The following is a 72089-nucleotide window of genomic DNA, read 5'->3' as shown; positions in this document are numbered from 1 at the left end:
ACAAGAGGTAAACAACAATAGAACCAGAATGATACCACAGTCTAGAACTGGGCTGGGACCAAAGGTAGCAGCTGAACCGTAGTGGAACCAGAGGCTTGGACTAGACTGGGACCGCAGGTAACAGCAACTGAGCCAGAGTGGAACCGAAGGCTTGAACCAGAATGGGGCCAGAGATAACCATAGCTTAGCCAGAGTGGAACCAGAGGCTTGAACCTTAATGGGACTGGAGATAACAGCAGCTTAGCCGGACTGAAACTGGAGTTTAGAACCAAACCAGGACCAGAGATAACAGCAGCTTAGCCAGAGTGGAACCAGAGGCTTGAACCAGACTGGGACCAGAAGTAACAGCAGCTGACCCGGAGTGTAATTGGGACTGGTGCTTGAACACAGGCCAGAAAGGTGCAGACTGGAAACTGGACACAGCACAATGCTGCAAAATGGAAGAAGCAGACTCAGATAGTGGATCAGAGGTAGAGATGAGTGGGTTCGGTTTCCAGAGATCCGAACCCACCCGAATTTAGCAGAACTGAGTCGGATCCAAGCAGGCTCGGATGTTCTGAAATCGAGGCAAAACCATAGAGACGAAATCTCTCGGTTCGCGAGCTTTCGTCTCTATGATCAATGTAGTATATAAGGGACCAAGCGACAGACGCCATTTCACTCCGGCTGTGGAGACTGAACAGGGAGGGTGGGTAGTGTAGGGCTGGGAGAGGTGCTGGTGCTGTCTGCTGTCTCCTGGGCTGGTGACTGCTGATCCATTCTGGGCTGGTGCCTGTGACAGCCGTCACTGTGCTGTCTGCTGTATCCATCTGGGCTGTTGCTGATCCATCTGGGCTCTCTGTGCTGTGTCCTGGGCTGGTGTTTTTCATGTCTGCTGTGTACATCTGGGCTGGTGAAGAACTGTAGATACATCTGGGCTGGTGCTGTGTCCATCTGGGCCCAAGTTCTGGACTAAAAAAAATAAAAAAATAAATAAATATATAGAACAAAAAAAAAAAAATCAATCAAAGTGTCTTTAAAATATTTTTCTGTGTGTGTGTGTGTGCGTGCATGTTAGGCTTAACCGCAGTACCGCACAAGATCCAGCCAGCAATGCAAGTTGCAAGCTAGTTTTGCCCGACTCCAGTCGTGATCAATCTGTGGTCTGGGCCCTAGTTCTGGAGCATAAAAAAATAAAAATAGAGTGACAGGCTTTTAGCATTTGGGGGAGGTGACGGTGGAGTGGTCGGAGAAATGCAGGCCTGTCTGTCCGTTTGAACGCTGTTGCTTGTGTTTGCATAAATTAGCCACTGCTATTGCATACGCAGCTTGAGATCCCACTGCGTGCAAAGAGACTTGCAGTTTCTGCAGCTGGACAGACCTGGTGTAAATGTTGCCGGAGTGGTCAATGTCCGTCAATGATACCGATGTTTACACAGAAGAGCGACAGTGGACCAATGTGAGAGAGCAGCAGTAGGCGTCTTTATGTCAGCGGAGCTTTGGCAGGCATTAGCATATTTTTGCCACTGCATTCTGTGCAAATTTGCAGCTGTGATCTCAGTAGCGATCGCAGCAGTCTGGAAATCACCATGGCAGAAAGGTCACACATGTAAGGAGCAGCATTATTATTCATTGTTGGGATAATCTGTGTGCATATGGGATGTTTTTATATTTTGCTTTCATATATATGAATAAATCTTAAATAGATTATAAATTGTTGACTGTATTGTTGCAATGAGACACAGCAGCGTAGCCTTTTTTATTTTTTGTATTGTAGTGAGGTGAGTAATTGCCTCTTAACTTGCCTCTGCAGCTGTGACTTTATTTCTATATATAATCAGGCACCGGGTTTATCCCTGTGTAGTTTTTTTACTCATTATCGAGTAAGATCTCAGGAAGGTAAAACCACACACATTGTTCTGACAACTACGGCAGTTGCAGGCTTATAGGGCGCTCCTGTCAGGGATAGGATGAGGCAGTCATCTGAGCACAGCAATCAGGTACAGACTTCATTAAAGTACTCACCTGATCAGAGTCAACATGGCTGCGCCCATGACCCTCAGGAATGGAATGACAAAGTGACCCACATTACAAGTGCCGGAGAACAGGATAAGAATGACTAAGTCCCGGTTTTGTAACAGGGAGCCAGTGCAGGGCTTGTAGGGGAGGAGAGGCAGATGTAGTATATTTGAAGAGGAAGATGAGCTGTGCAGCATAATTGAGGACAGATTGGAGTGGAGGAGGTTACAGTCCAATTTGGAGTTTACCAGTGAGTGGCTGAGGGTCTTATCCTAGAGATATTTCTGAGATGGAATGGCAGGACTACGAGAAGCACTGGATGTGTGGTTTGAAAGAAAGGTAAGTGTCAAGAATAGCTTCAAGACAGCGCACTTGCATCCTAAAGGAGACGATGATGCTGACAAGAGATAGTGATATTGTGGAAGGTGAGGTTATTCTGAAAGGTGGTAAGATTATCAACTCTTATTAACGTTTTAGACATGCTAAGTGCTGGCACTCAGTGGCGTAGCTAGGGGGGGTCGGGCAGGGTGCGTGCCCTGGGCGCCGTGGGACCGGCGGCGCAGGGGGGCGCCGCCGGCCACTGTCCGGCCCGCCCTAGTTAGCCACCAGTGTAGTGCCGACCGCAGTGAGTGCGGTCAGCGCTACACATTTACACGGGACCGGCGCTAGGCTTCCAGCGCCGGTCCTGTGCTGTACAGCTGAGCCCGTTCCCTCCCCCTGAGCGCTTTCCCAATAGCGCTAGGAGGCGGGCTCAGGCTGTGCATAACACACGCATCGCCGCCAGCGCTGGCGGTGATGCGTGTGTTAAACACCAGCCAATGAGAGTCAGATAGACTCTCATTGACTGCTGAAGCACCCACTGCAAGAGCCGGGCTTCTGTCCGGCTCCTGCAGTGGGTAATGGGACAGACGTCATGACATCATGACGTCTCTCTCATAATGCTGAGCGCGCCAGCCCGGGAGGACTGGCGGGCGGCGGCAGGAGCGGTGTCGTGGACTGGAGCAGCAGCAGCGTAAATTCAGGTAAGTATATTTTTATATATATTTTATTTTAAACCTGTCTGCACTACTGGGGGCACAACGGGGGAGGGGGGTGGCTACTACTGGGGGGATCTCTACTGGGTGTGGGGGCACAACGGGGGAGGGGTGGTTACTACTGGGGGCACCATTATTGGGGGCACTTAATCGGGAGGGGGAACCTCTACTGGGGACTACTACTTGGGGAGGGGGAACTACCACTGGGGGCATTATAAAAGGGACCTACTACTAGAGGCATTGCACTGGGGGGACCACTACTGGGGGCAATAATAGGAAGGGCCACTACAGGGGGCACTGGATAGAGGGGATCACTACTGGGTGCCTGCATAAGGGGGACCACTGCTGGGGGCACTATATAAAGGGCACTGCATAAGGGGATACCGCTACTGGGCGCACTGCATTGTGGGGATTGCTACTGGGGGTACTGCATAAGGGGGAACACTATATGAGGCACTGCATTTGGGGGGGCCACTACTGGGGGTACTGAGTAAGGGGAACTATTTGGGGGCTGTATAAGGGGGACCAACTGGGGATACTGTATAAGGGGCACTACTATGGGCCTGCATAAGAGGGACCACAACTGCATACTGGGGGTACTGTATAAGGGGTACTACTGGGGTTAAGGTGCATATGGATAGGAATGTTCAGCGTGAAAATAAAGGGGCGTGTCATGTCGACACGCCCCATTTTCAAGCTCCCTTTTCAAATTTGCCCTGGGCTCCAAATACCCTAATTACGCCACTGCTGGCATTCCTCTATTTATGTGAGGAGATGGGCCCTACTGTACATGGATTGAAGTATCTATATAATTTAGTAGATATTAATTTGTTACAACCATATACATATAGCCAATTACAACAAAAGTTTCTGTTATGATGACTGATGTATACCAAGAGCAAAGTCCAGCACAGCCTTAAGGGCTGGAAAAACCTAACGAAGTACGGCTTGGGCCGATCAGCAGCCTTGAGGACTGGAGGAACTTGGCTAGGTACAGCCTTAGGGGTGTGCAGCAGCCTTGAGGGCTGGTAGGGCTTGGTAAGGTGTGACTTGTGCCACCGAGATGACACAAGCGACAGGAGACACTGGAGTGCGGCTTGTGCTGCCGAGATGACACAAGCAGCATTATGCTGGAGTGTGTATGCAGGAGACGCTGGATATGGCCTGTGCCGCCAAGATGACACAAGTGGTAGGGGACACTGGAGTACAGCTTGTGCCACCAAGATGACACAAATGGCAGGAGACACTGGAGTACGGCTTGTGCCGCCGAGATGACACAAGTGGCAATACGCTGGATTGCATATGCAGGAGACACTGGATATGGCCTGTGCCACCGAGATGACACAAGCGGCAGAAGACACTAGAGTACGGTTTGTGCCGCCGAGATGACACAAGTGGCAGTACGCTGGATTGCGTATGCAGGAGACGCTGGATATGACAGTATGAAGAGTAGGTGCCCCATTGAAGAATCTCTCGCCAATGGATGATGGGGTTGTGTTTACTGAGCCATGGTAGGCCTAGAACCAATGGTGCTAGTGGACATTGAAGCAGCAGGAAAGTTATTTCCTCAGAATGCAAGGCTCCTATAGACAGCTGAATGGGAGGCGTTTGGGAGAAAATAGTAATCTTCGACATTTCCTTGCCATTAAGGCCAACAACTGAGAGAAGTTGTGGTAAAGATAAGGACGCTAGTCCCAGGATGTTAAAGAACGAAATGTCCATGAAGTTGCCAGCTGCACCATTATCCAGGAAGGCAGAAACGGGAAACTGAAGATCTTCCACCTGAATTACTATTGGAATGAGGACTGAATTAGAGGGGGAGACAGATGCAAGGCCCAGATGTAACTCCCCCAATACACCTAGACCTTGCCTTTTCCCGATTTGACTGGACAAACTAAGGCGATATGTCCTTTTCCTCCACAGTACAGGCAGAGACCTTGGGACTGTCTTCTACATCTCTCTTCAGCAGAGAGGCAGAAAGCTCCTAACTGCATGGGTTTCCCTTGGTCTGGAGGAGTCACCCACACTGGCAGCTGAGTGGAGGATGTTGGAAGTTCCTTCTCCAACCTTCGCTCCCGAAGTCGACGATCAATGCAGATGGCTTGATTCATAAGGTCATCCAATGTCTCAGGAGCAGGTGCTGCAATAGAATGTCTTTGATCTGGTCTGAGAGGCCTAAGCAAAATTGACTCAGTAGTGCCGGGTCGTTCCACACAGAGTCAATAGACCACTTACAGTGCTGTAATCCTCCTCTGCTCTCTGTCCCTGTTTTAAAGACCTTTTCTGGATTGTAATAGAGGAGACTTAAGGCAGATAAGAATGCATCCACAGTCTGAAGTGCACTATGCATGGAAGGTAGACCAAAGGCCCAGGTTTGGGGGTCACCTTGAAGCAACAAGATTATAATGCCTACTCGTTGGGTTTTGGAGCCAGACGTCCCAGGTCATAGTCTAAAATATAACTTGCAGCTCTCTTTAAAATTCAGAAAGTCCTTGAGTTTGCCAGAAAATTGGTCCGGCAAATTTAATATGAGCTCCAGAGGACCTGCTGGAGCGGAGGCAGCTCATGATTCCTCGACCCAAAGTGAAGGTTCCTGAACCTTCTGGGTCAAGGCCTGGATCTGTGCTGTGAGGTTATGAGCTAAATTCTGGATGGGTTCCACGACAACCAACCTCAGACACTGTGAAATATTTTTGGCCGGTGATAATGTTATGATGACTGAGGTATACCAAGAGCAAAGTCCAGCACAGCCTTGAGGGCTGGAATAACCTGACGAGGTTGGGCCAAGCAGCAGCCTTGAGGGTTGAAGAACTTGGCTAGATGCGGCCTTGGCTGAGTAGCAGCCTTAAGGGCTGGTAGCACTTGGCAAGTTGCGGCCTTAGGGCCAAGTAGCAGCCTTGAGAGCTGGTAGAGCTTGGCAAGGTGCAGCCTTCGGGCCATGTAGCAGCCTTGAGGGCTGGTAGAGCTTGGCAAGGTGTGACTTGTGCCGCCGAGATGACAAAAGCGACAGGAGACACTGGAGTGAAACTTGTGTCGCCGACATAACACAAGCAGCAGTACACTGGATTGCGTATGCAGGAGACATTGGATATGGCCTGTGCCATGGAGATGACACAAGCGGCAGAATACACTGAAGTACGGCTTGTGCCTCCGAAATAACACAAGCGGCAGTACATTGGATTGCATATGCAGGAGACGCTGGATATGACCTGTGCCGCCGAGATGACACAAGCGGCAGTATGCTCTATTGCGTATGCAGGAGACGCTGGATATGGCCTGTGATGCCGAGATAACACAAACGGCAGGAGACACTGGAGTACGGCTTGTGTTGCTGAGATGACACAAGCGGCAGTACGCTGGATTGCGTATTCAGGAGACGCTGGATATGGCCTGTGCTGCTAAAATGACACAAGTGGCAGGAAACACTGGAGTATGGCTTGTGCCACCGTGATGACACAAGCGGCAGTACGCTGGGTTGCATATGCAGGAGACGCTGGAAATGGCCTGTGCCGCCTAGAAGACACAAGCAGCAGGAGACACTGGAGTATGGATTGTGCCGCCGAGATGACATAAGTGGAGTACACTGGATTGCGTATGCAAGATGACTCAAAGGAATCGGTATGAAGTACCGCCGGCAGTGCCTGGCCGACAAAAGCAGAGTTCCCGGCAGCGGATGCCCGACAGCACTGGAAATCCCGATTGTTGCTAAGGTAAGTATAAACTAACCTAACCCCCTAACCCTCCTTAGGGGTGCCTAACCCTAACCTCCTCCACAAGCGCCTAACCCTAATCCCCCCTCTAAGTGCCTAACCCTATCCCCCCCTTCTCCACTGCCTAAACCCCAGGGGGGGGGTGCCTAACCCTAAGTCCCCCCTGGGGGTGCCTAACCCTAAGCCTCCCTCCCCCTAGCCTAACCCTAACCCTCCCGGGGGGGTGCCTAACCCTAAGTCCCCTCCGGGTGCCCTAAAACTAACCCTCCCCCCGCGGCTGTCTGCTCACGGCACCCGGCATCCCTTCGATCGGGCAACGGTCTCCTGGCGTCGGGGAAATGTCAGGCGTCTACATCTAGATGCCCATCATTTCACCCTCGCCGGGATATGAAAGTCGGGAAGTCGGCTGTCGGTATTAATACCGACAGCCGGTTTCCCGTTTGTATACTGACTCAAACAGCAGGAGACACCCAAGACAGGCAGAGGTACTAAACACTCACCCAACAGGATGCTTACATCAGAACCGGAACATGTGGCACGCTATCACCGGCATCTGAGCAGCCCCTGCACAAGCAAGAAAAAGCAACAGGAGCCAATCCGGACAGAAAGCCGGTGGGAGTAGTTCGGCGATCGCAAAGCCTGGTGTTCGCAACGCGGCGGCTTGTAACAGTTTCCTAACTTAAATATCTTGTATTTTCATATCTGCAGATTCAAAGTTATTTGCAGAAGGTATTAAGGTCATTGATTGATATAGAAAAACATAATACGTTAGATAATATGATTAGATCCCGACCCATAGAGGCTTTCTCCTCCTCTAACATTTATACATTTATAAGACTTATGATTAATTTAAACACTATATAGAGGAGGATTAGCAAAATGGAAAGACAATCATTTATTATTTATGGTAAAATATACTAAAGATATGACTACAATTTTAATATCAACTTAACTTAATCAGAAATGAATTCTAAGGTCTTACACAGAGCTTATTGTATAGCTAGAATGAAGTTTCTCATAGGGCAATCAGAAAATTCAAATTGCTATAAATGTGGTTCTGTAGATGCAGACATATACCATTGCATATGGGAATGCCAATATATTAGACAATTTTGAGAATAATCTTGACAGAGCCGTAACTAGACATTTTGGTGCCCTGTGCTAGGAAGAGCATTGGCGACCCCCCATCATTTTTTAAATGGGGACATAAGTTAGTGTACCTGAAAAATGGCCATGGCCTCATGGGAGGGGACAGGGAAGAGATAGGGGTGGCCAGGAGATGCTGGGGACAAAAAAAAGAGGAAGCTACAGTTGAGAATGATAATAAACAGGAAAATTGACAGGCCCAAACAGCGCCCCCTGCCATGCGGTGCCCTGGACAGGTCGCACCACACTAGTTATAGCCCTGAATCTTCTGGGATAAATGTTCTTCATCCACTGCACATATTTTTTTAAAAAATGAAAAGATACTACTGACAAAAACTTGCAGCAAGAAAAAGATACTTTCGAAATGTATTGAACCTTGCACACCGGCAATTACACACACACATACACATACATTATATATACATATATATATATATATATATATATATATATATAATGTTACCTAAGATTCTTTACTTATTTAATATGGAGGTGGAAAGGGGGAGCCAGATGAAGGCCATAATTTAATCTCCAGATACTGAGGAGAAAGAGTCGGTTGGTAAGATGGATGGGGAGGGGTAGGCTGTGAAATAAGAGGACTGGTGCTTAGGGTCTGGCGCAATGTAATGTTCTGACATATGGAGTAAATTTTAGATGTGAAGTGGGTGGCAAAGTCAAGGGCAGAAGGGGAAGGTGAGGAGGGGGAGGACCGATAAGGGATTTAAAAATGGTGAAGAGGCAACAGGGTTTTGAGAACTGAGAGGAGATATGTGTCTTGAAATATGACAGTTTAGAGAGTGAGAGAAGGCAGGACCGTAAGCTAAGACCATAAATTTAAAATGTAGGAAGTATGCATTAGAACGTGATTTCCTCCTCTGTCGCTCAGCGGTTCATGAACACTTTGCAGCTATCTGGTGCATTTGGAATGCCAGGGTTGAGGTGTGGATCTGTGGGGGTGAGTAATGACCACCTAAGCAACAGAGTCAAGAGCAGAAGTAAGGGAGTCATTGTATAGGGAAACTGTTTTCTCAGGGCAGGAATGAGATAAATTAGATTGGAACTGCGCCATATCAATCACAGATAAAGTAAAAAATATATACGAATGTTTATTCAACTTCTATATGCATAATCACAATAATATGTTGCATAAAAGAATATTAAAACAGAATTATTGTGATAAAACAACCAATGAGAACATATCATTCCTATATGGAAAATATAATAGATAGTCCCAATGGCATAAAAATTATCCAAAAAAACAAAATTCCTCTAAAGATTGTATTGAAAGAATGTTCCAAATCTATTGCAGGGAATGGGAATATTCAATTGTTACAATAGTATGCGCAGTGACGGTTCTTGGTGCGGGCTAACAGGGCCGTCGCCCGGAGCGCCGACACCAAGAGTCCCCCCGCCTGAAAAAAACCCTAGAAGGAAGAAAAAAATAAAATTAAAATACGCCGGTTTCCCCCCCCCGCTAGCCGCCGAAAAAAGGGACATGATGTAGTTGTGGGAAATCAGGGGAGGAAAATAGCAGTAGTAATTGAGAGCATGAGATACAGGAATAGTGCAGTTAAAATGTAAAATTGTAGATAAAAAGAACAGTGCTGGTAAATATATATTGTATGCACACATATAATAGTATATTGGAGCTGTTGTATATGCAAGACTATAAAATGAAGAATTTTAAAAATGTATGGGTTTGAAGTAGGGATGAGCGGGTTCGGATTTCAGAAATCTGAACCCCCCCCGAGCCCCCCGATCCGAGCCGGGAACCAAGTCCGACTTGGGTTTTCCCGCCTGACTCGGAACTGAAATTGAGGCAAAACGTAATCATCCCGCCTTCTGGATCTTGCGGGTTTTGGATCCTATAAAAGGTCCCCGCGTCGGCGCCATTTCTCACTCTGGCTGTGGACAGTGAAGAGGGAGGGTGGGAGCTAGGGCTGGCTGGGCTGTGTTGTGCTGCTGTTGTCCATATGGGCTGTGTCCACTCAGTCCATAGGGGCTGACTGGGCTGTGTTGTGTTGCTGTTGTCCATAGGGGCTGGCTGGGCTGTGTTGTGCTGCTGTCATAGCGGCTGGCTGGGCTGTGTTGTGCAGTCAGTTGTCCATAGGGGCTGTGTCCACACCAAAGTCTATAGGGAGTGGCTGGACTGTGTCCCATAAAGGCTGTAGTCCTAGAGGGGTGCTGTAGTGTTGTCCAGGGGGTGATCTGTCCATCAGGGGTGCTTCCCCAAACTGCACTCCAAAAAAAATTAAAAAATTTTTTTTCTGTGTTTGTGAATTGTGTGCGCAGTAGCAGCATGTGCATCCACAAAGTAACGCCAAGCATGCGCCTGTGTCATAAGTAAAGGGCCGGCTGGCTTGTCCGTTAAAGGGTGCTGTAACCCCCAAAGTGCACTCCAAACAAAATAAAAAATTATTTTCTGTGTTTGTGAATTGTGTGCACTGCGGCTGCACGTGCATCAACAAAGGAGCAGCACCAAGCGTGCGCCTGTGTCATAAGTAAAGGGCCGGCTGGCTTGTCCGTTAAAGGGTGCTGTAACCCCCAAAGTGCACTCCAAAAAAAATATATATTTTTTTGTGTTTGTGAATTGTGGGCCTGATTCAGAGCCGTATGCAAGTGGCTGATCGCTCGTTCGACGAACGAGCGAGAAAATGTAAATTCAAGCGCTCGCTCGTAAGTTCGCTCGTAGCTAATCTTCCACCCCAAAGTCTCCCAACCCCTCCTATAGCTAACGAACGAGCAAAATTGCGACCGTCCATCTCCAAATTTGGTTGCAGGGAACGCTCGCACAAGTCCAAACCGGAAGTGGGCCTGTCAGATTTCGATTACCTGCTCGTTCATTCTGCATACATACTTTAATCGTATCATGCCAATCAATATATTAATTAGCTTAATTGCTCTTCACATGTTTGCCATCCGTTTTTTTTTGCATTTTCAATAAACTTTATTGTTGTCCGTGTGTGTCATTTTTCCCGCAGAATACGTACGGTTTCACCAATGGTTTACTTTATCAAAAATACATGTTGTAACCAATTATCCTATTGTTTTCCTGTGTTTAGGATATTTCTATTTTCAGGTTTAAATTTCTTTATTTAAATTAGCTTACGCATGAAGCCTATCATAACTCACATTATATTTTGGAGCCTGTAGGACACATGACTCATACAATAACCAACACAATGGTTCCTGTTAATTTACAAAGTACATTAGCCAATCAAAAGTTTTCTCTGGCCTTTATTAAAACTGTTTGTTCTTAAAAAAATCATTGCCATCATGAGAGCCTCCGCATTTACCACACGGGAGCTGTTGGTCCTCACCGAGGTCATGGACCGGAGGATCACCAGCCAGCCTCCCCCCATCACCAACCAAGCCAAGAGATCTGCCTATGCGGAGGTTCGCCACCACCTGCGCTCCTTCGGCTCACGCCGTAATATCGGCCAATTAGAGCACAGGTGGTCGGATCTGTGGTGCTGCACCCCACGCTTGCTGGCATGTTTTCGGCAGCGGATCGCTGCAAGTAAGTGTTTTATTTTTATTGTAGGATTTATTTTCGGCCCTATCTGCGTGTGCTTGTTTCCAGTATAGCCCTGTTTGTTTGTTGCGGCCCTATCTGCGTGTGCATGTTTGTTTCCATTATAGCCCTGTTTGTTTGTTGCGGCCCTATCTGCATGTGCATGTTTGTTTCCAGTATAGCCCTGTTTGTTTGTTGCGGCCCTATCTGCGTGTGCATGTTTGTTTCCAGTATAGCCCTGTTTGTTTGTTGTGGCCCTATCTGCGTGTGCATGTTTGTTTCCAGTATAGCCCTGTTTGTTTGTTGCGGCCCTATCTGCGTGTGCATGTTTGTTTTCAGTATAGCCCTGTTTTTTGACATGTCTGTGTGTGCATGTTTGTTTGCAGTATAGCCCTGTTTTTTGTTTTTACACATGTCTGTGTGTGCATGTTTTCCTTTTTTAGAATGTTTTTTTTTTGTGTGTGTTGTAAATTTGGGTTCCCCCCCCCTCCCAAAAAAATTTAAAAAATTTTTCCTTAATCATATTGGGGCTGAACGCAGAATCCGGCCTCGCCGCAGAGTTCGTCGCCGGGCTCGGCCCCTGACGCCGACGCCCAGTCCCAGCCCATCTACTCAACCTTCCCCCAATTCCCCCTCCACCCCTGCCCGGCCAATAGCTGAGTCCCCTCCCTCTCCCAATTTGCAACACCCCCAAAATTCTCCCTCCCCTCCCCTCCACCATCCCCTCGATTTTCCGGCCCGTCAACCATTTCCGCCCTCTCCTCTCCCTCAACCCACCAGCACTGGCCCACCTCCGAGGAGGAGGAGGAGGATGGAGGGCCTCCAAGACCATCCAGGCCAATGACCGGTATGTTTACCTTTCTTTTGTTGTAAAAATACATTTTGAATTGGATATACAATGTCTTGGATATTTTCCACTGATACATATCACACATGTGAAAACACTCATTCTTGGGGTTTTTTGATTTACCCTAACAAGGGTCCTTTTTGTGTGTTCATTTCTAATTTATTATTGATACCATCTTAGCATTTGCCAGTACTTGTTTTTTTACCACAAAACTGGATCTTGTTTGCAAATAGATTTATTTGTTTAGTTTGTTTATTCAACTTATAATGTAAGGTGTCATTTCATTAAGGATCCCTTTTTCTTTATACCAACAGAGGACCAGAGGCGGATGCATGGTATGCAGGAGGGCTTGGCCGCCTTGCGTGGCCACGTCATTGCCATGCTAGTGGTCCTGGACCACATGGCGGCGCTCCTTCTGAGCTGATTTTTTGTTTGTTTGTAATTCGGTTTTATATATTATTTACAATAAAATAGCGTTGTATGTTAACGAGTCTCATTTCTTGACTGAAAATAATACATTGTTTAACCTTCCATAAGTCCACGATTTGGTCATGTTCTTTAAAGTAAGGTAAATTAGGTTGTACAAAGCGGTAGAAAGTATGTAAGCTGACACATTAACCACCTCACCATACCAATAGGTTTGTGGCAAAACCAACAGTTTGTGGTTTTTCTTGTGGTGGGTAATGTAAATAGAAACTGAAACCTGCTTGGGCCTATTTTGAACAAACTACTGATTCACCCTAATACCTTTGTTGTTTTTTCTAAGCCACAAAGCATGTTCAAAGACTTAACAATTTCACACATTACAGGATTCGGCATTATGAAAGGTGGCATTTTTTGAGCAAGGTTACACGTGCTTGTAATGTGTAAATAAACAGTCTTTTTAACGGAAAAGAAAACTTTAATACACAGCAAACACAAACAGAAAGTGAATTGTGACAAGCAATTCACACAGTGAAAACACACTACAAAAAACAACCTACACCAAACGCAAAAAAAAAAAACAACACTCAAGAACTGTTGAAATAAGTAGCAGGCCAACATGAATCCACAAATGAGGCAATGAAATAATTTATCCACAAGTTAGTTCCAATGTGGCCACATGTAGACAATTTAGTGGGTCAGGTAGTAGGCATCGTGTTTACATGGTTTGAAAAGGAAGACAAGAATAAAAAATGAAAACCAAGAGTAAAAAGGCACATTACAATCGTACATGTAGACATTGGGACAATTAAGTAAATGTTTGTCAATAATTACCTGAAAAAATGGGCCACCACATCATCGCGTATGGCCCCCCCACATACTGACCTCCGACCAACCTCGGGGGGGCCATCCTCAGTTAAGGCATCCTCTGGTTGCATTGGGACACCACTCCTTATGGTGAAGTCACAGTCCAAAAACTCCAATGGGGCCCAGCCAAAATAACTGTAAAGAAATAAAAAAAAAATAAAAAAAAAGAACATTTGGTTTGTATATCCCTTATTTTTTAAAGGAGTTGAAAAAAATACTTACTCCAAAAATAACCGACAAAGAAAATAACCGCAATTAAAAAAAAACGAATGGAAAATAAGGAACAAAAAAAAATAAACAACTGCTACTCCAAAAACCCGCCTCAAACCACTAATCCCGCCAACAATCCACTACTACACACGAAACCTCCAACAATCATCACCCGCCACCTCGACTCGAGTCGCCCAAAGCAATAAATAGTCTTTATTTTCCCGCTCCAATTAAGGACGGATCATAGGAGCGCACAATCAGTGATGCGGATGAATAATACGGACGCATGTATAAATACGTCACGGAAAAATCAAAACGGTCTGCTGTAGTTCAAGTTAGTGTTCTCAAAATGGCTACAGAGCAGCAAAACAATGGGCAAGAGACGGCCGGTAAGTATTTGACTCTTTTGGCTTTAAAAATTTTTAAGAACCAGAATTTAGTGAAAACTGAACATCTAAATTTAATCAATGTTTTTGCAAAAAGGTGTTGAGGATGCCATGGAAGAGGCTGCTGGGCCGAGTAGGCCCACAAAAGAAGCCAAAAAAAAGGCAGCCACAATTCACAAGAAAGGAGATGGAGGTTTTGGTCCAAATGTGTGTTGACATCCTGCCACAGGCAGATAGGAATATGGGTGCAAGCCAGAAGTGGAAAATGTGGGATGAGATAGCCAGTGCTTTCAATAGGGTGGGTGAGTTTGAACGTCTACCCCGGGATGTCAAACGCCGGTACGTAAAAACTAAATTTTTTGAAAACGTGGTTACAGGGCCAAATACTGCAGGAATAATGCCAACTTTTTAACCCACAGATGGACCGATTATAAATATCGGCTGAAACAAAAACTGGCAGAGAGGGCTAGGCATGCAAGGGGGACAGGTGGGGGTCCCATCCCTGTGTCATTGGAGCTGAATGACTTGGAAGAGCTGGCACAGGGGTGTGTGCAGTATGAGGAGGTGTTTGGCATGTCCAACATGGAAACGGACATGCCAGACTTTGCGGCTCCTCATGTTGTCCCAGGTAAATGTTGTCATGTTACCAACTCTGAAATGTGTTTGTGACAATATGGAGATTCTAATGTTGCTCTTTTCTCATTTTTCTAACAGAGACACAGGCGGATGAGTCTGCTCCAGAGGGGAGCCTTGGCCGCAGAATTTCTGCTGGCTCTGCAGGGGAGGAAGCAGTAGATCCGGCTGGGGACCCTGCAGAAGCCAGTCCAGGGCAATCCCCCTCGCAGGTAGTGGCCCTCCTCACAGATCTCAATTTTAAATCGGATCACCACACGGAGATTCTGCTGAGGATGGACGCCAGTCTGCTACGGGTGGCGGAGGCCATGGAGCAAAACGATGCGGCCAACGTGACCATTGGTCAGGCCCTGGCGGAAAATAGCAGGGCCAACATCCGAATTGCCAATGCCCTGGAGCAGCTCATTCGCCAGCACATGGTGGAGCCGCCCTCCCTTCCTGCCGGAACATCAGGATCCTCCACCTCTGGCACAACAACAGCCATCCCTCCAAATGTGCCTAGCCCTCTGCCTACTCCAGAGGCCCCAACATCTGCCTCTGGAGAGGCCAGCCAAAGGACATCCCGGACCCGTTCAGGCTCCCACCCTAACCCAGCCAAACGTGGCAAAAGCGATGACAGCACTGGCTAATTTTCCCACAATCCTTCTGTGCTTGCCCCATATTCCTTAAGGGCCAAAACTTCCCTCTCCTTTCTTGTGAATTGTTTTTAATGTGTGTTATTTTTTTTTAATGCAAATTGCCACTAATTTTGTGTATTCATTTTTTGGCACAATTCTTGCTGTAAGCCACACATGCAAACTGGAAAATGCACTTGAAAATATAAAAATGTGTGTAAAAAATAAATACAAATCAAAATCTGCTCTATTGTAATGTGACATTATTCTCAATATGGTTTTTAGGTAATCCCGGCCCCAAAAAAGGAAAAAAAAAAGAAAAAAGATTCCAAAGGGTTAAAAACCATTTAGGAGTTTAAAGGAACACTTTGCCCAAACCAAATGGATAAGAAATTCCCGGGACCATTAAAAATGTTGCTAAAACAAAACCATGATGCCAAGATTGTTGCAATAACACAAAACAAAAAATAAGAAAACAAATACAAATCAAATATGAAAAATTGGTACGCTAATTGATTGTCTAAGCCACAAATTAGCAGCTGAGTACGGTTTTGTGCTACTAAAAAAAACTAGTTGCTAGACACATTCCAAGCTTGTTTTCAATTCTAAGTTGATTGCTTTTCTGGCATGAAATGATAAATTGAAAAAACATCAAAGAGGCACGGAAAGGAGGACGAGACCATCGACATTGTGGTAGAATATACCAGACCACAAGCTGTGCGAGCAGATTGAACGCAAAGTGGATCAGACAGTGACGTATGACTTGTTCCGATCACATTTGCCGTTCGCATGAGATAATTTAGGGACACCCACAAAATGCCTCACCACGCCTGCGTTTTCGCATCTCCACCCCCTTCACCGCCCAAAAACGGGCTGTTCTGTCAATCACATTTTAAATGTCACTTCCTGTTCGCTATTCGTCGAACGACTTAAAAAAAGATCGCAAGCAGCCGTACGCACATGCGAGTGTAACACCAGCGCATGCGTGGTTTCACAACATCGGAACGCTACGAGCGTACTGCTGCTTACGAGCGGCTCTGAATGAGGGCCTGTGTGCGCAGTAGCCGCACGTGCATCAACAAAGTAGCGCCAAGCGTGCGCCTGTGTCATAAGCTAAAGGGCTGGCTTCTCCGTTAAAGGGTGCTGTAACCGCCAAAGTGCACTTCAAAAAATATTATCTTTTTTCTTTGTTGTGTTTGTGAATTGTGTGCGCAGTAGCCGCACGTCCATCAACAAAGTAACGCCAAGCGTGCGCCTGTGTCTCAAGTAAAGGGCCGGCTGGCTTGACCGTTAAAGGGTGCTGTAACCCCCAAAGTGCACTCCAAACAAAATAAAAAAATATTTTCTGTGTTTGTGAATTGTGTGCGCAGTAGCCGCACGTATATCAACAACGTAGCGCCAAGCGTACACCTGTGTCATAAGTAAAGGGCCAGCTGGCTCATCTGTTAAAGGGTGGTGTAACCCCCAAAGTGCACTCCAAACAAATAAAAAAATAAAATTATGCGTTTGTGAATTGTGTGCGCTGTAGCCGCACATGCATCAACAAAGTAGCGTCAATTGTGCCCCTGTGTCAAAAGTGAAGGGCCGGCTGGCTTGACTGTTAAAGGGTGCTGTAACCCCCAAAGTGCACTCCAAGCAAAATTAAAAATAATTTTCTGTGTTTGTGAATTGTGTGCAGTGTGGCTGCACGTGCATCAACAAAGGAGCAGCGCCAAGCGTGCGCCTGTGTCATAAATCTAGGGCCGGCTGGCTTGACCATTAAAGGGTGCTGTAATCCCCAAAGTGCACTCCTAAAAAAAAATTGTAATTCTTCTTTTCTGTGTTTGTGTGCGCCTTAGCTGCACGTATATATCAATCAATATAACATAAATAGAGGACCAAACTTTGTCCCTAAAAATAAAATAGGGAAAAATCAAGAACCACTTCCTCTTAGTGCTGAAGCTGCTGCCACTAGTCATGACATAGATGAAAAAATGTCATCAACGTCGTCTGCCAAGGTCGATGCCATAGTAGAGGGCATATAAAATCCCAAATTACAAATTTCCGGAAAATTACCTTAAAAAAAATAATTAAATCATCTGAGGAGAAACGTAAACTTGCCAATATGCTATTTACAACACAGAGTGGCAAGGAATGGCTAAGGTCTTTCCCTATGTTCATGACTAGTGGTTCAGCTTCACATGAATATGGAAGCCCTCCTCCCGCTACAAAAATCAAACAAGTTAAACTGGCAATAGCACAGCGAAGAACTGTGCGTTCTAAGAAGATATCACAAATCCCCAAGGAGAGTCCAAGTGTGGTGGCGGTTGCGATGCCTGACCTTCCCAGCACTGGACGGGAAGAGGTGGCTCTTTCCACCATTTGCACGCCCTCTGCAAGTGCTGAAAGGAGCACCCACAGTCCACTTGCTGATATGCAAATTGAAGATGTCACTATTGAAGTACAAGAGGATGAGGATACTGGTGTAGCTGGTGCTGAGGAGGAAGTTGGCGAGGAGGATTCTGATGGTGATGTGGTTTGTTTAAATCAGGCTCCAGGGGAAGCAGTAGTTGTCTGTGGGATGAAAAAGCCCATCACGGTCATGCCTGGGCAGAAGACCAAACATTCCACCTCTTTGGTCTTGCAATATTTCTATCCAAATCCGGACAACTGTCTTGCGTTATTGAACCATATGTAAAGGTAAAATAAGTAGGGGTAGGGACGTTAACCACCTAGGAACATCCTTATACGTCACCTGCAGCGCGTTCATAAAAAGTTACTGTCAAGTTCAGAAACTTTGGCTAAGACCGTAAGCAGTCCAGAGACACCTAAATCCCTTTGTCCTGTTGTATCCAAGCACCTGCAAACCACACCGTCAACTCCCTCCTCGTCAATTTCCTCCTTAGTCAGGATCGGAAGTAGTCCTGCAGGCCATGTCACTGACATGACTGACTCTCCTATCCGGGATTCTTCCGGAGGATCCTGCATTGCTACACCTACTGCTGCCGCTGCTGCTGTTGCTGCTGGGAGTCATTCATCATCCCAGAGAGGAAGTAGGAACACCACTACTTTTACTTAACAATTGACCCTACAACAGTCCTTAGCGAGGAGGATGAAGTATGACAGCAGTCATCCTGAAGCAAAACGTATAACTGAGGCCTTGATGGCTATGTTGGTGCTAGACGTGCGTCCGGTATCTGCCATTAGTGCAGTTGGATTTAGACAATTGATGGAGGTAGTGTGTCCCCGGTTCCAAATCCCGTCTAGATTCCACTTCACTAGGCAGGCGATACCGAGACTGTACAGAAACGTCAGAAAAAGTGTCCTCAGTGTCCTGAAAAATGCAGTTGTACCCAATGTCCACTTAACCACGGACATGTGGACAAGTGGAACAGGGCAGACTAAGGATTATATGACTGTGACAGCCCACTGGGTAGATGTATCACCTTGCACAGCAACAACAGCAGCATCACCAGTAGCAGCATCTCAGAAACGCCAGCTCGTTCCAAGGCAGGCTACACTGTGTATCACCGGTTTCAGTAAGAGGCACACCACCGACAACCTCTTAGAGAAACTGAGGGAAATCATCGCCCAGTGGCTTACCCCACTTAGACTCTCCTGGGGATTTGTGATATCTGACAACACCACCAATATTGTGCGGGCATTACATCTGGGCAAATTCCAGCACGTCCCATGTTTTGCTCACACAATAAAATTGGTGGTGCAAAATTTTCTGAAAAGCGACAGGGATGTGCAGGAGACGCTTTGGGTGGCCCGAAAAATTTCTGGCCACTTTCACCATTCAGCAACTGCGTGCCGAAGTCTGGAGCACCAGCAAACACTCTTCAATGTGCCCCGCCATCACCTGAAGCAACAGGTTGTGACGCGGTGGAACTCAACCCTCTGTATGCTTCAGAGGATGGAGGAGTAGCAAAAGGTCATTCAAGCCTATACATCCACCTATGACATAGGCAAAGGAGGGGGTATGCACCTGACTCAAGCGCAGTAGAGAATGATTTCCGTGTTGTGCAAGATTCTCCAGCCCTTCGAACTTGCCACACGTGAAGTCAGTTCAGACACTGCCAGCTTGAGTTAGGTCATTCCCCTCATCAGGCTTTTGCAGAAGCAGCTGGAGAAAGTGAAGGAGGAGCTAAGATGGAGTGATTGCGTTCGGCATGTGGGACTTGTGGATGAAGCCCTTCATTCGCTTTGCCAGGATTCCACGGTGGTCAATCTGTTGAAATCAGACCACTACATTTTGGCCACCGTGCTCGATCCTAGGTTTAAAGCCTATGTGGTGTCTCTCTTTCTGGCCGACACAAGCCTGCAGAGGTGCAAAGACCTGCTGGTGAAAACACTGTTAGCTGAAGCGGAACGTGACACGTCAACAGCTCCTTCTTCATTTTCTCCCGCAACTGGGGCTGCCAGGAAACAACTTAGGTATCCTAAGCAACCCACTGGCAGTGATGCAGGGCAAGCAGGACCAAGTTTGGACATCTGGTCCGGACTGAAGGACCTGGAAACAATTTCTGACATGTCTACTGTCACTGCATATGATACTGTCACCATTGACAGAATGGTGGAGGATTACATCGGTGACAGCATCCAAATAGGCATGTCAGACAGTCCGTACCTGTACTGGCAGGAAAAAGAGACAGTTTGGAGGCCCCTGTAAAAAACTGGCTCTATTTTACCTGAGTTGCCCCCCCTCCAGTGTGTACTCCGAAAGAGTGTTTAGTGCAGCCGGGAACCTTGTCAGCGAAAGGCGTAGGAGGTTGCTTCCACAAATTGTGGAGAAGATGATGTTCATAAAAATGAATTATCAACTCTTCCAGGGAGATCAGCCTCCAGAACGTACAGATGGACCTGTGGTGGTGGATTCCAGCGGCGAAGAATTAATACTCTATGAGTATGAGGATGTACACAACACTGAAGAGGGTGAGGAATCAGTGGATGAGGAGGATGAGGACGACATCTTGCCTCCGTAGAGCCAGTTTGTGCTGGGACAGATTAATTGCCAGCTTGCTTTGTGGGGGCCCAAATGAACCAATCATTTCAGCCACAGTCGTGTGGCAGACCCTGGTGCTGAAATGATTGGTTTGTTAAACTGTGCATGTCCTGTTTATACAACATAAGGGTGGGTGGGAGGGCCCAAGGACAATTCCATCTTGCACTTCTTTTTTTTCTTTGCATTATGTACTGTTTGGGGCCTAGTTTTTCAAACTACCATCCTGTCTGCCACTGCAGTGTCACTCCTAGATGGGCCACTTGTTTGTGCCGCTCACTCGTGTCACTTAGCATAGTCATCCAGCTACCTCGGTGCAACCTTTTGTACTAAAAACAATATTGTGAGGTGTGAGGTGTTTAGAATAGATTGGAAATGAGTGGAAATTAAGGTTATTGAGGTTAATAATAGCATAGGAGCAGAAAAACCCACAAATTCTGTGATTTTAGCTGTTTTTATGCTTTTTTTTTTTTTTAAATACAGATCCAAAACACAAATCCCAGAACCCAAAACACGGAAGGGTGGTTTTAGCAAAACCAATCCAGATCCAAAACACGAAGAAAGATCCAGATCCAAAACCAAAACATGAAAAGTGGCCATTGCACACCCCTAGTTTGAAGCAATGGTAGAAATAACAGTGGTATAAAAAGAAAATGGCAGTGTTTAAACAGAGCTGTGAAGAAAAATATACAAACAATTAAAAAGTTCAACAAGCAAAGTGGTAGTACCTTGCAATGTCCAATCAGAGTCTTGTGAAAGGAGTGCCTAGGTTTTGAAGAAGGCTGGTGGTTGAGATACAGGGTGACCAGAAGCACATCAGTAGGTTAAAAGCAGTTCCATAGTTGCAGATATTTTAGGTTGAATGTTCTCCTTCTGTTTTCCTCCTAATCAACTCCTGTAACTCTTCAAATTATACTTTAAATGTAAAATCCCTTTGAAATAAAAGCCTATGCAGCCTGCAACTGGCTTGTAGCATATGCCGTAAACACTATATTGTGGTGCAGACATGTGTGGTCACTGACTTCACCTTAGATAATATTATTGTTGTAAAGCCTTTAAATATTAAGGGGTAAATTTACTAAGAATCAAGTCTGGGAGAGTGTGCTTTTTTTTTAAACTCGATTAGCTACGCCGAAACTCGGGTGATTTAAGGCTCATGAGACTCTCAAATATACCAAGAAGTGAGTTTAGGTGAGAGTGAGATGTCCGATGGTGAAGCAGAACGAGATTTCTCCCTCGAGTAGCCGGTTGTGCAGAGATTACTCATGCGAGATTGCAGTGTCTTCTCTTTGCAAAACTGTCCTGAGCAAGCAGCCTGCACATATCAGTGAGATATGTGTAAGCTGCTTATGTTCTAGCCCGTTAAAAAAACGGTTTAAAAGTTTTTAAAAAAATGACACAGGGTCCCAACCCTAAAGCTTAACCAGTGCCTAACTTGCCAACTAGTCCTGGTTTCTAAAATGATGGAGAACAAAATGAGTAGGGTTCCACCGTAATTTAGAAACCAACACCAGGCTGCAGGGCCAGTCCTGGTTTTAAATATAGGGGAAAAAAATTGCGTAGGGTACCCCCTATATTTAAAACCAGCACCATACCCAGAGCGGCGGGGCTGTAATGCTACAGCCCGGAGACCCCATTACCGGGTCTCCAGAGCCAAAGCATTATCAGCCCAAGCCGCTCAGGCCAAGCCAGGGATCTCCGGGGAAGTGGGGACCCCCGCAAGAAGGCCCCCCTTCCCAAAACCCCAGACTTGGACTGAAGCCCGGTGCTCTTCCCCGCACCCCTGGAGCATTGTGTACAGGGGTAATAAAGTGAAAAATAGAATGAAACTATTGTATTTTACAGTGGGACTACAGGTGCCAGCATGCCTGCCCTTTGGCACTTGTGGAATTACAAGTGCCAGCAGACAGGTGGCACCTGTACCCCCACTGTAAAATAAATAGTTAAATAATGACAAAACACACACACCGTGACAAGTAAAAGTTTATTGCATACACCTACCCACTCACACATACTTACCTATACCAGCCGATCTGTCCACTTTTCCCATGTAGAATCCATAATGACTGGCCCTGCAAAATAGAATCTACAGTATACTCGCCTTCATCCTGGCGCTGGTCTCCGCAGCATCCCCGGAACTTAGCAAATAAACAAAACAACTTACCCAAGCCATGGACCAGGTATCAGTATATGTGTTGCCACACATACTGAATGCCAGCTGATGGGACTGCATGGGGTTTGCACGTCCCACCAGCCAATCAGTGGCCGCTAACTGTAGAGCGGTCCCCCTATATTTAAAACCAGGACTGGCCCTGTAACCTGGTGTTGGTTTCTAAATTACGGTGGAACCCTACTCATTTTGTTCCCCCTGAATTTTAGAAGCCAGGACTGGCTGGCAATTCCGGGGCTGGTTAAGCTTTAGGGTGTGGACCCTATGTCATTTTTTTTTTAACTGTTAACTTTTTTTTTTCACAATACAGAAACATACATGGATACAGAAACATACAATACAGAAACATACAGAAACATACATTGGTCACAGTGATCTGTGTATGTTTCTGCCAAACTCGCAGATCACAGGCAGGTGTATTTATTTCACGAGTTTTTACAGGAGAGTTTTTCCATCTCATGAGAGTTTAGAAACTCTCGGCTTGGTAAATTCCTGAATCCTATCTTCACCAGTGAAAAGGTTCTCGAGTTTTGCCGATGGTGAATTGAAATAGATTCAAACAAACAACACAAACATTGCGCTAGAATCACTAATATAAACAAATCAATCTGGCATATAAATATACACACGAATAAATTTTCTAAATGAAAAAATTTTACTGTAGAATGTAACAAATATTAAAAATGTTTACTCTACACATGGCGGCTTGGGCTGTCTGTATCTCTACGGCTGGTCAGCTCTCGGGATATTCTCCGTGAATGCGGATGCACAATGAACAGCAGGAGTATAGAAGTGGTGACGTCAACGCGTTTCGTCTCTATTGATAAGTCTCCATTTGCAACCATTTTTTATATATCCACCAAGACATTGTTCCTGCCAGAGTCATAGCTCCAGTACAGTTTTTTCATGTGCAATATATGCTTTATATGTTTATTTGTTTTCTATATGCTTAGATTAATTGATGCATCAATATTTTTAAAAAATTTTAATATTTGTTACATTCATCAGTAAAATTGTTTTCATTTACAAAATGTATTCGTGTGTATATTTATATACCAGATTGATTTGTTTATATTAGTGATTCTAGCGCAATGTTTGTGTTGTTCGTTTGAATCCATATCTAGTAGGGAATTCACACCAGACTCCCAATCATTAGCTGCAGATCTCTTGATAATTATACACATTTATACTAGCGCCGGGGGTCAGGTAGTTTTCTACCATTGTCTCAACAGATGGTGAATTGAAGAAAGTTTACTAACTCTCCAGTATTTTCCTGTAGCAAAGGAGATCTCTCACGAGTTTGACATGTAGTCTTATTGGGACAAATATATACAGTATGTTAAATACCTAGATAAAAATGAAAAAAGTCCTTACAATTCATATATATATATATATATATATATATATATATATATATATATATTATAAAAAGTTCTAGGGTTTTTAAACTTATTGTATGTATTGTTAGTATTTAAAGGCTTTTCAACAATAAACATATTTCTAATTATTATCTGAGGTGAAGTAGGCTTTTTCTATTTCTGTGTATACTACATATCTCAGGAGGGTCAGCTCCTCCATGTTGTAGCGACTGACATTAGCCCAGGGACAGTCTAATGCAACATGTTCATCCCCTGAAAATTCTTAGCGCCTAAAAGGAACTATTCTCTTTTCCACTTGTCGATGTGTGGTCACTAATTGCACCCCACCCCTAATACCCTCATCCCTCAACAAATGTTGCTCATAAAATTCTAATGAAAACAAACACTGCCTGAGCAACATCAAATGTATCTAATAGTAACTATATAGTCAGGACTTAAGTTAGCCTGGATTTTGCAGATATTAATGACAGTTTACCTAAAAATAATATTTCAGGCACCACTACTGCTCCAATAACAGATGCCTGGTGCTAATAGATTTTTACCTGTAGGTGAGAAGAAAAGATAAGTCACATCACCGTCCCTCTGTGAAGCCTTGGGATTTTGCTTCTACTGGAGAACACACTGAAGGGGGTAGAGCTGCATGTCTGGGAGAGTTGGAAGTTTGGTAGCATGCAATACAGGACACATGTTGGCACTGTATACACAGCGTAGCATGCAATGAGATATTTTAATGCTTTGGCACTTTGGGAACAATGCGTAGCATGCAATGAAAGACACGGATGTGTTTATTTAATTTATTTATTACCAGTTATTTATATAGCACACACGTATTCCGCAGCGCTGTACAGAGAATATTTGGCCATTCACATCAGTCCCTGCCCCAGTGGAGCTTACACTCTATATTCCCTATCACATGCTCACACACATACACACACACGAGGGTTCTTTTTTTTTTTAGTTGGGAGCCAATTAACCTACCAGTATATTTTTTGGAGTGTGGGAGGAAACCGGAGTAGACGGAGGAAACCCATGCAAGCACGGGGAGAATATACAAACTCCACACAGTTAGGGCCGTGGTGGGAATCGAACCCACAACCTCAGTGCTGTGAGGCAGTAATGCTAACCATTACACCGTCTCTGTGTGTTAGTACTGTGGTAACAGCGCATAGAGTGGAATAAGAGACACAGATGTATTGTCACTGGGAACAGCTGAGAAAAGGTGAAACCAATGTCACAAAATCCAAGATGTGAAGATGTGTTATATGTAGCAGATATGAGATTAAACCTCACAGCCATGTCCTAGAGCAAGGAGGATGTAAAGTGCAGTTCACAGAAGGAAAGTGTGTTGTGCAAAACAAAAGAGGGATTGTAGTAGCAAAAGGTACCCAGTGCCAACAACTAAATATTCTTAATACAGAGGAGTGTTATGCAATGATAGATTCTGATTTACAAACTATTGAACTCTAGCACAGAAGGTTAGGTCATCTTGAATATGACATCATCCAGAAACTTTGTTAGAGGATGCATACAGGAATATGGCATGTAGTCATGTGACTGGCGCCGCACGGCCGCCGGTCACAATCTCGATGGCAGAATGCCGGCAGGGGATGTATGATAGGTGTCGAGATACCGACGCCTATCATAATCCCGATGCCAGAATCCAGGACGACGCGGGACCGAACGAGGTAAATCAGGCCCGTCCATCCTCTTAGCCGCGGGGGGGAGATTTGGGTTAGGGGGCTTTCGGGGGGACTTAGAATTAGGCACCCCCCCGGGAGTGTTAGGGTTAGGCCAGTGGAAGGGGGGTTAGGTTTAGGCACCCCCAGGGGGAGGTTAGGGTTAGGCACCCTCAGGAGTGTTAGGTTTAGGGAGCAGTAAGGGGGGGTTAGGGTTAGGCACTGACAGGGGGAGGTTAGGGTTAGGCACTAGGGGGGGAGGTAAGGGTTAGGTACCCCTAAAGGAGGGTTGGGGGGGAGAGGGGAGTGTTAGGTTTACTTACCTCTGCTGATGTGATTTTCACCTGCCGGGCTCGCGTTGTCGGGATTTGAACCGGCGGCTAAACAGCCACCGCAATACAATCCTGTACCCAGGAATATTTGTGAACAACACTGAAAGACCAATGTATGAGAGGTGTATAATAGGAAAGTAAAGCCATTGCCCTGCCAAAAATTAGCAAGCAGAGATGAGGCACCCCTGGAATTTCAGATTCTAGTGCTGTATCCATATATGTAAGATCAGATCGCCGTCACGATCATTGGTCACGATGGCCGCAGTCATTGTCCTTCTGAGTAAGCTTCAGCTTACTCAGAATGGGTAACGGAACTGTTCCAGAGCATTACTGTGAGGACATTTTCCAAGAGGGAAAGTTGGTTTCTTAAAGAAAGCTTTGTATGGTGTAAATCAGAGCAGCCATTGTTGGTACATCAAACTAGATGCTCTACTACAAGAAATGGATTTTGTGCATTCAGAGACTGATCATTGCCTCTACCACATATACATAGAAGAGAAACTCTTTGTTATTTTTGTGTATGTGGATGATGTGTTACTAGCCGGCCAAGAACAGAACATTGCAGATGTTAAGCAGCTGTTAGGACAGCATTTCAAAATGAAGGATTGCTAGGCCTGAGAATCACCCAGGATTTACAAAAAGGGATATCCATAGATCAGCAAGCCTACATTGAAAATATACTTGCAAAGTATAGTTTATCACATACTAAACCAATAAGCACTCCTATGGACAAAGCCGTCAAACTAACTAGAGGCATGTCACCAATGAGTGAAGAGAAAACAGAAAGCATTGAAAAGGTTCCTTATTACAAAGCTATTGTGCATTTAATCTATGCAAGTGTTGTAACCTGCCCTGACACCACTTTATTTGTGAGCTTGTCTAGAATGGATCTATATAGCAAGTGAGAAGAATTTTGCTGATATGCTCCCTAAAATGGTCACGTCACAGTTGTTAGTCTTCTTTCTACAGAAACACAAACTTGAAAATGTTATTACATGTTTGACCCTCATTTATTTCAGGTTGCTGCAAAGGAAGCCATATATATGTTTATGTAACATGGAGAGAGCTTGCAGTGATGGAGAGTTTTGGTATATGGAGTAAGCTACTGCGCTACTTCCATGATGCTCCTTACCTAAACCATCTATCCTTTACCAAGATGGCCATTGTTAGATCATCTGCACATGTGCAGAGCCATCTTGGGTCACTGTGTTTGAGCGCCACAGTACTAAAGCAGTGATGTGCGGTCAGGTGAGACAGGTGAGGCAGAGTATTTCCTGTCATACTTCAGTACTTAAACTATAAAAATTATAAGAAGAAATTAAAGAAAAATTAAAGATATCTTCTTTGTATTATTGTAATCATTTTTATAGTCAAAACTCTGGAGTAAAAAGTGTATGACAGGTGAGTCACTGCCTCCCCTGCCTACCTTTTCCGCACATCCCTGATCAAAACTCACCAAATTTCCAGCACTATATACTGTTGCACCTTTGTACAATGCCTGCAGGAACTCTCGGGTTCATTTATGTATGTGTAAATCTAGCTCTGATACTAGCCAGTGCCTCCCCAGCCATTTACCTCACCACACGTCACAGCTACACAGACATGTAGTACTCAGCTCCATGGAGGACCTGCTATATCCTACAATGGCTCTGCTCCATTTCTGCTTCTTGTATATATGACTGAGTACGGCTGAACAAATCTGGTTCACTGCAATAAACCCAGCTGAAGTCTATTCAGCTAATGTGACTACAACAATACTTTCAGCTGGTGTCTACTATTTACAAACTGTGTATAGCACAAAAAAGTACACATATATCAACAAATAAATAAATAGGTTGTAAGCTCACTGGAGCAGAGACTGATGTCATTGGCTGAAATTTTCTTTGTAAAGCACTGCATAATGTGTGTGTGCTATACAAATAACCTAGAGGGCTCGTTACTAAGCCTTGGATGGAGATAAAGGGGTCTATTTACTAAGCCTTGGCTGGAGATAAAGTTAACGGAGATAAAGTACCAACCAACTGTAATTTTTCAAATATTGTCTGTGACATGGCAGTTGATTGGCTAGTACCGTATCTCTATTTACTTTATCTCCATCCAAGACTTAGTAAATAGACCCACATGTGAACAAATATAAAAGTACCAGTCAATCAGCTCCTAACTGCCATGTCACAGGCTGTGTTTGAAAAATGACAGTTAGGAGCTGGTTGGCTGGTACCAGTGGCGTCCCTCCCCGCAGTGACACTCGGTGCGGGGAGGGCTGTAGTGTACATGGGGAAGTCACGTGGCAGTAAAAAAAGGGGCGTGGCCTTGCTGGAAGGGGGCATGGCCTCATGGCCCGAACCCCTGTTTGAATAATTTCAGGAGGGTCCCGGAGGTGCGGGCTGCCCCTGGGGACCACTCTGTGTGCAGTGTCGGCACCCTCAATGTGTCAGGAGCTGAGTGCTGCATGTAATACTACAGTGTAGCACCCGGCTCCTGTCACTGAGGAGGTGTCGGCACTTTGGTGTCACCCCTCGGCGGGTGACACTCGGGTGTGGCTTGCACGCCCCTTGTGACGCCACTGACTGGTACTTTGTATCTGTTCACTTTATCTCCATCCAAAGCTTAGTAAATAGACCCCTTAATAAACATCCTCGACAACATGGATTAAGAGAATAAAGTTGACATGTTTCAATCAATATTTAGTATTATTACCTAATTACAGATAAAGACCAATGTGAAGAAAAAACATTGCTCTTGTCTCTTGTCAGTAAAGTGAGACTAACAGGATTAAATCTGAGCCAATTTGAGTACAGTGGAACAAGAGACACACCTGTTTGAGGTTTTGAAACTTTTCTTATTTACTAATATGCAATTCTGTCCCAATATCATTATGAACCACAACCTCTAACTAAAGTTCCCATAAATTATCACCTGAGTGTACACACCCATTTGTAACATATACCCTGCTCTAGCACATTGCTCAAGGGAATGAAACATTTCAATGTTTCTTAATCCTATTGGCAAACATACAGTATGACAAGCAATTAATCACCAACACTTACACAGTATAAATGGTGCCTTGTAAGTGCAGAGAGATTTACACCTGCAAGAGAGATTTACACCTGCACTACAAAAATGGTGAGTCCAATATCTTAGGTGTTTTAATAAATATTAATCATGGTACACATTTATTCTAGCAAAATGATAAGTCCAAACAGGTCCTGCCAGTGGTCTGTAATTCAATATTTTTAATTTATTTTTAGTTGGCTCTCTCCCATAGTATGTGTATATTATTCTGCTGAAGTGGGGAACTTGTTATGCTAGCAAGCATTTAATAAACTGAAACATTTAATTTTTAAGTCAATATGTGCATTGCTACTATTAACTAGAATGTCAGAGACTTTGGTTGTTAAAGTAATACCCCTTTTCCACTAGCAGCAATAACCCGGGTTATTGCACGTGAGTTTGCAGCAACCTGGTTAACTGTGTATTGTGAAAGGGCAGGGTTGAAATAAGCCAGGTCGAGTGACCCGGCATTTCAACCCTGGTCACGAGAAGTGAAGCAGTGGGAATGAGTAACCCAGGTCCCATTCTCTGCGGTATGCAATCGGGAAGCCGACTGCCTAAATACCGGCAGCCGGCATCCTGACTGTCATATCCCAGCAAGGGTGAAATGCCGGGCGTCTAGATGTAGACGCCCGCATTTCCCCGATGCTGGGAGACCGGCGCCCGACATCCCGATCGTAGTGATGCCGGGCACCGCGAGCGGACAGCCGCGGGGGGGGAGGGTTATTATAAGGGCTCCCGGGGGGGACTTAGGGTTAGGCACCCCCCCGGGAGGGTTAGGGTTAGGCTAGGGGGAGGGAGGGTTAGGGTTAGGCACCCCCGGGGGGGACATAGGGTTAGGCACCCCCCCGGGGGACTTAGGTTTAGGCAGCGGGGAAGGTGGTGGTTAGGGTTAGGCACTTAGAGGGGGGATTAGGGTTAGGCACCCCTAAGGAGGGTTAGGGTTAGGGGGGTTAGGTTAGTAGAAACTCACCTATCCACGATCGGAATTTCCAGCGCTGTCGGGCTTCTGCTGCTCCGAACTCTGCTCATGTCGGGCTGCCGCTGACGGGAATCGAACCGCCGGCGGTATTTCATAAACATTCCTTCTCTGCATAGGAAGAGCAGGGTCTTGGAGATAAGATCATCTCCAAACGCCAGATCCACACGTGATGCTGATGGCATCATCGACCTGGCATTAGTGCCGGGTCGGGTCGCCTGTCTGTATGGGGTCTTAGCTGGGATGGGTGCATGTACATAATCCTGGGCTTTTTTTTGGAACTTGATGGTGTTACTGAATGATGACCTTCACAGGCTGCTGTTCACATGGCAGTCAGTGAAGATTTACATGCCAGCCATAGCACAGGGATCTATACAGATCCCTCCCTGCTGTGTCTGTACTGCAGAGCCCTGGAGCTAAGAGCTTTAGGGCTCTGCAGACATGTGGCCACACTCACCGACTGAAGAAGCCCAAAGACGGAAGAAACAGGTGAGTGGGAGCTAGGGGGGACAGATCAGACACCTACTGGTGGGGGGGCACCGGACACCCACTGGTGGGGGGGCATCGGACACCCGCTGGGGGGGTCATCGGACACCCGTGGGGGGCATTGGACAACCGCGGGGGGAGGGGTGGCTTGAACGGACATCGGAGGATGTGGGGGTTGGGAGGGGGGCTGGATTAGACACCGGACGCTGCAGGGGGGTGAAGTGAGACACAGCAGGGGAATAGTAGTGAGGGAGGGGGAGAGACATGCAGCACTGAGAAAATCCTTATGGATACCTCAGCTGCATGAGGAAACGTATCACTTTGCCAAAAAGCTGACTCCGGAAAAAGAGGAGCTTTTCGGAAGTGATACTTTTGTTAGGGAGGAATGATGAATGGCTCCGAACGAGTCTTTGAACTCGCAGCAAATTCAAAACATAATTATCCTAATGATAATTATGTAATGATGAATAGGCCCCTGTGTCATTTAAAGAATACAAAAAAACAGCTTATGCTTCTTTTGAGTGCTAAAATCAATACAACAGTTAAACAGTTATAGGTATTGGTTTTTATTATTTCTACTAAATCAGGTACAATGGAGTCTGAATTGAACATTTTCACTGGTACTACTAACTATATATACATTTTGTGGGATGCAGTCAGGAAGCCGACAGTTGAAATGCCGACTGCCGGCTTCCCGACAGGGGTCTAATCCCAACACCTATCATTATCCCTACACCGGCAGCCCGGCGCCCGATGCACGGCATACTGAACAAAGGCATACCGAACGAAGGTAAGCCAGGCACCGGCCGCGGACAGCCGCCCCCCCCCTGGAAGACTTAGGTTTATGCTGCGGGGACGGGAGGGTTAGGCACTAGGAGGGGAGGTTAGGATTAAGCACCTCTAAAGGAGGGTTAGGGGGGAGAGTAGGGTTCGTTATACTTACCTTTTTAGCTGTAGGGATCTTCACTGCTGCCGGTCTTCTGGTGTCGTAATTTTGTACATTACTGCGCATTTAAAGTATAAAGTGTGTGCATTAATTGATCATTACATTGATTTACTAGTGGATATTATAGTAAGACGCTGAATATAATACAGTTGATGATGACTTTGGTGCATTTCAATCAGACATAACAATTTGAATATTAAAAATATGATAATAATCTTTTGCTGACGTGGGGTAACTGGTCAGATGTATACATAAATAAAAGTATTCTCCACCTGTACTACAATCTAAGTAATGTAAGTTAGCAAATGAGAAGGAGCATGTTTGTTTTTTCCTTTCCTGGTCTATCTTAACGGGATTGTAATGTGATTTTTTGTGATGCAATAAAACATTGTGGCATTACAATCCACATATAATAGTACAGATTGAGTCTCCCATATCCACAATGCTTAGGACCAGGGTTATTTTGGATATCGAATGCTTCCGTATTTTGGAACATTTGCATACCATAATGAGATATCTTGGGAATGGGACCCAAATCTAAACACAGAATGCATTTCAGTTTATATACACCTTATACACACATACTGCAGGTAATGTATACAATATTTTCAATAATTTTGTGGCTCAAACAAAGTTTGTGTACATACATGACATTAATTTGTGTCATATACACCTTATACACACAGCCTGAATGTGATTTTATACTTTATTTTTAATAATTTTGTGCCTTAAACAAAGTTTGTGTACATTGAACCATCAGTAAGCAAAGGATTCACTATCTCAGTCATGCTAAAAAAAATCTGTATTTCGGAATATTCAGATATGGAAGTCTCAACCTGTACTATTTTTTCATTTCCTAAAACTGTAGCTGTTATATATGTATCTACGCAAATATGTAGCTTCCATTTAAAAACAGTTATAAAATAAGTAATTTTTGAAGCATGACGTTTCATATACTTTGTAAAATATATTACAATAAAATAAATTGCAAATGTCACTAAAAAATAAATAAATAAATAAATAAATACAAGTATTAATAATTATATTGTTTTGTTATGCTGTTCTCATGGCAATACATCAGTAGTATCTCATTAAAGTCTTTGCAGTGAGCTGAACGGTGCTATTATCATGTTACAGCTGGTTTTGAAAGTGCTAGAATACACAGCAGTCAGGAAACATAAAACATATTAATAATACATAAATAAATAAATAAAACATACAGGCAAAAACAAATATGAACATAATTCTCTATTTAAAAAAAAATATATATATATATATAAAAAAAAATTAATGCAGCCAATCTCCATAGGTATGATGTATTAATGTGTTTACTATGATGCCTACCTAGTGATAACCTTTCTTATCCAATGGTATGGGAGTAACCCCACACACTAGTGTGAGATAGTTGAAATAAACGGGATGCGATCATAAATCCGGCACATGGGATGCTGGCGAGTAGTTCACAGAGCTGTAACTAGACTTTTTGGTGCCCTGTGCCAGAAAGAGCATTAACGCCCCCCCACCCCCATTATTTTTCAAATAGGGACATAAGAAACGCACCCAAAAAAAGGGCCATGGCCTCATGGGGAAGAGCCAGGGAAGAGATAGGGGAGGCCAGCGGCTGCTGGAGATAAAATAAGAGGAAGCTACATGTGAGAATGATAATAAACAGAAATTGTCAGGCCCAAAGAGCGCCCCCTGCCCTGCAGTGGCATTCGATTGCTTATGCCTATTTTCCGTCTGTGTGCCCGTGCACTTTGGAGCAGCTGAATCACCTGGAGGTGAATGCCCCCCACGGAAGCCACGACGGGGGTAGAAGGCAGACGTCTGCTACACTGGTCCCTGTGAGCATCACGCTGCAGGACACCCTCTCCATAAGACCAAGCATTGAGCTTCCTGGCGGTAACTATACCTCACTGTGGCAGCACACAGTTTACCACTTTGGATTATTCATCAACACTTAGAGACTGACACGTTTTTGAGAGTCTATACTCATTATACCATTTATACCATCTGCTGGTTATGAGGAACTTATCCAATTTCCATTATTGACTTTTTTTTCTCCAGTTACAACTAGAGCTCTATTTACTTTGTTGCACTCTGTTTACATGTATCAGCTGCTATTTATTGGATACACTATTCTTCCTAGAGATTGCAATATTAGGATTCTATGCTACTGATATTACTTATTAGCATTGTGCATTTTTTGTTCTATGTGTCATTGTTTTGTATGTCTGGTGTATTTTAGATTGTTATTTTATATGCATTGTACCACACTCCCGTGAGTATGTTCATGTGTATACCCCTTTCATATTTAATACATTTATTTGAATATATAGCAGCGCTATCTGTGTTTCTTTTTTCTTGTTGTGTTTATTGAGGATTGGCAATCCTCTTTTCAGGTTGGCTGCTGCTTGTTTTATTCACGTGTATATGTACCTCTGTGCATATTTAATATTCATTTAGATATCACTCTCCTAGGGCCAGGTCTATATTTTTTTTCCATTCCTTTGGACCACTCATTTTTTCTGCCTAGGATACCTACGACAGGTGTTGGCATCCTAACCTTGTAGGGATGCCAGCATTGGGATTTTAACCATTAGGATCCCGAGCACCAGCATTCCGTACCCAACTGGAAAAAAACAGTACTCATAGTACTCATGAATCATGATATGGGGGAAGTGGTACACAGACACAACTGAAAAATGCTGGGTGTTAGGGTATCTTGTGATTGTGAATAAATATGCATTTATATACAGAATCACATTACACTGCCTCTAGATGAACTCATTAGACCTCACTAAAGGCCAAATTCAATTATTTGAGAATGAGGTTGCGTGACTTTTTAACACCAGTAAAACACGTGGCTGTGACTTTTTGCTATTAACTAGAAATCTACATTACCATGGGAATTAGGTGCACAGTATTAAAAATATTATTATTTTAATGTAAAAATGACAGGATACTGTGCAGTACCCATGATACACCCCTCCTAATGAATAATAATATATTTACAGGTCATCAAAATTTACACAGTCAAATCTCAGACAATCAAAATGTCAACCTCAAAATGTAGACTGTCAAAATGTCGACATGGTAAAAAATTAACAACCAAAAGGTCGACTGGGCCATAAGGTCAACAGTTAAAATGAAGACACAGTCAAAATAATTAAAGAAATGTCAACAGTCAAATTGTTAACAGGGTCAAAATGTAGACAGTCAAGATGTAGACGCAGTTAAAATATTGATAGTCATAAGGGTGACAACCAATATGTCAATAATTTCAAGATTTTGACACTCAAAATGTCGACAGTCATAAAAAAATAACACAGCCTGTGCTAAAATTCGGCGGCTGCTAAAAGTTGGCATCTTACTGTAGATGCCTATGAAAGCCGCCAGGCTAGGAGAGTGAAATAGTTAAATGTAAAAAAATGTGTGTGGTCCCTCCCTCAAAAATTTATAACCAGCCTCGGACCTGTCAACCCGGGCTGGTATTGGATAATCAGGATTAAAAATGGCGTGGGGGTTCTCCCTATTTCCAATAATCAGCAACACGTTGAACCAGCTGGGGGAGTAACGCTATAGCAGGGAGACACACATTGTGGGGTTCCCCTGCCATAACATTAACCAGTCCCAAAGTGGTAAACCCTGTGCTGGAATCACTCAGGAAACTCAGGACCCCCAAAAAATCAGGGTCACCTTTCTGAGGGACAACTTGAACCTTCCCTGAACCCTTAGTGGCAATGGGTGCATGGTTAATGGTAAAGTGTTAATTACAGATGGTTTACAAGCTTACAAGTCTTGGTAAGGCTGCTCCGGCATGATGGCACCAGTAGTCCACCTGTTAAAAAAATATTAAAATAAAGACAAGAGACACACATTAATAAAATAAAATAAAACACACTCCACCACAAAGCAATCGTTCACCACTTTAATACTCACAAAATCCACAAAGCAAGTCCTGTTTATTCCATGTAGCATCTACAGCATCTTGGAAAAATAACAAACCAACACAGACTTGCATTGTGTAGGTCAGTGCCCCAGTATGACCAGATTATTTGCAGTCACTCCATAGAAAAAACTGAGGAAGCACTGATTGGCCGAGAGTGTGGGAACAGCGATCTCAGCCAATCAGTGCTTCCCCATTCAGTTCTATGGAGTGTTCTCAAATTACCCCATCCCATCGCATGTCTGTCAGTTTGTTATTTTTCCGAGATCCCTGGATGCTTACATGGAATGAAGAGGGTGTTATCTAAAGGGTCCTCACTTTTCACAGATTCCAGACCTGGGTTGACCAGTTTGGGGCTGTTTAACAGTATTTCAGGGTGATCCCACATGTTATCTAAGGGGTCCTCACTTTTCACAGATTACAGCCCTGGGTTGACCAGTTTGGGGCTGTTTAACAGTATGGCAGGGGGATCCCACGCTGTGTGTCTCCCTGCTATAATATTATCTCCCCAGCTGATTCAGCTTGGAACTGGTAGTTAGAAACTAGAATTAACCAGAGACTATTTTTTCCAATACTAGCCCAGGCTGAAAGTTCAGGGCTGTTTATGGATTTGGGGGGGACCTCACACATTTTTGTTGTAATTTAACTACAGTATTTTGCTGCTCCTAGCCTGGTGGCTCTCACTGGCATCTGAGACATCACCTTTTAGCATTGTCTGAACCGCAGGACGGCATTTAAAAGCCACATGCTTTTAACAGCCGGCTATGTTATTTTATTAGGACTGTCAAAATTTGGATTGTCAACATTTTTAACCTGTTGACATTTTTGTGTCGACCATATAATTTGTCTATATTTAAAATGTCTACATTTAAACTGTCAATATTTTGACCCTGTCAACATTCAACCAGTCTATATTTTAATTGTCCATATCTATATTTTGTCCCTGTCAACATATGGTCCATGTTGAAATTTTGTTTGTCAAAATATTGTACCTGTTGACATTATGGTGTCTATATTCTGAATGTCTGAATTTTGTCTGTCTAATAATATACCTAACCCTTATGGTGCGTACACATGGGACGATTTTTTGAACGATTTGTCGTTAACGACAAATCGTTCACAAAATCGTTCAGATTCTGAGGAATAACGATGAACGAAAACTACAAATGCGCACTCCCGATTGTAGTTGTACTTTTCGTTCATCGACCGAACTTCCTGTCCAACCTGACGATATTGGACATGTTTGGGGATGAGGGAGGGAGCCCGGCACTGCACGAAAATGTTCTTGATTTCATTCAGTGTTTTGTGCTCAGTGTCATTAACGACACTGAGCACAAACTGCCAGGGACACACGGGACAATGTTCGTTCAGGGAGCATCGTCCCGTGTGTACGCACCTTTAGATTAATGGGAAGTAAGTTATCACTGCTTGATTCAGTACATTGACCCAACAATCATACATTGACTCATTCATTATTTCTTTTTGTTCAGCTGGACTGGACTTAAAGCTATATAGGTATAAGCACATCCTGTATTACTGAACTTGAGAAAAACAAATATTAGTTAAACTGATCAGAGGTGCTCTTTATGGAATTTCTTCTACAACTTTGTTCTTGCACACCTGGACTCTTTCCCTTACAGCACAATCGCACCACAGAGTTGACAATATTGTCATTCAGCTGTATTTATATACTATAATTTATGCAAAATTCTGAATGTACAAATATAGGACCTAATCCAGAGATGCACGCTAACCAGATGGGTAGCACACATCTCCAATGGTGGGAGGACTACGCATGCACAGGATGTGTACTGCGCATATGGGGCCCTCCGTCTGCGAGTTTGCTCGCAAATCGCTTTCCGTTGCCCCCGCTTTCTGGAAGTGACAAGGCCAGGGTCTACATTTATGGACGTAGGCTTCCTGGCCTTGCAAGCTGTCAGGACCCCGTCAGGCTGCGGTAAGCTTAAGCTACAGCAGCCTGGCCAAAGGGACAACAATTGCAACCGATTTTTCTGATGGTGACCCCAGGTTGTAATCTTGGTCACAACGCTGGGATCACGCAGATGCAGCAAGGAGGTGTCTGACACCTCCTTCTGCATTAGCATTTTAGATGGACAGAATTGTACGGCCGCTTGTTTGCAGCTGTGCGATTCCGTCCATCGCTGAATCAGGCCCATAGTGCAGAATGGCAAAGCAAAAAAAACAGAACTAGAAATGGTATCAGCAGAACTTCACAAATCTGCAAAACATCCTTTTCTTTTGCAAAATGTATTTTCCACTATATTTCACCACAACTATTTTCATCTCTTTTCTGTACTGACACTAAAATTATTATTTCAAGGCTCCATAATGAGTGAATAGTTAATGTATAGCTACCATAGTGTAACACAAGGCCAGACTGGCCATCTGGAAATTCTGGCAAATTCCAGAAGGGCCGATAGCCTAACGGGCCAGTTTGACCATCTGGAGACCTGGCCGAGCAGTTCCATCTCCCAGAGTTCGGCTGGCAAGATTAGATGGGGCGTAGCACAAGGATATTCTCCCATGACTTGCACTACTTCCTTGTGAAAAGTGGTTGTGCCCCTTGTGACATATGGCCACATCCCTCTCACACATTCCAGTGTAGGAACAGAAATCCACAGCCTGTATGAGTTGCAACAGCATTTGTTAATTACCTAGAACATTATGCAGACTACTTTAACTTGCTTACGTTTATTTGCACTGCCTACAATAAACTATTTTTGACATTTCAAATGTTAGACATAAGTATAAGATATTTAGCTTTTTTTTTTTTAAAGCCACAGTATTGTAACGTTGACAGTTTTCTTATCTATTCTTCCTTGCAGAAGTTCATTTTGGCTCTCGGTGTTGTGCTCACAGTCTCAGTGGTACTTTCTAATGCTTATTGTAGCACAGGATATTTATCGTTTGATAAAGTGTCAAGAACTAGAGGTACAGTAACAACAGAGAATTTTAAATAAAATGTTTTCAGAATTTTTTAGTTTACTGTTTTCTTAATCCACTGTATATTGCATACAGTAGCTTCACCCACTGCCTAGTCCCATCATAATAAAGGTAGCTTTATCACAAAAATAGCAAGTTACAGTAATGTGGAAAGTAAATGCTCTAGAGGCTGATGACAGCTTCTGCTCCAAAGTCATAGTGTATAACCATAAACCTAAACATTATATAAAATATACTTTAAGCATCTGCATGGGGCAATTGCCCTAACCACAATGGCAGAGAAGTGAGTAGTCTCCGTTTCCCATACCAAATACACATACAGACAGAAAGACAGACAAGTAGGCCACTGGCCCCAGTAGAGTAAAATCAGTTTTCCCTGTGTATAGAAGGAAGCGCACCTCACCAGTGCAGCAAGATGGAAACTGTGCTGCCATTCGTTCCCCCCAGTGACACAAAAACTGACAAAAAAAAGCATACCCAAAAAATGGGAGGGAGGGAAATTCAGGAACAAAGAAGGAAATTGCATGACAAACACCCACTTAAACCATTAGACACACCCAATCTCCACCTACCACACAACTAAAGCTAAAACTATATGACACCATGCCACAATCCTAGGTAATGACATTTTACACATAACCTGTCCCAGCCTAGTGGTTTATGTGCCATCATGCTTAATTCAGCCCTCTGTTATTTTTCTAAGACATTTTCAAACAATATGCTTCACAGTAATATATTCTAGCTTACAGTCTCTTGCTAGATGCCTTAGCTAAGGGACAAACTTGCATAAATAAATATCCTGGGTGCTAGTAATATTAATAATCTGCCACAGATCAGATTAGAGAAGATTAGAGAATTTTCCCCAAACCAATGTATTACAAAGGTAGCAGTTATTATTTTATTACTCTATAGATGGTCCTCACCTCATAAAATAAATAAATTATCATTGTCCCCAGTTAACAATAAATGAATTGTTGCCCCCTTAATATAAATAATAAGTAATATTGCTCTCTTAATAAAATTATACATTCATTTTGCTCCCCATATATAGTAATAAAAATAATACATATAAAAATATTATTTCCCTCATATGAACATTATTTTTGACTTTTGCCTCCTTAATCAATATAGAATGATCATTCTCATATATTAATATATGTATTACACCTCCTCATGATAGGCCAGATACAGTAGCAGAAATAGCATGCAGTTTGATCTGTCTCGCCTATTAAAACCAACTAATTTTACTGGTGGCTTTTCAAACTTCCAATTGATATATTTGGTGGTTTATAATAGTCTGAACAAATGGTCCAAGGTTATTCCCAATAGAACATTCATGGGATTATATTCCGATACTCCCACCTCCCTCATCCCACTTCCAGCCACCTAAGTCCAAGAAAACTTGGGCCATGGGAGTTGTTTTTGAGATCTGACTGCACCAATGTCAGTTCAGCACCAATGTCTCTCCTATAGTGACACTATTTCCCACAGTGACTTGTTGGTGTCTGTCACACATAACACATTGGCAGATGGGACAACAGGTTTGGATACAGAGGCAAGCTCCCTTTTGTCTGAACAATTGTAGCATTTGTGCCCCACCTTTTGGCACACAAAACACATTGAAGGGGAGGTTGCAGGTCTTTTTAGAGGCCACAGGAGTGGGTCCTCCAGGTGGATTACTGGTAGTGGTAAAAACATTCCTTAACTCCAGCTGTCAGCACCAGGCTTTTTGGCCACTGGTGTGTGATTGGCAGCATATGTATCTTGTACAATCTGGGAAGTCACCTCACTGGCACATGATTCAGAACAACCTGCCTCACTTCAACAGGGGAAACATGTAGGAATCGGTCTTTGGTCATTGAGTCCTTCAGACCTTCAAAGATATTTACAGCCAGCCCTTTTAGCCACTACTGCAGTGTGACCTGCAAATTATCCACAACATGAGTATAGCTGTCATTAACTCCACAGTGTAAAGTCCTAAATCTTTGGTGATAGATCTCTGGGGTTAGGTTACATTCATTATTAAGACCAGCTATATAGACTCATAGTCACTATCACTCTCCTAAGAAAGTGCTGCAAAAACTTTTATTGTCTTGCCTTTTAATCCAGGTGCCAGATATCTTGCCCATTCAGCTGGTGGCAAGTTTTTTTCAAGTCCCTCCAGGAATAGATCCAAGTCCCCGTCCTTAGGCATAGTAGGGAAATATTCCAGATGAAGTTTAACTGCCAACTCTCTCTCCTCTGATGCCTAGCGCTTGGCCCTGGCATTCATCTTGAACTGACAAATTAGGTCCAATTTTGTGGCACCACATGCTTGATAACACTCAAAATACTGTAAATTTCCAAATCAGAATCCAAATTTGCACTATTATTTTAAGTAGAAAAAGTCCACGTCCGGCTAGTGCAGCAGCCCCTGTAGATTAAATTTCCTCTCATACTGGTTCGCCTTGCTCATGATGCTTCATGTCATATTCCAATATTTCACGGATTAGTGTCTCTTTAGAATGGTCTGCCCAGGCTAGACTTTGCTGCCTGCATAAGTCATTCAGCACCCATTTGCCTCGTTTCTTGTAGGCACCTGCCATATCTATGCAATTTACTTGCCACATAATAAGATAGAAAATAAAAACAAGAGAAGAGGAGGATACTGCTTGCATCTATGTCTAATAACCACTTATAAGCTTTGAGTCTTTTTCACATAGTCAGTTTGTATTGATTCTAAGACTTAGGTGTAATTTCTTAAGCCACACACTAAGCTGCTTCAAAGAATAGAAATATATCCTATCCCATAGCTGTCAACCAATTATGCCAGAGACCCCAGTAGGTAGAGTAATCCTGAGTTTTCACTCTGATTATGGTAAGAGGCAGTAATTTGGATACCCAGATTAGTATTGCATGAGTGTCAGGATTGTGATAGCACAGATCCCCAAGTCCCGATGAAGTAAGGGCAGAGCCAAATGAATATTCTACTACTTCCCCTAGTGAGGTCATAACCAAGTTTGAACTGGCTGACCAGTTCATTAAATTAGGGTCCATACCAGGACTGCCCACTTAACTTTTAACTTTAGTACAAATAACTGTACACAATGTCCCACTTGTGCACAGCAATTTCAATCACTTTCTTTATTTCTTCTCAAATTCTTTGTATTATCTTATATTTTGCTTGCTTTGGACCCAGTTAGGGGTCTTTTTTATAAAAATAATTCATTAAATACTAGGATGTTCAAATAATTATAGGATATCAGTCCAAGATTTTAGAGTATACCTTATAAAATTTGGTTTAAAATTGTTACTCTCCTTTTCTGGGGGCGGGATTAGAGTGCACTAAATTAAACAGACTCTCTGCCCCTCTCTGGGGTTTTTCTGTACATGTATTAGAGTCACCCGGTGGATCAGAAAGCAATAATTTGAAGTAACAATTTTTTTTTGCACATTTTGAATATGTATTAGTTATATCCACACACTTAACTCATACATTTACAATTTACTTAGTGTAGGATTTTTCATTATTGGTGATTCTACTGTATGATTACAATACTCTCAATTATTTAAGCTATCAAATGAATGTAAATACAACTTTGCTGGGAATACATACAATTAACCGGCGATCAGGATGCCGGCGGTCAGAAGACTGACAGCAGCATCCCGATGTTTCGGATCCCGACAGAGACCGGAAAGTAGCCTTCACCCTCCCCCTCTCCCCCCCTAACCCAACCCTCCCCATGCGGTGCCTAACCCTAACCTCCCCCTGGTGGTGCCTAAACCTAACCCCTTCTTCCAGCACCCTAAACCTAATCCTCTCCGGGAGGTGCCTAACCCTAACCACCTCCCAGTGGTGCCTAACCCTAACCTTCCCTTCCCACAGCCTAACCCTAACGCTACCTGGTCAGTGCCTAAACCCCCCATCCCTGGCCTAAACCTAACCCGCATATCTCGGGAAGAATGCGTTGGCATTCTGACGGGAGTCGGGATTCCGGCGTTGGTATATTGACGTCCGGCATCCCATCCGCCGGCATCCTGACGGCATCCCCATTGCTGTCAGGTGTGATTAGTTTGATATCTCGGAAACCATATGTCCCAGGTATTCTCAAATCACACCTAACTGGGACACTAACATCCGATATATTTCTAGGATTTCTGACGTTCCTAGCTAATGTAGAAATATTAATTTTCTTGTCAAAATAGATAACAAATGGCTTTGGTCTTGATCTTTTTTGAAGTCTGACTATCCTGCACACACTATTTAAGAGAAAGGTATGCATCCTCACATCATTAATATGCAGCCCTAGATGAAAGGCTTGGTTTGCCAATGTCCTGTCTAAGTAATTGCAGTTTTCCGCTTACAGAATTCCTTAATTGAAAGTACATGTTAGTGAAACTACAGTAGAACCCTTCTTGATTCCTGAGTGTGATTTACATGCTAATGCAAAATGAACTCTGCTGGATACAAATGAACAGTAATCATTCAGATTACCTGTCCCCAATGATTTTGCTAATGAAAAACATTCCATGAGCTCTGCGGGATACAAAAACACCAAAAAGTATTCATATGATCTGTCCTCCCTGGCCTTACATTAACTGAAACCAGTATATATATATAGTTAATCAATAAAACAAAAGATCCAAACCACCTGCGCCCTCAGACTGCAGCCCAGTACAAGCTTTAGGAGCACCACTCCTCCAGACACATATATATTGACGAAAATAAGCGTTCCACAGGCGCTGTCACAAATATGTAATCCTCTCCCATTTTCTAGATGCGATGCGTCATAGATAGGTGAGATAGATCAACACATAAAAGTCAATCCAACAAAAACGTAAATAATCGGATAGATGAAAATATAGAGTAGTTACAAGGGCACTCACCAATTGGAGGTGCCCTATGTTCCTATAAAGGTTTCTTTATTTCCGTTCATCAACACCAACAAAGATATCTTCACTGCATGGGATACAAGTTTTCCCCATAGGAGATTAACTCACCTGGGACCAAATATGTATATTCCCCAAAAGGTTTCTTTGCATCCCTTGATACTCCACATACAAGCCTTGAATGTCTGGAGTTTCCTTATATCCGGATCAGGATTCCTCCAGAGCAATAATTAATAAGGTAAGTCCAACACTGCATAAAACATCAACGTGTTTCAGACCTTCCTGGTCCTTCCTCAGGATGAATGCTGTTGGTGTTGACGAACGGAAATAAAGAAACCTTTATAGGAATATAGGGCACCTCCAATTGGTGAGTGCCCTTGTAACTACTCTATTTTTTCATCTATACGATTATTTACGTTTTTGTTGGATTGACTTTTATTTGTTGTTCTATCTCCCCTATCTATGACGCATCGCATCTAGAAAACAGGAGAGGATTACATATTTGTGACAGCGCCCAGTATATATATAGATTGATCGAGTGGTGGTCCCAGGGGTGGGGCTGCATCTGAGTACAAAATTCAAATAGGTGAGCCACACCAACTGCCACACCAAATGCTACCAAATGTCACCAGCTGGGACTCACTGGTAGTTGGTGTGGCTCCCTTAATTGAATTTTGGACTGCTCTGCAGGCACACCTCTGGAACAGCAACTGGAGTGATCAATTGAATAGTAGTTAAATTATTATTAATGTAATATATTATCTTATATAACCCCTACAATGTATATTATGGGGCTGATTCTGAGACGCACACAAAGTAGCTGCAGTTGAGGGCAGCTGCGGAAACCTGTTTTACTACTTTATGCTAGGGGTGTGCACCGGCCACTTTTCGTGTTTTGTGTTTTGGTTTTGGATCTGGATCTTTCTTCGTGTTTTGGATCTGGAGTGGTTTTGCCAAAACCACCCTTCGGTGTTTTGGGTTCTGGGTTTTGTGTTTTGGATCTGTATTTTTTTTTTTAAAAAGCATAAAAACAGCTAAAATCACAGAATGTGTTGATTTTTCTGCTCCTATGCTATTATTAACCTCAAAAACCTTAATTTCCACTCATTTCCAGTCTATTCTGAACACCTCAAACCTCAAAATAGTGTTTTTATGTCCAAAAGGTTGCACCGAGGCAGATGGATGACTATGCTAAGCGACACGAGTGGGCGGCACAAACACGTGGCCCATCTAGGAGTGACACTGCAGTGGCAGACAGGATGGCAGTTTGAAAAACTAGGCCCCAAACAGTACATAATGCAAAGAAAAAAAAGAGGTGCAAGATGGAATTGTCCTTGGGCCCTCCCACCCACCCTTATGTTGTATAAACAGGACATGCACACTTTAACAAACCAATCATTTCAGCGCCAGGGTCTGCCACACGACTGTGGCTGAAATGATTGGTTCGTTTGGGCCCCCACAAAACAAGCTGGCAATGAATCTGTCCCAGCACAAACTGGCTCTACGGAGGCAAGATATCGTCCTCATCCTCCTCATTCACCGATTCCTCACCCTCTTCAGGGTTGTGTACATCCTCATCCTCACAGAGTATTAATTCGTCCCCGCTGGAATCCACCACCACAGGTTACTCTGTATGTTCTGGAGGCTGGTCTCCCTGGAAGAGTTCATAATTCATTTTTATGAACATCATCTTCTCCACATTTTCTGGTAGCAACCTCCTACACCTTTCGCTGACAAGGTTCCCGGCTGCACTAAACACTCTTTCGGAGTACACACTGGAGGGGGGCCAACTCAGGTAAAATAGAGCCAGTTTGTACAGGGGCCTCCAAATTGCCTCTTTTTCCTGCCAGTACAGGTACGGACTGTCTGACATGCCTACTTGGATGCTGTCACTGATGTAATCCTTTAACAGACAGACGCACGCTTGTCACTGCTGCTTTGAGGATGCAGGTACGGCTGCAGCCCACACAATTCACAAAGACAGAAAAAAAAGAAGATTTTTTTTATTGTTTGTGGAGCGCACTTTGAGGGTTACACCACCCTTTAACAGACAGACGCACGCTTGTCGCTGCTGCTTTGAGGATGCAGGTGCGGCTACTGCGCATACATTTCACACACAAACACAGAAAAAAAGAAGATTATTTTATTTTGGTTGGAGCGCACTTTGGGTGTTGGACCACCCTTTAACAGACAGACGCGCGCTTGTCGCTGCTGCTTTGAGGATGCAGGTGCGGCTACAGCCCACACAATTCACAAAGACAGAAAAAAAAGAAGAATTTTTTATTTTGTTTGGAGTGCACTTTGGGAGTTACAGCACCCTTTAACGGACAAGCCAGCTGGCCCTTTACTTATGACACAGGCGCATGCAGTCGCTGAATGGCAAAAGTGGCCAGAAATTTTTCGGGCCACCCAAAGCGTCTCCTGCACGCCCCTGTCGCTTTTCAGAAAATTCTGCACCGCCAAGTTTATTGTGTGAGCAAAACATGGGACATGCTGGAATTTGCCCAGATGTAATGCCCGCACAATATTGGTGGAGTTTTCAGATATCACAAATCCGCAGGAGAGTCTAAGTGGGGTAAGCCACTGGGCGATGATTTCCCTCAGTTTCTCTAAGAGTTTGTTGGTCGTGTGCCTCTTACTGAAACCGGTGATACACAGCGTAGCCTGCCTTGGAACGAGCTGGCGTTTCTGAGATGCTGCTACTGGTGATGCTGCTGTTGTTGCTGCGTAGGGTGATACATCTACCCAGTGGGCTGTCACAGTCATATAGTCCTTAGTCTGCCCTGTTCCACTTGTCCACATGTCCGTGGTTAAGTGGACATTGGGTACAACCGCATTTTTCAGGACACTGAGGACACTTTTTCTGACGTTTGTACAGTCTCGGTATCGCCTGCCTAGTGAAGTGGAATCTAGACGGGATTTGGTACCGGGGACACACTACCTCCATCAATTGTCTAAATCCCACTGCACTAATGGCGGATACCGTACGCACGTCTAACATCAACATAGTAGTCAAGGCCTCAGTTATATATTTTGCTTCAGGATGACTGCTGTCGTACTTCATCCTCCTCGCTAAGGACTGTTGGAGGGTCAATTGTTTAGTAAAAGTAGCGGTGTTCCTACTTCCTCTCTGGGATGATGAACAACTCCCAGCAGCAGCAACAGCACTAGGAGGAAGTGGTTCTTGATCTTTCCCTATTTTATTTTTATTGGAGAAAGTTTGGTCCTCCATTTATGTTATATTGATATATACGTGCGGCTAAGGCGCACACAAACACAGAAAATAAGACTAGTGCACTTTGGGGGTTACAGAACCCTTTAAGAAATGAGCCAGCCGGCCCTTTACTTATGGGACACAGGCGCACGCTTGGCGCTGCTCCTTTGTTGATGCCCCTTGCAGCCACAGTGCACACAATTCACAAACACAGAAAATATTGTTTTATTTGCTTTGGAGTGTGCTTTGGGGGTTACAGCACCCTTTAATGGTCAAGCCAGCCTGCCCTTTACTTATGACACAGGCACACGCTTGGCGCTACTTTGTTGATGCACGTGCGGCTACTGTGCACACAATTCACAAACACAAAAATATATATATTTTTTTTTTTTTGGAGTGCACTTTGGGGGTTACAGCACCCTTTAATGGACAAGCCAGCCAGCCCTTTACTTATGGGACACAGGCACACGCTTGCCGCTGCTCCTTTGTTGATGCACGTGCAGCCACAGTGCACACAATTCACAAACACAGAAAATATTTTTTTATTTGCTTTGGAGTGCGCTTTGAGGGTTACAGCACCCTTTAATGGTCAAGCCAGCCTGCCCTTTACTTATGACACAGGCGCACGCTTGGCGCTACATTGTTGATGCACGTGCGGCTACTGCGCACACAATTCACAAACACAGAAAAAATATTTATTTTTTTGCACTTGGGGGGAGCACCCCTGATGGACAGAGCACCCCCTGGACAACACTACAGCACCCCTTTAGGACTGGGACACTGCACAGGACTTTGGAGTGGACACAGCCCCTATGGACAACTGACTGCACAACACAGTCCAGCCAGCCCCTATGGACTTTGGAGGAGTGGACACAGCCCCTATGGACAATAGCAGCACAACACAGCCAGCCCCTATGGACTTTGGAGGAGTGGACACAGCCCCTATGGACAACAGCAGCACAGCACAACACTACACTGCACAACACTACACTACACTACACAGCCCAGCCAGCCCTATCTCCCACCCTCCCTCTTCACTGTCCACAGCCGAGTGAGAAAATGGTGCCGACGCGGGTACCTTATATAGGTTCCAAAACCCGCGAGACCTGGAAGGCGGGATGATGATGTTTTGTCTCGATTTCAGATCCGAGTCAGGCGGGAAAAGTCGAGCCTGACTCGGATCGGCCTCGGATCGGGGGGGCTCGGGGGGGTTCGGATTTCAGAAATCCGAACCCACTCACCCCTACTTTATGCTAATGCAGATATCCATTCAATTAATGCCAGGGATCTAGCATGTGCAAGCGTAAATCAATGGTGCCCATTGATTAAGCAAGCACCACAACAGTCATCATTAGTATATGCACTTTTACCAGCCTCATGCTAATTGCAAGACGTCCATCAAAATCAGGCTTCCTTCCCAGTAAGCACAACTCAGAAAAACACAGGGCTTTTAATTCACACTCATGACACTCCCATAAGTCAGGGTGGTTCTGTGCAATCTCTTTGCCACTGCCTAGTTCTCCGATTCCTGTCTCCTATCCTTGTCTCTTAACCCTGCGTCAAACATCACCCTTTTACTCAGAGTCCCAGCCCCTTTCTCTACTGTATATTCCTTTTTCTGTCACAGAGGAACATTGCAGAAGCTCACTATGTAGCTCCACAGGGACCTCCCTCTAGACATATATCTTACAAGGAAGATACTGTGATGCTCTCTATATTATGTGGCTGTCACTGTGATGCTCCCTGTATTATATGGTGGTCTGTGTGATGCACTATTATATATTAGTCACTGCAATGCTCCTGGAATTATTTGGTAATCACTACAATGATCTCTGTATTATATGGCAATCATTGCAATGCTCTCTGTATTATATGACAGTCACTGTAATTCTCTTTGTATTATATGGTGGTCACTGCGATGCCCTCTGTATTTTATGGTGGTCACTGAAATGCTCTGTGTATTATGTGACAGTCACTGCAACACTCTCTGCATTATATGGTGGTCACTGCAATGCTCTCCATTATATGGCAGACACTGTGATGTTCTCTGTATTAAATGTGGGTCACTGAGGGTCTTTGTATTATATCGCTGGCACTGTAAATCCCTTTGTATTATATGGTTGTCTCTGTGTCATATGGTGGTTACTGCAATGATCTCTGTATTATATGGCAGTCACTGCAATACTCTCTGTTTTATATGGCAGTCACTAATTCTCTCTCTATTATATGGCGGCAACTAATTCTCTCTGTGTTATATGGCGGACACTGTGATGCTCTCTGTATCATATGGTGGTCACTGTAATTCTCTCTGCGCTATATGATGTTCACTGAAACACTCCCTGTATTATATGGTTATCACTGCTATGCTCTCTACATTATATGGCATCACTGTGACGATCTCTGCATTATATGGCGTGCATTACAATGCTTCCTGCATTATATGGCATTCACTGAGATGCTCTCTGCATAATATAGCGGGCATTGCAATGCTTTCTGCCACACCCTCTCAATCAACAGGCCACAATACCGATGCCTATCATCAGCCCCATGCCGAAATCCCGATGCCCGGCATACCGGACGTAGGTAAGCCAGGTGCCGGGACCTGTTAGCCGCAGAGGGGTTAGGTTTAAGGACTCCCGGGGGGACTTAGGGTTAGGCACCCCCACCAGGAGGTTTAGGATTAGGCTAGCGGAAGGGGGGGTCAGGTTCAGGCACACCCCACCGGGAGGGTTAGGTTTAGGGTGCGGATAGGGGGGGTTAGGTTTAGGCAAGGTTAGGATACTTACCAGGATCCGTCGGGATCTTCATTTGCCGGACTTCCGGCATCGGTATTTCATACACCGGACTTAGGTCCGGCAGTTTGTCATACCGATTCCATTTGCCACTTTGCTCCAGCAGCTTAAGCAAATCAGCATTGCAGTCTGACCGAATTTGTGAATGTGATTTTATCTTAGGGCCTACTTCATAGATGTGCGCAAACTCTGCGCATGTGCAGATCTCATTCTGTGAGATCGCTTGCAGTGGCTGCACCTGTTTGGAGGTGAAGCGGAGGTGGTTTCAGGCAGTGTTATAGAAAACGGTATGTGTTGTCTTCATTTTTTGGGCTTGCTGAAGCCAGTGGCTGCATCCTTGGATGCAGCTTCACTGGCTTTAGCAGCATGAATTCCCTGGTCCTCCTGAGTAACCTGAGAGTTTCCACAGATGACCAATGTTCACGCAGATGATCCAATGCTGCATCCTCGGACATAGCAGCGGATCAGAGAAGCTGTCAGGAGGCGTCTATGTACACAAGGCGCCTCCTGCGGCATTAGTATATTTGCACACAGAGGCTGTGTTATTAGCATACATCTCTGAAACAGGCCCTGAATGCACATTTACACATCTGATATCGCTAATTATGTAAATTGTGTATCTAATCTGGTGTATTTATCTTTTAGGCTGTAAGACTAAAGAAACAATGCATAAAATAGGCACTGAGTGGACAGAAGATTGTATGGATTGCTCATGTTCCAAAAGCGGCCTGAGATGTTGTTCTACGTATGTACTAAAACTTTTTGCTTCTGTTTGAAACTAATATGTTATTGTTATAATCAAAAAAAATAAATCAATTAAACTAGAGGTTAGCCTAAAACAGGGATCTTGCGGTGAGGTAAATAGCTGGGGTGGCACTGGATAGCATCAGAGCCAGATTTACAGATACATATATGAACCCGAGGTTTCATGTGGGCATTATACAAAGGTGCTGGAAATTTGGTGTTTGTTTTGATCAGGGATGTGCAGAAAAGGTAGACAGGAGAGGCAGTGCCTCACCTGCCATATACTTTATATTCCAGAGTTTTTTTAGGTTTTTTTATCGTTTTTATAGTCAAAACTTTGGAGTATACATACTGTAAGTACTGTATGACAGGAAAGGCTCTGCTAACCTGCCTCACCTGACTGCATAGCATTCCCGCTAGGCTTTTTTAGCAGGCGCTTCGTACTGTCCTATTTCTAAAAGTCAGAAAGCACCCTGCCCTCCGGCGCAGCGCCACGCTTAAACAGCTTGAGGGTGGGGAAAACTGTTGTGTGGCGGTCATAGACGTGAATGGATGCTAATGTCTATGTCTATTCACACTGACAGCAGCGCTTGGGGGCAGAACAGCATGCCCGTAACTGCCGGGCATACCCCCAAGAGTGATGAAAAGGGGACACGTCTTAAAGATACACCCCTTTTCCTCAGCCATGCCCCCTTATAGGGTGCCCGCAGATGTGCCTGGTGCCGGGCCTGGGGGTAAATTAACTAAGATGGGAGTTCTATTTAAGAAGTGATGTTGCCCATAGCAACCAATCAGATTCTACTTCTCATTTATCTAGCACCCTCTAGAAGATAATACCTGGAATCTGATTGGTTGCTATGGGCAACATCACTTAATAGAACTCCCATCTTAGCAAATGTACCCCCTAGAGTGAACACTAATCGCACATCACTGCCCTATACTATGGGCCCCCGTGACGCTTTCTTTGATAGCTAATTATGGGCCTGATTCAGCAAGGAACACAATTGCAAATCTGCACACAGGCAGCTTTGCAATTGCGATCCTTGCAATGATGCAAATGCAGCAGGAAGTGTATGACACCCCCTGCTGCATTTGCGATCCCAGCACTGCGACGGAGGTCTGGGATTACCATTGCGACCATCGGTGGTTGATGGTCGCGATAGTCTATGGCGCCGGCGGCCGGACAGCTGAGTAATAATATTAGCACACATTGGGGATGATTCAGGCTCAGATGGTATTGCTATTGCAGCTGTTACCATGGTAGCAGCTATGATAGCACTATTATGGTAATGTGCAGCAGGAAGCGTCACACCTCCTGTAGGCATTACTGGTCCGAGCTGCGCCCCTGGACACAACATCGGATCATCTGCGTGATCCTCGGCCAACTTAGTGACCATGGGATCACTCAAGCTGGTGATCACAGATGCACAAAAGAGGCCAAGAAATCTCCGTCAGCTGATGTAGATCTTGGTCATTTCCCTCTCAACCAATGGCGGTGACACTTCTCTATTTGGGGAAATGGAGGTCGTCGCTGCCCCCGCTCCTTCCGAAAACGGCAGCAGACTGTCAATCACTGACAGTCTGCTGCTGTACTGCATGTAGGATCGCAGACCCATTCGGCACATGCGCAGTACAGGTCATGCGCAGACTATATACAATCAGAGATGTGCGCTTAATAATATGGGTTCAGGATGTGAGGTGTGGGCCCCCCTGGACCCAGGGGCCCGTGTGCACTGCACACCCTGCACCCATTATAGATACGCCTTTGCTACATGGTTTGAAAGTCAAAATTCAGAATGTCAATATGTACAGAATATCAATATGTACAGAATGTCAACATTGAACATTTTGACATTCACAATGTCAACACTGACATAATGTCAACATTATCAGAATGTCAATATTGTGAATGTCGACAGCCAGAATATTGACAGAGAATTTTTGGGTTAGATTTAGACTGCGGTTAGGGTTAGGGTAATGCTGCAGTTAGGGTAATGCTGCAGTTAGGGTTATGCTGCAGTTACGGTTATGCTGCAGTTACGGTAATGCTGCAGCTAGGGTAATGCTGCAGCTAGGGTAATGCTGCAGCTAGGGTAATGCTGCAGCTAGGGTAATGCTGCAGTTAGGGTAATGCTGCAGCTAGGGTAATGCTGCAGTTAGGGTTATGCTGCAGCTAGGGTAATGCTGCAGCTAGGGTAATGCTGCAGTTATGGTTATGCTGCGGTTAGGGTAATGCTGCGGTTAGGGTAATGCTGCAGTTAGGGTAATGCTGCAGTTAGGGTAATGCTGCAGTTAGGGTAATGCTGCAGCTAGGGTTATGCTGCAGTTAGGGTTATGCTGCAGTTAGGGTAATCCTTCGAAACAAACTGCAAATCCCGGACACACGAACTGCTTCATGCTTTCACTTTCAGCATGAGCAGTTCATTCTCACACAGATACATGCAGACATAAGTGAGATGCCGGCATGTATCCACCTGGAAAAAGTGTTGTAAAGAGTTCAAATTAAATTTAAAAAAGGGTGAGCTCACCCCCTAAATCAGAACCAGCCCCGAACTGCTGAAACCCAGTTCTGGTTGACTAAGTATACGGAAAAAATTACGTAAGGTCTCCCTGTACTCAGTACAACCAGCACTGGGCTATGGGAAGCATTGCTGGTTCTGGATTTACAGAGAAAAATTTGCATAGAGTCTCCCTGTAAATCACAGAACCAGCCCTGGACCCTTTCTAACAAGGGACTGATGCCACAGTCAGGGGAGCCCTATCACCGGGCCCCGCAGCTGCAGCATCAGCCCTGACCGTTAGTTAGCCCAGGCCAGGGATCCCTGGGGAGTTGGAGACCCCTTCAAAAAAAGAAAGAAATTCTGCAAGAAACACACACTCCTTACACAGCATAAGTTTAATACATACATACATACACACTCACACATACTCACCTATATTACCTCCAGTGGTCCCCTTGTCCAGTAGGCATCCATGGGTTAAAATAAGAAAACGAAAAACCCGACCATCACATTAAGGAGCAATCATTCTAACCAGAATGATTACTCCTTCCCGAATGAAGCGTACAGTCGCGGCTTCATCCTTTGAAGCTCCGTGTCTGTGCGTTCATTGGCTGAGAGAGGTCAATGAACGGCTCCTCCATTGTACTCAATGGTGGGAGCCGCAGGGTAGCTAAAGTTTATCCTGTGGCTCCCACCATTGACTCAATGGAGGGAGCTGTTCATTAGCTGAGAGGCGGGGCCTGACTTCTCTCAGCCAATGAAGGCACAGACGCAGAGCTTCAAAGGAGCGCTTCATTCGGGAAGGAGTAATCATTCTGGTTCTGGTTAGAATGATTACTCCTTAATGCGATGGTCGGGTTTTTCGTTTTCTTATTTTAACCCATGGATGCCTACTGGACAAGGGGACCATTGGAGGTAATATAGGTGAGTATGTGTGAGTGTGTATGTATGTATGTATTAAACTTATACTGTGTACGGCGTGTGTGTTTCTTGCAGCATTTCTTTACAGGTGAACTACAAGTCCCAGTGGGCCCTTAATTCTCCGCATGCTGGTACTTGTGTTTCTCCAAGTACCAGCATGCGGGGGAGGCTTGCTGGGACCTGCAGTTCTACTGGAAAGACAATGTTTATTTTTATCTATTTTTACACAACACCTACACAATCAACCCACTACCCACCGCCCAGGGGTGGCGGGGATAGCCCCAGACTATCAGCCCAGGCTAGGGGTGCCCTGGAGAGGGAGACCCCTTTTTTTGGGCTGACTAATGGTCAGGGCTGATGCTGTGACTGGGAGGCCCGGTGATAGGGCTCCCCTGGCTGTGACATCAGTCCCCCGTTAGAAAGGGTCCAGGGCTGGTTCTGTGATTTACAGGGGAACCCTACGCAAATTTTTCCCTGTAAATCCAGAACCAGCTCTGCTTCCCATAGCCTAGTACTGGTTGTACTGAGTACATGGAGACCCTACAACATTTTTTCCATGTACAACCAGAACTGGGTTTCAGCAGTTCGGGGCTGGTTCTGATTTGGGGGGGAGACTTCACGTCAATTTTTTTCTAAATGTAACTCTTTATTTGCTTTTTACAGTGAGATACACGCTGCCATCTCACTGATGTCTGCATGTATCTGTGTCAATCCGACCTGCTCATGCCCAAATCGAAAGCATGAAGCAGGTCTATTGTATTGGGGATTTCAAGTTCGATTTGAAGTCCGATTTAGAGGTCGATTTCAAATCGAATGATAGTAAATAAAGGTTTTGTGTGTTGGGCTACGTAAAAGTACCAATGTTTTTCCGATGGTCGATTTGAGGCCGATTTGACTCAAAATTCGATTTGAAGTCTGATTTTAAAATTCAATTTGGCCTTTAGTAAATACCCAAAAGCAAAATCGAAGCCAAATCGAATGAAAATTGCACCTCAAATCACTCAAAATGCCAAATCAACCTTTAGTAAATTTACCCCATAATCAGAAAAGCAAAGTATATATATATTTTCTCTTTCTGATAAAACTCTCTAGACAAAATTCTAGATCTCTTCCTGGATGGGTGTCATTATTACCTTGTTTTTTAGAGCTAATACCATCTCCATTCACATTACTGGATTGCTTGATCTGGTATTTGCAGGAGGATCCAAGCCATGCCTCGGTTTGCCCTGTTTCTCCAAAATACTGTTCTATTGTTATTGGTTTCCTCTATTACTCAGTCAGGTCAGGAGAGCGCACAATACGACTGAGGGCCTGATTCAGAGCCGCTCGTAAGCGGCCGCTCGTTCACTCCGAGCGATGTTCGCACATCGGCGCATGCATATGGGTTGTAATACGCATGCGCGAAGCAGCCAGTGCGGTCGGAAATCGTGTGCTCGCAAAATAGCGAATGTCTGCTAATTTGAGTGACAGGATGAGGCGTTTGTGGGTGGTAACAGGGGAAGGTGCTTGAAAATGTGGAGTGGTGATCCGAACGCAGGCGTGCCAAACGGTCAAAACGGGCGTTTTAAGGGTGTGCATAATTAACAAAGCAGCATCATCGACCACGTCACTTGGTTGTTTCTTATCCTGAACTGTTCGCATGATTGCGGTAGGAAAATCCAATCACAAGCACTGCGAGCAGTTCTGACGCCTTTCGATGTACTCGATTAATCTAATAAATAGCGGAGATGACGTATGATGCGAGCGGCCGGGGGCGTTTTTTTCAAAATAGCGAGCGCGTGTTTCGTTCGCTCGTTCAGACATAGAGGCGTCAACAGACCGCAAAGAGCGAGCGCTTAATTTAAATAGCCAGCGCCTTATTCAGAACGACTGTCCGCAAATAGCGTCCGGCTCTGAATGAGGTCCTGAGTTCCTGGAGACGTGACAAACAGGACAACTGCTCTTTATTGGATATTACAACACAAATTCCCACAGGCTCCTATAGTTCTATGTGCGGACTTCTCCAGCCTTGTGAAGATTTCCTGATTCAGACCCGGTCGCTGTTTGCGGCCGCTCGCTGGCTAAAAGGGGACGAATATTTAAATCATGCGCTCGCACTGCGTCGTGTAAAACAGCCCACTAAGTATTAGCGAGCGGTGGCACTATGCGCTCGCACCTGTGTAAAGACGCCCCTTTGCCACTCGCAACACACGTCATCTCCGGCAGTTGCAGGAATAATCGGGAACATCGAGAGCCATCGGAGCTCCTCGCAGCGCTTGTGGTAGCCTTTTCCCACCACAACATTGCGAGCAGTTCAGGATAAAATACAACCTAGTCACGTGTGTAATGACGCTACTTTGCTAATTATGCACACCCATTAAACACCGTTCTGACGGTCGGGCACACCTGCGTTCGCACATCCACACCCCCGTTTTCAAGCACCTTCCACTGTTATCACCCACAAATGGCACTATCTGTCACTCAAAATAGCGGCCCGACTACGGGCTACGGGTGAGCACTTTCAAATCGCACTGACTGGTTTGCGCATGCACATTGCGCATTATACGCATGCGCATTTTTGCAAAAAAAAGCTCAATGCGAGCGAGCGCAGCATAGCGTCCGGGTCTGAATCAGGCCCACAGAGCCAAGGGGTCTATTTACTAAGCCATAGATGGAGATAAAGTATACAGAGAAAGTACCAGCCAGTCAGCTCCTACCTACTATGTCACAGACTGTGTTTGAAAAATGACAGATAGGAGCTGGTTGGTTGGTACTTTATCTCATCAACTTTATCTCCATCCAATGCTTAGTAAATAGATCCCTAAGTCCTTAATTCATACTTACCTACCTTTAAAAATCTGTTCCCGGGAGAAGCCCGGGTAAGAGAAGCAGCAGGGGGCCGATGGGGGAGGGCCTAACTATTTGCGTCATTAAGCCCCGCCCCTCGCGGCAAAACTGCCGCGATTGGGTAAAATTTACATAGGGGGCGGGGCCAAATGCTGTGATTCATGCAGAATCACAACTTAAGCCCCGCCCCCTTCACGGAGACCAGCGATCACCGCGGGTATTCTCCTCATTCTGCCCACTTCAATAGGAAGTGGGCAGAATGCGGGAGAAATGCCTACCCTTCCGGGGGTGTGGGGGGTTACCCGAAAAATCGGGAGCCGCCCGCGAAAACCGGGAGGGTAGGCATGTATGCCTTTATTTCCTCATCAGACTATTATAATACTACTTTTACCACCTGTCATTTTGAAGCAGCTGAGCATGCAACGGTATAAAGCTGGGTACACACTACACAATGGCCCTCATTCACAGGCGGTCCAAAGAAGCGGTCGCTCTCTCTGAATGAGGGCGGCCGCTTCATTTCTTTAATGCGGCCTCCTGGTCGCTAGCTAAGCTGTGGGTTACCACCCACAGCTTAGCGACCGACCAGGGTGATGGTCGCGATGGTCAAGACCACCACGGCCATCGGGGCTTGTGAGGAGACCCTAAGGTTGGGTCTCGGCAAACCACAAGCCCCAGGGAGCTTCCTGCTCTGATCGAGCAGGAAGCTCACCACTGACATCACTGCTGATGTCAGTGCGGCCGCCCACAAAACGGCAAGCGTTCCGTCAGGAAAACCTCCGTTTGTGTAGCCACCCCCCTGCCTACAAAACGGGCCGAGCTGTCGATCATCATCGACAGCCGAGCCCTTTTGTAGTGAGCTTCGGAGCGAGAGAGTTTCTCTCTCGCTCCCGGGCTTGCGCACGCGCAGTGCGGCCGCTGCGTGTGCGCAGGACCAAAACATCGACCATTTTGCGAGCGTGTGAGGTCCAATGAGGTCTGAATGAGGTCCAATGTCTGTACCCAGTGACAGTGCGATGCATTGTAATCGATACATTGGACGTGCCGTACACACTGCAGTATCCATATAATTGTTAATATCTAACACCTGACTTTAATAATGTTGTGCTAATAGCTAAATAAACTCATGTTTTAATTAGGGGTGTGCACCGGCCACTTTTCGTGTTTTGTGTTTTGGTTTTGGATCTGAATCTTTCTTCGTGTTTTGGATCTGGATAGGTTTTGCCAAAACCACCCTTCGGTGTTTTGGGTTCTGGGTTTTGGATCTGTATTTTTTTTTAAAAAAGCATAAAAACAGCTAAAATCACAGAATTTGTGGGTTTTTCTGCTCCTATGCTATTATTAACCTCAATAACCTTAATTTCCACTAATTTCCAGTCTATTTCCAGTCTGAACACATCAAACCTCACAATAGTGTTCTTATGTCCAAAAGGTTGCACCGAGGTAGCTGGATGACTATGCTAAGCGACACGAGTGGGCGGCACAAACACATGGCCCATCTAGGAGTGACACTGCAGTGGCAGACAGGATGGCAGTTTGAAAAACTAGGCCCCAAACAGTACATAATGCAAAGTAAAAAAAGAGGTGTTGTATAAACAGGACATGCACACTTTAACAAACCAATCAATTCAGCACCAGGGTCTGCCACACGACTGTGGCTGAAATGATTGGTTCGTTTGGGGCCCCACAAAACAAGCTGGCAATGAATCTGTCCCTGCACAAACTGGCTCTACGGAGGCAAGATGTCATCCTCATCCTCCTCATCCACCGATTCCTCACCCTCTTCAGTGTTGTGTACATCCTCATCCTCACAGAGTATTAATTTGTCCCCGCTGGAATCCACCACCACAGGTCCCTCTGTATGTTCTGGAGGCTGGTCTCCCTGGAAGAGTTGATAATACATTTTTATGAACATCATCTTCTCCACATTTTGTGGAAGCAACCTCCTACGCCTTTCGCTGACAAGGTTCCAGGGTGCACTAAACACTCTTTCGGAGTACACACTGGAGGGGGGGCAACTCAGGTAAAATAGAGCCAGTTTGTACAGGGGCCTCCAAATTGCCTCTTTTTCCTGCCAGTACAGGTACGGACTGTCTGACCTCCCTACTTGGATGCTGTCACCGATGTAATCCTCTACCATTCTGTCAATGGTGACTGTATCATATGCAGTGATAGAAGACATGTCAGAAATTGTTGCCAGGTACTTCAGTCTGGACCATATGTGCAAACTTGGTCCTGCCTACCCTGCATCACCGCCAGCGGGTTGCTTAGGATACATAAGTTGTTTCCTGGCAGCCCCAGTTGCGGGAGAAAATGAAGAAGGAGCTGTTGACGTGTCACGTTCCGCTTCAGCTGACAGTGTTTTCACCAGCAGGTCTTTGCACCTCTGCAGGCTGGTATACAATCGGGAAAACGGCTGCCTTAAAACCGACATCTGGCTTCCCGACTGTCATATCCCGGCGAGGGTGAAATGCCAGGCATCTGGATGTAGATGCCGGACATTTCCCCGACGCCGGGAGACTGGCGCCCGGCATCCCGATCGAAGGGATGCCTGGTGCTGTGAGCGGAAAGCCGTGGGGGGGGGGAGTGTTAGGTTTAGGGCACCCGGGAAGGACTTAGGGTTAGGCACCCCGCCGGGAAGGCTAGGGCTAGGCTAGGGGGAGGGAGGGTTAGGGTTAGGCACCCCCCCGGGGGACTTAGGTTTAGGCAGCGGGGAAGGGGGGGTTAGGGTTAGGCACTTAGAGGGGGGATTAGGGTTAGGCACTTGGGGGGGAGGTTAGGGTTAAGGTTAGGGGGTTAGGTTAGTTATTACCTACCTTAGCGACGATCGGGATTTCCAGCGCTGTCGGGCTTCCGCTGCCGGGAACCCTGCTTTTGTCGGCCAGGTGCTGCCGGGAATCAAACCGCCGGCCATGCGGCCAGCGATATTTCATACCGATTCCTGCAGGCTTGTGTCGGCTGGAAAAAGAGACACCACATAGGCTTTAAACCTAGGATCGAGCACGGTGGCCAAAATGTAGTGGTCTGATTTCAACAGATTGACCAACCTGGAATCCTGGTAATGCGAATGAAGGGCTTCATCCACAAGTCCCACATGCCGAGCGGAATCGCTCCTTCTTAGCTCCTCCTTCACTTTCTCCAGCTGCTTCTGCAAAAGCCTGATTAGGGGAATGACCTGACTCAAGCTGGCAGTGTCTGAACTGACTTCACATGTGGCAAGTTCAAAGGGCTGGAGAACCTTGCACAACACGGAAATCATTCTCAACTGCGCTTGAGTCAGGTGCATACCCCCTCCTTTGCCTATGTCATGGGTGGATGTATAGGCTTAAATGGCCTTTTGCTGCTCCTCCATCCTCTGAAGCATATAGAGGGTTGAGTTCCACCGCGTCACAACCTCTTGCTTCAGGTGATGCCGGGGCAGGTTCAAGAGTGTTTGCTGGCGCTCCAGTCTTCGGCACGCAGTCACTGAATGGCGAAAGTGAGCAGAAATTTTTTGGGCCATCCAAAGCGTCTCCTGCGTGCCCCTGTCGCTTTTCAGAAAATTCTGCACCACCAAATTTATTGTGTGAGCAAAACATAGGACATGCTGGAATTTGCCCAGATGTAATGCCCGCACAATATTGGTGGCGTTGTCAGATATCACAAATCCCCAGGAGAGTCTAAGGGCCTGATTCAGACCCACTCGCGAGCGGCTGTACGCTCGCAAGTGGGTCGATGGTCTGCACTGAGCATGCGCACGACGGAGGGAGCTCCGTCGTGCGCATGCGCCAGACACGACGAGCGAAGGACTTTCCTTCGCTCGTTGTGTCCGATCAAAGGGGGCGTGCTGTCAATGTTGATTGACAGCACGCCCCCTTTGGTGGGCGTGCCGGGGGCGTGCCTCCCTGACGGGGGCGTTCCCACGGGAACGCCTCCCGTCAGAAGCCGGCCCACTGACATCACTAGTGATGTCAGTGGGAGTGATTTTGGCTCTGATAGAGCCAAAATCACTCCGGAGCTTGCGGTTGAAAACCTCAACCGCAGGCTCCGGCTCGCAATTTCGATGGTCGCGATGGTCTCGACCATCGCGGCCATCAAAATGCACGCTCGTATAGCCTGTGGGTGGTGACATGAAAAAGGAGCCCGGCCCTCATGCAGAGCGTGCGCTCTGCTCAGAGCGTACGGCTCTGAATGAGGGCCTAAGTGGGGTAAGCCACTGGGCGATGATTTCCCTCAATTTCTCAAAGAGGTTGTCAGCGGTGTGCCTCTTACTGAAACCGGTGATACACAGCGTAGCCTGCCTTGGAACGAGCTGGCATTTCTGAGATTCTGCTACTGGTGACACTGCTGTTATTGCTGCGTAAGGTGATACATCTACCCAGTGGGCTGTCACAGTCATATAGTCCTTAGTCTGTCCTGTTCCACTTGTCCACATGTCCGTGGTTAAGTGGACATTGGGTACAACCGCATTTTTCAGGACACTGAGGACACTTTTTCTGAGGTTTCTGTACAGTCTCGGTATCGCCTGCCTGGTGAAGTGGAATCTAGACGGGATTTGGAACCGGGGACACACTACCTCCATCAATTGTCTAAATCCCACTACACTAATAGCGGATACCGGATGCACATCTAACACCAACATAGCAGTCAAGGCCTCAGTTATATGTCTTGCTTCAGGATGACTGCTGTTGTACTTCGTCCTCCTCGCTAAGGACTGTTGGAGGGTCAATTGTTTAGTAAAAGTAGTGGTAATCCTACTTCCTCTCTGGGATGATGACCGACTCCCAGCAGCAACAGCAGCAGCAGTAGGCGTAGCAATGTAGGATCCTCCGGAGGAATCCTGGATAGGAGAGTCAGTCATGCCAGTGACATGGCCTGCAGGACTACTTCCGATCCTGACTAAGGAGGAAATTGATGAGGAGGGAGTTGACGGTGTGGTTTGCAGGCGCTTGGATACAACAGGACAAAGGGATTTAGGTGTCCCTGGACTGCTTACGGTCTTAGCCAAAGTTTCTGAACTCGACAGTAACTTTTTATGAATGCACTGCAGGTAACGTATAAGGGAGGATGTTCCTATGTGGTTAACGTCCCTACCCCTACTTATTTCACCTTTACATATGGTACATATGGCAAGACAGTTGTAGTCCAGATTTGGATAGAAATATTGCAAGACCAAAGAGGTGGAATGTTTGGTCTTCTGCCCAAGCATGACCGTGATGGGCTTTTTCATCCCACGGACAACTGTCTCCCCCGAAGCCTGATTTAAACAAACCATATCACCATCAGAATCCTCCTCGCCAACTTCCTCCTCAGTGCCAGCTACACCAGTATCCTCATTCTGTTGTACTTCAACAGTGACATCTTCAATTTCATATCAGCAAGTGGACTGTGGATGCTCCTTCCAGCACTTGCAGAGGGCGTGCAAATGGTGGAAAGAGCCACCTCTTCCCATCCAGTGCTGGGAAGGTCAGGCATCGCAACCGCCACCACACTTGGACTATCCTTGGGGATTTGTGATATCTTCTTAGAACGCATAGAACGCACAGTTCTTCGCTGTGCTTTTGCTAGCTTAACTCGTTTGATTTTTGTAGCGGGAGGAGGGATTCCATCGTCATGTGAAGCTGAACCACTAGTCATGAACATAGGGATAGACCTTAGCCGTTCCTTGCCACTCCGTGTCGTAAATGTCATATTGGCAAGTTTACGTTTCTCCTCAGATGATTAAAATGTTTTTTTAAGGTCATTTTCCTGAATTTTGTCATTTGGGATTTTATATGCCCTCTACTATGACATTGGGCATCGACCTTGGCAGACAACGTTGATGGCATTTTATCGTCTATGTCATGACTAGTGGCAGCAGCTTCAGCACTAGGAGGAAGTGGTTCTTGATCTTTCCCTATTTTATTTTTAGGGGACAAAGTTTGGTCCTCCATTTATGTTATATTGATTGATATATACGTGTGGCAAAGGCGCACACAAACACAGAAAAGAATTTAAAAAATGTTTTGGAGTGCACTTTGGGGGTTACAGCACCCTTTAACGGTCAAGCCAGCCGGCCCTTGATTTATGACACAGGCACACACTTGGCGTTGCTCCTTTCTTGATGGACGAGCGGCTACAGCGCACACAATTCACAACACAGAAAACAATAATTTTTAATTTTTTTTGGAGTGCACTTTGGGGGTTACACCACCCTTTAACAGACTTATGGGACACAGGCGCACACTTGGCACTGCTCCTTTGTTGATGCACGTGCAACCACAGTGCACACAATTCACAAACACAGAAAATAATTTTTTATTTTGTTTGGAGTGCACTTTGAGGGTTACACCACCCTTTAACTGTCAAGCCAGCCGGCCCTTTACTTATGACACAGGCGCACGCTTGGCGCTACTTTGTTGATGCACGTGCAGCTACTGCACACACAATTCACAAACACAAAAAAATATATATATATTTTTTTTTGGAGTGTACTTTGGGGGTTACAGCACCCTTTAATGGACAAGCTAGCTGGCCCTTTACTTATGACACAGGCGCACACTTGGCACTGCTCCTTTGTTGATGCACGTGCAACCACAGTGCACACAATTCACAAACACAGAAAACAATAATTTTTAATTTTTTTTGGAGTGCACTTTGGGGGTTACACCACCCTTTAACAGACTTATGGGACACAGGCACACACTTGGCACTGCTCCTTTGTTGATGCACGTGCAACCACAGTGCACACAATTCACAAACACAGAAAATAATTTTTTATTTTGTTTGGAGTGCACTTTGAGGGTTACACCACCCTTTAACGGTCAAGCCAGCCGGCCCTTTACTTATGACACAGGCGCACGCTTGGCGCTACTTTGTTGATGCACGTGCAGCTACTGCGCACACAATTCACAAACACAGAAACATTTTTTTTTGGAGTGCACTTTGGGGGAGCACCCCTGATGGACAGATCACCTCCTGGACAACACTACAGCACCCCATTAGGACTAAAGCCTTTATGGGACTGCACAACACAGTCTAGCCAGCCCCTATAGACTTTGGAGTGGACACAGCCCCTATGGACAACTGACTGCACAACACAGCCCAGCCAGCCCCTATGACAGCATCACAACACAGCCCAGCCAGCCCCTATGGACAACAGCAGCACAACACAGCCCAGTTAGCCCCTATGGACTGAGTGGACACAGCCCCTATGGACAACAGCAGCAAAACACAGCCCAGCCAGCCCTAGCTCCCACCCCCCCTCTTCACTGTCCACAGCCGGAGTGAGAAATGGCGCCGACGTGGGGACCTTTTATAGAATCCAAAACCCGCGAGATCCGGAAGGCGGGATGATGACGTTTTGCCTCGATTTCAATTCCGAGTCAGGCGGGAAAACCCGAGCCGGACATGGTTCCCGGCTCAGATCGGGGGGGCTCGGGGTGGTTCGGATTTCAGAAAACCAAACCTGCTCATCCCTAGTTTTAATACTATTGCTGTATATTGTCCCCCAACTTCATATTAATTACAATGTTAACAATAATTTTTTTATTTTGCGGAAAACAGTAAAGTTTTCAGAATATGGTCAAATTAAAGCGTACCAGTAGCCTATACACAGTGGCCCTGATTCAGAGCCGATTGCCAGATGTGGTCGCTCGCTCCCAGTGTATGCAAATCCAGCGCACGCCCAGCAAGGCAGGCGATCGCGCGGCAAGGCATTAGCACACCCACTATGTCTTGGCAAGCGATCACTTTGTGTATGCAGCAGCCATTCATAAGACGCCCACTTGCGCACGTCATCTCCTGGAAGTGCATGAAAACATTGGTAAATCAAGCACCTTCGGATGTGCTCGCAGCGCTTGAGGCTGACTATACCTTGCCGCAAGCATTGCGAGCACTTCAGTGTATAATTCAACCAGGTGACGAGTACTATGACGCTGCCTGTTAATTATGCATGCCTCTGAAACAGCGTTAAGATGCTCAGGCACGCCTGCGTTCGCAGCTCCACTCCCCCGTTTCCAGTGGCCTGCCCCTGTCACCACCCACAAACGGCTTGACCGGTCACTCATTCAGCTGGGCTGTCTCTGCTGGGCGAGCGATTGCTTCCCAATCGCTCGGACTAGTTCGCGCATGCACACTACGATGCATACGCATGCGCAATTGCATAACATCGTCCAGGAAAGAGCAAGTGGTGGCTTGTGAGACTGTCTGAATCTGGCCTAGTGTCAGATTATTCTAGAGCTATAATGCAGTCTTCTGAAAGGATGATATCTGAGCCATATTTTCTGGCAATACAACACATTGGTGTGGATCAAGGCTGCCTGTTACAACATGCGGCCAGCGGTGTTACCGGGATCAGCAACACCTGCTGCAGTAAATAGCCCATCCCCATACGTGGCCTCATGGATTGTGGCTTCGTGGGATGGCCATGTCCTTTTTGATCCGGCATAGCTATGCTGGAAGCCCCCATTTACATTATTCTGGGAGCATGCCCAGCATTCCCGGTAATGCTGGACTGCACCTGGACACTGTGCCTGTACTGCCATCTCCTCCTCGGTGACAGGAGCCAGGTACTGCACGACAATGTCACTGTCCAACACCCGGCTTCCTGTCACTGCGGAGGAGCTGGCATTTTGGTGTCATCACTGGAAGGGTGACAACCAGGTGTAATCTGCTCCCCCCTTGTGACTCCTCATGATTTTTAAATGTACCCAGTAGAACAATACCTATATATGCATTCCAATTCATGTCAAACTCTTCATATGTGCTTTGACAAATTAACTTAAATCCTAATTTCGGATTTTTGATTGCATAAATCACATGATTTTAGCTGTTTTTAAAACTTTTTATCTATTTTTTATTTTAAAAATCCAGATCCAAAACCAAAACAATTGAGGGTGGTTTGCAAAACCAAATCCAGATCCAAAACCTTCAAGGAGATACAGATCCAAAACCAAAACCCGGGGGTTGGCGCACATCTCTATTACTAACCAATTACATTTTACTGACTTCCACTACATTAACTGATGGTTGGTGATCCTGCCTAGGCCCATAATTAGGATGAAACACTGAGTAGTTGAAGCCATCATGCAGACAGCATGGCAATAAGATGATATTCATTATGTATTTGAATGACTATTTGTTTTCTCCATAACAGGGCATTTGCTCCAGTGTTTAATACAGACGAATGCGAATCTGTATTTGATGAGAAGACATGCAGTTACAAAGTGACGAAAAAGGATAACCCATCTGAAACATGTGAGATCACAGGAAAAGTCGGTTAACACAGACATTCTTCAGATCAGCAGCAAATAAAAGATATCATAAATCAGATTTACTTTCCTGTCTTAATTTCATTGTCTCACGTTGCACAATTTATTTCAGAAAAAAACATTGTTTGCCCTACAAATAGTTAATTCCTGTTTTAGTCTCTATAATACATGTTAGTACTAGAATGCTACAATGAGCTTTTCAATAAATGATGAAAATAAAAAATATACACTACAAATTATTTATTTATCAACAGCTATTCTATTATTAATTATTATTATTATTATTTTTATTATTAATTTGTGAGAAGTCAATTATTCTACCAGTACATTTTTGGAGTGTGGAAGGAAATTGGAGCACCCAGATGAAGCCCATACAAACACGGGGAGGACATACAAACTCCCCACATATAGGGCTTCATTCAGAGGCGGCCGTACGGTCTACGACCGCCTCTATGTTTGTCCAGTGCGCATGCGCACGAGGGAGCCGGCTCCTTCGTGCGCATGCGTGAGACCCGCTACGACCGACAGCGCCGGTCGTAGCAGGTCTCTTTCCAAAGGGGGTGAGCTGTCGATGTTGATTGACAACTCGCCCCGTTTGGAAGGCGGGCCGGGGGGGTGGCAGCCCAAACGGAGACGTTTCCATGGGAAGGCCTGCCGTTTGGGGGAGGCCCCACTGACATCACTAGTGATGTCAGTGGAGAGCTTCCGGCTCTGACAGAGCCAGAAGCTCTCTGGGGCTTACGACAAGTGAGACCCTACCCTAGGGTCTCGTTGAAAGCCCCAATGGTTGCGATGGTCTATGACCATCGCGACCATCACCCTAGCGGTCGTTAGAGCTGTGGGTGTAAACCCACAGCCTAACGACCGAAACAGAGGCGGGCTGTCAGGATGCAAGCGGCCGCCCAGTTTCTGAGCGACCGCTTGCATCCTCCGACCGCCTCTGAATGAGGGCCATAGTGCCTTGGTTCAAAAACTCTAATATATCTCAATTTATAATCACTCAACTTTATGTTTCCATGCTCTGGATAAAAGGTTTACATTTTACATTTTAACCATTTATCTGATTGTTGACAATGCATACTACCATTATGCCAAACTATCTATTGGACCAGGCATGTCAAACTCAAAATACCAACCGGGCCGAATATTCAAGTGTGAGCCGCAACGAAAAAAAAAGTTTTCTATGCAATTTTGAAAGGTTTATTAATAAAAACCAATGCAGTGCCCCCTGTAGTAGGGCCCTTTATGCAATGCCCCCTGAATTTGTGCCCATTATGCAATGCCCCTTATGCAGTGCCCTAGTAGTGCCCATTATGCAGTGCCCCCAGTAATGTCCCTAGTAGTTCCCCTTATGCAGTACCCCCAGTAATGTCCCTGGTAGTGCCCCTTATGCAGTGCCCCTTATGTTGTGCCCCCGGTAATGCCCCTTATGCAGAGCCCCCAGTAATGCCCCTTATGCAGAGACCCCAATAATGCCCCTTATGCAGAGCCCCCAGTAATGTCCCTAGTAGTGCCCCCAGTAATGCTCCTTATGCAGAGCCCCCAGTAATGTCCCTATTAGTGCCCCCAGTAATGCTCCTTATGCAGAGCCCCCAGTAATGCCCCTTATGCAGAGCCCCCAGTAATGCCCCTTATGCAGAGCCCCCAGTAATGTCCCTAGTAGTGCCCCTAGCAAAGCCCCTAATGCAGAGTCCCCAGTAATGCCCCTTATGCAGAGTCCCCAGTGATGCCCCTTATGCCGAGCCCCCAGTAATGTCCCTAGTAGTGCCCCCAGTAATGCCCCTTATGCAAAGCCCCCAGTAATGCCCCTTATGCAGAGCCCCCAGTAATGCTCCTTATGCTGAGCCCCCAGTAATGCTCTTTATGCAGAGCCCCCAGTAATGCCCCTTATGCAGAGCCCCCAGTAATGTCCCTAGTAGTGCCCCTAGCAAAGCCTCTAATGCAGAGTCCCCAGTAATGCCCCTTATGCAGAGCCCCCAGTGATGCCCCTTATGCCGAGACCCCAGTAATGTCCCTAGTAGTGCCCCCAGTAATGCCCCTTATGCAAAGCCCCGAGTAATGCCCCTTCTGCAGAGCCCCCAGTAATACCCCTTATGCAGAGCCCCCAGTAATGTCCCTATTAGTGCCCCCAGTAATGCCCCTTATGTTGTGCCCCCAGTAATGGACCTTATGCAGAGCCTCCAGTAATGCCCCTTATGTTGTGCCCCAGTAATGCCCTTTATGCTGTGCCCCCTCCCAGTATAGAAAAGCCCCACTCACCCGTGCAGTACTTACTTTTCTTCACAGTGGCTGTTGGGCACTGCTCCAGTACGCGCCGTCTTCACTCCTACCATCACGCGTAGACGCTGCCGCTGACTGGATCTAATTAGATCCAGAGCGGAAGGTGCAGGCTCTTCTCATCGCGGGAGATGCGGGTGATGTAATGACATCACCCGCGACACTGCATCACTGGGAACGCTGGCCTCTGAAGCGATCAGAGGCTTCTGATCACTTCTGAGACCAGCGTTGCCAGCTAACCAAAGTAAACACTGGCGATCGTAGCTGAGTCCGGATCGTGGCTGGGGTGTGGGCCGCATATAGCATATATGTGAGCCCACACTGTCGGGCCGCATAAAAGGTTTATTCGGCCCAAAGAACAAGGCATGTATGGGTCCAAAAATATATTCAAGTTCAGACTGGGATAATAATCATAAACTGGATGTTTAAGATTTTAATTGGGCAGGGTCTGACATCCAGTCTAACAATGACTACACTTATGTCCGGATTGAGGGCCTGATTCATTAAAGATCGCTATTGCAAATGCAGCTCCGTAATCGCATGCAGGTCTGCTGCGAAAATATGCTAATGATTGCTATTGTAAAGCCGTCGCACTGCCAGCATAGAGACACCCACTGCCTCCCACTACCGCTATCTCACATCCATAATACCTTGCAATCCTCCACAAACATTGGTAACATCGATGGATCTCCGTCGTCTCCGTTTTCGCATTGCGATCACAGTGGCGTCTTCACGCATGCGCAGTACGCAACAATCATCCAACTGCGTATGCATTAGCAATAGTGATCCTTACTGAATCAGGCCCTGAGTCAACTGTTTGGCCCAAGTGCTTCGTGCCTTATATTGTAGATTTGGCTATATGTTTATGGTCACACCTGACAGACTAATATTAGGATACACAGATCATAGGCCAGATTGGTCTTTTTAAGGTTAACTTTATTCCATACATTTCCAGCTGGACAATAATACAAGATATCTGCACTTCACTGTTGCCCTGTGTTTGTGGTGTCTACAAGGTATATGGCAGGGTCTACATTTGAAGTGCCTGTCCTCACAGAAGAAGGGTAAACTAATGCTATAGGTCTTATAATATGGATAATTTGCAATAACTTCAGATTAGATGCAGAGAGAAAAAAAAATGAAGAATCTGCCTATACTTTACAAAAATAAGCTAAAACAACAAAAAGTAGGTGATATAAATTTCAGTACATAAACTCCAGGCGATTTAAATATTAAAATAATATTATAAATGTATACTTAATATACAGTATCGATTGTAGTGATTAAAAATAGTAACATGGTCTATAAGAAGGTATATACTGTAGTTGGTAGTTTACCAAAAGGTCAACAGGGACAAAGGTCGACTCACTACAAGTCGACGTGTAAGAAGGTCGACACGTACAAATGGTCAACAGTGTCAAAAGATCGACACAAAAATGGTCGACATATTTTATTTTTTTTCTAGCCCTAGTCTTCACCCTAACCCTCCCTTTGGTGCCTAACCCTAACCCTCCCTCCTAGTGCCTAACCCTAACCGTCAAGGTAGGTGCCTGACCCTAACTGTCCCTTCTAGTGCCTAACCCTAAAAAACAAAAAAATCATGTGTCGACCTTTTGACCCTGTCGATTACTTGTAACCATCGACCTTCTTACATGTCGACTTTTAGTGTCGAACTTTTGTCCTAGTCGATCTATTGACTGTCTAACATCATGTGTCTATCTAGACATTGTCTATCTAATTACTGTCTATCTACAGTCCGGAACCCTCTAGAAGTACAGTATTACTCTCAGTTGTGTAATTTGTAGCGAATCACTTCCAAGAAGTTTTTCTAATAATGGTTCTTCTCTTCGTGACACAGAGATAAGGACCCCCAATCCCTTTCACACAGTAAATGACACCGTACTTTCAAATAGTCTGAGTTTTATTAGCCTATGCAATGTTACCATTGAAATCAAGAGAATTAAATAAGTTGCTATTTTACTTTATAACATAAATTAAGCAGATATTACATTTACTTATTTAAATAAGTCAAATATTACATTTCTCTATTTGCAATAAACATATTTCAGCTATACAACAGTTACAATATGCACAGTATACATATTGGCCCTCATTCAGAGGCGCTCGCAAGAAGTGAGCGCTCGTTCTGAATGAGGGCGGCCGCTTGTATTTACAAGTGCGGCCTCCTGGTCGCTAGCTAAACTGTGGGTTACCACCCACAGCTTTAGCGACCAACCAGGTTGATGGTCGCGATGGTCAAGACCATCGCGACCATCGGGGCTTGCGACGAGACCCTAAGGAGCTTCCTAAGCCCCAAGGAGCTTCCTGCTCTGATCGAGCAGGAAGCTCCCCACTGACATCACTGCTGATGTCAGTGTGGCCGCCCACAAAATGGCAAGCGTTCCTTAAGGAATGCCTCCGTTTGTGAAATCACCCCCCCGCCACGCCTACAAAACGGGCCGAGCTGTCGATCAACATCGACAGCCGCCCCTTTTGTAGTGAGCTCCGGAGCGAGAGAATTTCTCTCTCGCTCCGGGGATGGCGCACGTGCAGTGCGGCCGCTGCGCGTGCGCAGGGCCTAAACATCGACCCGGTTGCGAGCACTCAGCGCTTGCGACCAGGTCTGAATGAGGTCCATAGTTTCTTAAACCGATATATAGCTCATATATCTAGCCTAGATAACTGTTCTACAAATAGACCCGGGTCACGAACTGATTACCCCTTATATATTGATTAGGTAGACTATCTTCAGGGCCAGCCCTAGCCAAATTAGTGCCCCCCTCCCCCCAAAGGTTCCTGAAAAAGCGCGTGGCCTCACAGAAGGGACGTGGTCTCACTGTGCTGTGGCCCCTTTCCCATTATGCTGCGAACCCAGCACAGATCACAGCACAGCACACATCACCCAGCACCCCTGTCCCAGCACAGCACCCCTCTCCCAGCACAGCACCCCTGTCCCAGCACAGCACCCCTGTCCCAGCACATCACCCATCAAGCCTCTCCCAGCACAGCACCCATGCTAACCACTAGCCATCGTCCAGGTGCCCCATTCCCGCAAATCGCCACTGCCCGCTCACTGTTTGCTGCTGCCAGGCCCAATCGGAGCTGTCAGCTGAGCTCCGATCATGGACGCTGCACAGTAACAGTAGCAGCTGCCATAGACTCTGCCCAGAAAGCAACAGGTGCCCCGGCTGTGCCTGCCCCAAACCTCTGCTTGCCCTAGGTGGGCTTGAGTGCCCCTAGGCATTCCAAATGCCCTAGGCATTTGCTTAGTTTGTCTATGCCTAAGGTTGGCTCTGACTATCTTCACTATAAAAGGACCAACTCAGTCAAAAAAGTGAATTGACGTTGACAGTCAGGTTTTCAGCAGTTTATTGAGTGTTGAGACAATGTATCCCAATTTCTGTAATTCCTCTGAGAAAGCTACAACTTGGCCTGGGTGTCCACTATAGGCTACTTATACATGCACTTAGGTAACTGATAGTCTATATCATGATGAAAGAATGATGAGTAGAGTTAAGGTCTATTTCTTTATTGGCACTACTACAGAGAGCTGATTGAGGGCCTGATTTAGAGATGGACAGTATTGCAGAGCCGCATAGAAGCGACTGTACAATACCGTTCAACTAAAATGCAAATGCAGCAGGAGGTGTCAGTAGGAAAGAACCATAGACGCTGCCTCGGGTCGCCATCGCTACCGATGCCTGGCTGATCGGTGAAGCCAGATGCTTACCCTTACCTCATCTCACCCAGAACGATGGTTAGCCATACCCCTGCTCCAGGGGTGGATTGGGAATTTAAAGTGGCCCTGGAAAATATTCTGAAACAGGCCCTATGTGTGTGCGCCTAAAGCGCGTGTCCGAAAAGTGGGCGTGGCCTCGTGGTAAGCGGTGTGGCCTCACGTGAAATGCCATGCCCGCAAGCCATTCCACCAATTTTAATCATGCTGGGGGAATACCCACTGCTCCAGGAGCTGATGGGCATGCCCACAGTCCCTCTCTCCAGTGAGTAAGCACAGCGAGCATGTGAATGACAATGAGTAGTTTCTTACCTATATGATTTCTCTGCAACGGGGGAACCTCTGAAGAAATTGATCCTTCCTGGATAGGCAGTGCCTTGAGTTAGTATTCACTATTCATGCTGAGATCACATGGTCCGGAAGCCACCTGTTTGCGTAGCAATAAAGCCAATGTCATCAACATGCAACAGAGGTTCAACCAGATAATACATAGTAACAAAGGTTTGGGGCAGGACAAAATGTGAGTTTCCCATATTAAACAATTTTATATTAATAAAATATATTTGTACCATTTGCATCAGTAATATGATTTCATTAGAATTGTTATCTTACTGAATATTACTGTCCTCCAGTCTTTCTTCTAATAGTACCAGTGGTCCTACCATCCTATTTGTGTGTCTCCAG

At 45.4% G+C, this 72089-nt stretch overlaps 1 protein-coding gene across 1 annotated transcript; it reads left to right on the top strand.

Annotated features, from left to right (window-relative positions):
• Positions 1 to 29021: 29021 nt before the first annotated feature.
• On the top strand, positions 29022 to 65451 carry LOC148541980 (beta-microseminoprotein-like). The gene is made up of 4 exons (XM_088473776.1): positions 29022 to 29046; positions 38181 to 38286; positions 49819 to 49918; positions 65278 to 65451. The coding sequence occupies exons 1-4, from the start codon at positions 29044 to 29046 to the stop codon at positions 65402 to 65404; spliced, it is 336 nt and encodes a 111-aa protein (XP_088329902.1). The 5' UTR covers positions 29022 to 29043; the 3' UTR covers positions 65405 to 65451.
• The last annotated feature ends 6638 nt before the right edge of the window (positions 65452 to 72089 follow it).

This window comes from Taudactylus pleione, unplaced genomic scaffold (genome assembly GCF_031769625.1).
Source record: "Taudactylus pleione unplaced genomic scaffold, aTauple2 ptg000016l, whole genome shotgun sequence".
Classification (NCBI taxonomy): domain Eukaryota; kingdom Metazoa; phylum Chordata; class Amphibia; order Anura; family Myobatrachidae; genus Taudactylus; species Taudactylus pleione.
This window is presented reverse-complemented; position numbering and strand designations above follow the sequence as displayed.

Bases quoted from the DNA above. Each gene is read 5' to 3' on its own strand.
- LOC148541980 (XM_088473776.1), top strand. The intron at 38,287-49,818 runs GTACAGTAACAA...TTTATCTTTTAG, and splicing joins TAAAGTGTCAAGAACTAGAG to GCTGTAAGACTAAAGAAACA. The intron at 49,919-65,277 runs GTATGTACTAAA...TCTCCATAACAG, and splicing joins GGCCTGAGATGTTGTTCTAC to GGCATTTGCTCCAGTGTTTA.